The 70,905-nt window shown below is 35.2% G+C and overlaps 6 protein-coding genes, 1 long non-coding RNA gene, 1 other non-coding gene and 1 pseudogene across 11 annotated transcripts in view; 7 read left to right on the top strand and 2 right to left on the bottom strand.

Moving 5' to 3' along the window:
* Positions 1-1,208, top strand: part of LOC132309596 (uncharacterized) — a 1,751-nt gene extending 543 nt beyond the window's left edge. Inside the window, exons 2-4 of the mRNA XM_059807887.1 lie at positions 200-445; positions 536-742; positions 844-1,208. Coding sequence (XP_059663870.1) covers positions 200-445; positions 536-742; positions 844-1,208 — 818 coding nt within the window. The remainder of the gene's footprint in view (positions 1-199; positions 446-535; positions 743-843) is intronic.
* Positions 1,209-1,703: 495 nt separating this feature from the next.
* Positions 1,704-12,893, top strand: LOC132307262 (eukaryotic translation initiation factor-like; annotated as a pseudogene).
* Positions 12,894-16,879: 3,986 nt separating this feature from the next.
* LOC132307261 (probable polyol transporter 4) lies at positions 16,880-19,892 on the top strand. Its single transcript, XM_059804975.1, has 2 exons — positions 16,880-17,291; positions 18,172-19,892. The coding sequence occupies exons 1-2, from the start codon at positions 17,060-17,062 to the stop codon at positions 19,533-19,535; spliced, it is 1,596 nt and encodes a 531-aa protein (XP_059660958.1). The 5' UTR covers positions 16,880-17,059; the 3' UTR covers positions 19,536-19,892.
* Positions 19,893-25,177: 5,285 nt separating this feature from the next.
* Positions 25,178-28,242, bottom strand: LOC132307256 (lanC-like protein GCL2). Its single transcript, XM_059804970.1, has 6 exons — positions 27,784-28,242; positions 27,507-27,685; positions 27,088-27,199; positions 26,833-26,949; positions 26,410-26,727; positions 25,178-25,695 (listed from the first exon to the last, which is right to left on the bottom strand). The coding sequence occupies exons 1-6, from the start codon at positions 27,967-27,969 to the stop codon at positions 25,357-25,359; spliced, it is 1,251 nt and encodes a 416-aa protein (XP_059660953.1). The 5' UTR covers positions 27,970-28,242; the 3' UTR covers positions 25,178-25,356.
* Positions 28,243-28,294: 52 nt separating this feature from the next.
* On the top strand, positions 28,295-33,014 carry LOC132307258 (clathrin light chain 1-like). The gene is made up of 3 exons (XM_059804971.1): positions 28,295-28,865; positions 31,830-31,983; positions 32,068-33,014. The coding sequence occupies exons 1-3, from the start codon at positions 28,393-28,395 to the stop codon at positions 32,650-32,652; spliced, it is 1,212 nt and encodes a 403-aa protein (XP_059660954.1). The 5' UTR covers positions 28,295-28,392; the 3' UTR covers positions 32,653-33,014.
* Positions 33,015-34,470: 1,456 nt separating this feature from the next.
* LOC132307259 (tetraspanin-19) lies at positions 34,471-43,608 on the bottom strand. Of its 2 annotated transcripts, XM_059804973.1 has the most exons (7): positions 43,470-43,608; positions 42,439-42,477; positions 37,495-37,594; positions 36,589-36,669; positions 36,311-36,415; positions 35,864-36,052; positions 34,471-34,719 (listed from the first exon to the last, which is right to left on the bottom strand). In XM_059804973.1, coding segments are annotated over exons 1-7 (528 nt in total). In that variant the 5' UTR covers positions 43,472-43,608; the 3' UTR covers positions 34,471-34,707. The 2 variants fall into 2 exon arrangements, with proteins under 2 accessions (XP_059660956.1, XP_059660955.1); XM_059804972.1 differs by lacking the exons at positions 42,439-42,477; positions 43,470-43,608 and adding an exon at positions 38,423-38,781.
* On the top strand, positions 40,419-40,491 carry TRNAV-UAC (transfer RNA valine (anticodon UAC)). The gene has a single exon. It is a non-coding gene; the product is annotated as a tRNA-Val (tRNA).
* A 150-nt stretch (positions 43,609-43,758) lies between the features above and the next one.
* LOC132307260 (uncharacterized) lies at positions 43,759-46,172 on the top strand. The gene is made up of 2 exons (XR_009482196.1): positions 43,759-44,562; positions 45,552-46,172. It is a non-coding gene; the product is annotated as an uncharacterized LOC132307260 (long non-coding RNA).
* Positions 46,173-48,907: 2,735 nt separating this feature from the next.
* LOC132307255 (uncharacterized) lies at positions 48,908-55,040 on the top strand. 3 transcript variants are annotated; one of them, XM_059804968.1, is made up of 4 exons: positions 48,908-50,116; positions 50,337-50,483; positions 52,778-53,312; positions 54,152-55,040. In XM_059804968.1, the coding sequence occupies exons 1-3, from the start codon at positions 49,522-49,524 to the stop codon at positions 53,215-53,217; spliced, it is 1,182 nt and encodes a 393-aa protein (XP_059660951.1). In that variant the 5' UTR covers positions 48,908-49,521; the 3' UTR covers positions 53,218-53,312; positions 54,152-55,040. The 3 variants fall into 3 exon arrangements, with proteins under 3 accessions (XP_059660951.1, XP_059660950.1, XP_059660952.1); XM_059804967.1 differs by having other exon boundaries at positions 52,772-53,312; XM_059804969.1 differs by lacking the exon at positions 50,337-50,483 and having other exon boundaries at positions 52,772-53,312.
* The last annotated feature ends 15,865 nt before the right edge of the window (positions 55,041-70,905 follow it).

The following is a 70,905-nucleotide window of genomic DNA, read 5'->3' as shown; positions in this document are numbered from 1 at the left end:
CAGCTACTATTGAAAAATATTTATTCTAAAGTTTTGTGGATACATGATATTATTGATGATGCAAAATTAATTGTGACATATTTGTACAAGTACACTATTATTTTGTCATTAATGAGAGAGCACACAAATCATAAAGAACTCAAACATCCTTGTGCGACTAGATTTGCCTCCAATTTTTTGATGGTTCAATCAATTTTAGAAGTTGAAGATGGATTGCGATTACTTGTGGCATCTTCTGAATGGAGGGGGTTGGATTACAACAAAAGAGGGATGGGACTAAAGGTTGCTAGTATTATTCAAAGTGTTGAGTTTTGGAGTAAAGGGAAAGAAGTAATACAAACTCTGGAGCCTTTAGTTAGAGTTCTTCGTTTGGTTGATGGAGATGGTTCAACTACAGGATATTTGTATGAGGCGATGGAAAGGGCAAAAGAAACTATTAAACAACGTTGTTGTATTAATTAAGCTAATTACATGCAGATATAGGTGTTATATGAGAAACGGAGAATTGAAAATGTAATCCACCCAATACATGCAGCTGCTGCATTTTTAAATCCTGCCTTCATGTGTAGCGAGGACTTCAGAGAAAATCGTGAAATGAAAGACGGTATAGATTTTATGTTAGGAAATTTTATTATTAAAGAAGAAAATGAAGATTTTATTCGAGAACTGCAATTTTACCGTATGAAGACCACAACTTTATTCACAAATACAGCAAAGACAATGTTAAAAACATCTCATCCTCGTAAGTTTTTATTTTTATTTTTTAAAATATCTTGTTAAAATTATAATAAGCTTTATATATTTAGTTTTATTATTATTATTATTATTTTTTATTATGTGTAGGAGTTTGGTGGGATTATTGTGGAGATTGTCTTCCTGTGCTACAAAAGTATGCCATTCGTATATTGAGTCAGCCTTGCAGTTCTTCTTCATGTGAAAGAAATTGGAGTGCTTGGGAAGTTGTGCAAACAAAGAAAAGGAATAGGTTGGCACCTACAATGTTAGACAATCTTGTATACATAAGAATGAACACAATGATGATGGAAAAATTCAAGACACTCGAAGCACAAGATTTGGAGCCAATTAATCTTGACAAACTTAGTGACAATCTTGAATATGTTGATCATGAAGAATTGGAGGATTATTCCTTAGAGCCAACCGATGACGTTTCTAGTGATATAGTCACTAATAATGAAGATCTTTCTTAATTAGATGGTGTTATCTAAATTTAGAATAATTTTTTATTTTTATTTTGGGTAACATAATTGATTATTTGAATTAGAATTTTTTTCATTAATTTTGTGATGAAATTGATCATGTTATGGACATATGGTTATTGTTTCGTTATATTTAGATAGTTTATTTATTTTTTTCTTTTTTATGATTATTGTGATAGTGTCAATTGTAATATATTTATTTTATTATTTGTTACATATTATTTATTTTCTTTACAAATATATGATATATAAAAAAATAATAAGATGTGTATAGCCGAATTTTTGATCTAGTATATATAACATATTATATACATACGTATTTATATTTTTACGTTTTTATATTTTTTTGTCGAATTTTTTAAACGTATTTTTAAAAAAATATCAAATTATATTCGTATGTTTTCTTACCTGTACCCGTATTTTTCCCGTACCATATTTTACTAACTATGATTGTGCTTCCTATATCCTCGTACAGTCGTACTACAACAAGTAACGGAGTTAAAATGTGAGCTTTCCCCATAGACAATACAGAGTGACACAGCAGGGAAAGAGATTCGCAGAGTGACCTTTCCCCATAAACAATACAGTGTGACAGAGGAGGGAAAGAGATTCGCTTTGAGGGAAGAGAGAGAGAGAGAGAGAGAGAGAGAGAAAGTGAAGGGAGAGAAATGGGTGGCGGCAACTACAGCTTTGCCAAGACCATTTGCTCAATCTGCTACGAGGATCTAAAGCCAATCGTAGAAGACCTCCAATCCATTTCCATCTGCGGTCACGTCTTTCACGAACTCTGGTTAGTCCACACACACGTATATATATTATCTGTATTGATCGATTATTATCCGGTTATAACGCAATTTTTTATTTTTATTTTTATTTTTATTTTTATTTTTTTATTTTTTATGAAACCCTAGTATTCAACAATGGTTCGAGTATTGTTCGAATGGGGAGAAGAAAAGCTGTCCTGTGTGCAAGCAGACCTGTTCGGAGGTTAACGTTGGGCGGCTTTATTTCCAATCAGTTAGCAATGCCAACGATCCGACTCTTTGCGTAGAAAATCCTGAAGAATTGCGCAGAGAGATCAAGAAATTGGAGGCCACGGTTAAGGGACTTTGTTCTGGTTTGGAGAGTCAACAGAAAAATGTCAAAGAACTCACTGAGGAGGTATTATAGTTCTTTATAATCTGTTTGGTTTCTCTGAAAATTTCGTAAAAAAAATGGGAATTAAAAATTTTAATACTGAATCTTATATTCTATGTTTTATGGAACCTTATTCTCACATAGTGCCCAAACTTTACTGAACTGTGCATTTACAATTAGCTGTCCTGCTTGTTATGGCCTTGTTGAATTACCACACATTTGTCTCTGAAGTAGAAGGCAGGAAAATTAGGGAAATTTAGAACTTGTATTGTAGGTTATTTATTCAGACCCGAAGAAATGCAAACCTTCATCTTGCTTGTCCCTTGTGCAAGTAGTGATTTGTCAAAATTTTAATTTCATGAAACCTTAGATTTAGGAATTTGCTTCATCTTTTAATTCCTTTGGCTTGTTTCTCAAAAATGAAAAGGAGGGATTTTTTATTTTTATTTTTTATTCGCACACTCAATTATTTGAGTTTTATATATTTCTTATTTTATACTTATCAAAAAAAAAAATTCTTATTTTGTAAGGAGTTTCTGATTAGACAATATATGTACCAGCTGTACTTTTGCAAGGAGCAGGCCATCAAGGAGGCAGCATCAAAGAATGAAGCTTTGAAACAGAAAGCAAGTTTTCAACAGTTGTTTATTTTAAAATCTGAGGTGAATGGTTGTTTGCTCTTGTTTGACGTGTACTCCTATATGTGAACTATGAACTCACTCCCTTCCCATATGTGCCAATTATACACATGCATATGTTCCTTCTATTGTGGTTTGACTGTGTTGTTGATAGAAAATTTCTCATATACTTTGTCAATTAGGAACTTGGTAGATCGGCTTTGGAATGCACAAGGCTTCAGGAAAGGAACATGGCATTGGCTAAAGAGCTCGCATCACTCAAATTGTAAGTGAAATTGTTTAGATTAAAGTAAACCTTTTGTAATATATGTCTTTGGTTCTCTAATAATCTCTATATGATTGTTTGTTGATTACTGTTGTTACACGGTTTACAATTTAGGGTGTCTGATTTGAACTTAGAGAAAGAAGAGGTTTTGAAGCTTGCTTCCCTAGGTAATGAGGCCAACACCAAAGACACAGTTGACATTTTAAAGAGGTCATTAGTTATCCGTAACAAGTGAGTTCAGTCTGTGGCTTATCCACATGAATTCTGGTTGATGAGTTTTTGTTCCACGCACAGTAATAGGGTTGGTTCAGTCTGTGGCTTACTCTGTTGAAGAGGGTGGACTACATGTTTAGGAGGGATTCTTCCTAACCGACAATCTATGGCCACAAATTTCTTTGCAAATTGTTTTGCATCCATCTGGTTTGTATTTGTCTATGAAGCACGAATGGTCAGACACTTCTATAAGGGGGATGTAATTGAATTTTGTCCATGATCCCACTGACACTCCTTGAATACATGTTGGATACTTTCTAAAAGTATTCATAATTTGGAATTAATATTATTATTGTTATTTTTTTTAATTTTAGACACATATCTGATGTTTCCGATACTTTGGTCATGTTTCCAATACTTCTTAGACACTTCGAGACACATTTTGATCAAATCTTTAACATTAAAATATAAAATTTTCAAGTATAATATCATGGTATAATTGTTTAAAATACAATATTGAATAACTAATTAGTCCAAAAAAATTCCTTGCAATAGTATTCTCAACTTGTTTGGCATAATTTTATTTTTATTGTGTAAGAAAATGTTTGTAACATGACAAACAGTTATATATTATTTTAAATTTGTATATAGATATATAACAAAACACAATAGAAAGTAAACATTCCACACACAAAGAACACCAAAATTTAGCGTGGTTCTGCCAAACCTACATCCACGGTGAAGATCTGGCAAAAGTTTTCACTATGCAAAAGTTCGGAGATTACAAATTTCAGCCCCCAAACCCTAGCTCTCGTTCTCACTCTTTTTTATGCGATTTTCAGTGTCTTTGGATGTCCCACTCCAAACCCTAAATGCCCTTATATATTGGGCTACAAGAGAATACTAATTTGGTGGGCTTGGGCCCCCACAAATCTCATCCAACGGGTCGTCGGGTCATAAACCCGGCACCAAATTCAAGCCACAAACATCACAATTTTATATGTAGGTACATCAATATATATATATATTGTTGTGTCCTTGTATTCATAGCTTAATTCTTTGTTTTAAGAATTTTTCATATTGTCACATATGTATTGCGTTGTGCTTGTATCCTGTTTTCGTGTTTATGCTTCGTAGAGTTTTACAGTTGTTTTAAGTTGCAGTTGAGGTGTCATGAAAACAATAAGTGATGGTGAGTCAAAAGTGATTAGAGTTTCCCCACTCCACATGACACACACAAAAAGAAAAGAAAAGAAAAGAGTAAGAGGAAGAATAGAAGTTGTTTCTTTAACTTTGATTATGGTTATTGGATTCAAATTTAGGGGTAAGCTCTTAATTAATTTCTATTGCAATTGTGGTATTCAGCATTCTCAACCCTCTGTTATCTTTTCCCACTCTTCCCATGTTTATGGGTGCTTGCTAGTTTTTATTTGATTTATGCACCTTTTAACTTTATATTTTTCCATGTTAGAAACAACTAAATTCATACCTCTGTTACTTTTCACAGGAGTTACAAAGAATTGATGGCCAAGTGCAATATTCTAGGAAGTGGAGAGGCTTGTTCTCTTAACAAGCTTGACAAGGCTAAAGAGAAAATAAAGAAACTGAATGTATGTTTATCACACGTTCCATAAGTGAACTGTGAATCTGATAACTATTTTTGAGTTCGAATATATACTAACTTGTGGTCATTTACCAGACAAGGGTCCAAGAATTGGAGACGGCTTTTGAATTAAAAGATAATGAGGTTTTGAGTGCTTTAAAAGCTTCTAAGAAATCTACTTGTAAAGGGGATGTAGTGATGGTGTCAATTTGAATTCTAAACATATTAACCACATCTTATCTATTGACAGTCATTTTAGTGCATATATGAATTTACACTAAAATAAGTGGTTTTATAATTGATATAGGTTTATATCATGTATCAGAATTTAATTAATCCCTATAATATTTGTTTTAGTTATGGATGAATTAACAATACACTTAGTATGAGGTACCTTGGTGCGCCTTTTTAAATATATTGTTTTGATTGATAAAACTGAATTAGGGATATGTGCTAAATGTCTAGAAAGAATCTCAAGAATTTAGAGGAATAGTAGTTAAAGGCAAACTTAGGCATCAAACAAGCCATATTCCATAATGGCCTAACCTCATCATGGCTCAGCGGCTTACTTTACTACAATTTCGGCCGTTGTGCTTGTATAATTGCTTTTTGGCATTAATATCGACTCATGTCTTGTCTTTGAACCAGGTAGGACCTACTGCTCTAATTAAGGCTGAGGTTCCATGGTCTGCCCGAAGGGGGAATCTTTCCGAGAAGGAACGTGCCTTAAAGACAGTAAGAGGGTAATTTATGTTGAAGGTCTATTATATGATTTCCTAATATCTGCATTGGCAACCTTCTTTTGGCAACAATTGATTCCTGAAAAAATCCAGAATGTAGTCTGAAAAGTAGTGAAGATCCTGAAATTTTAAAAGATGCTCCTTGAATTAGGTGAATGTGAACATTTGATGATGATTTATCATATTGTGTCGATGCTTCTAAATGTGTTAAGTGTCCATGTTTAGGTGTATGAACCATCTCTACAGGAGCTGTCTTCGGCTTTCAGTGGATATGGTACATATTGTTTAGTTCATGACATAGTTGAATTCTCTGCTCATGCATATTTTACATGTCAAAAAATAAAATATTATGAATCTAGCTATACTCCATATGTTATTTATATATTTACTGGTTTCATTATAATTCACTTTTCAAAGTTGCAGATTTTAATATGGCTTACGAATGTTATATTGTGTATTATGAGAGAGATTTCTCTGTCAATATGAGAAAGATAACAAGGAAAAAAGAAATACTGGCTGTGGAAACTAATAATTTCATGCAGAACTGCATTCACGTTATTTGACAGCAGTCTCTAATTGATGATTGAATGAAACTAAAGATAAGTATTTTTAGATGACTTGCCTTTTAGGCCAAAAACCCATGCTGAGTACCGTCTCTTGTTTGACGCGCAGTATACTCAACAAGCTAACCCCAGAGAAGTTTGATCTTCTCAAGTGTCAGCTAATTGAATCTGCGATCACATCAGCTGATATTCTGAAGGTTCGTCTTTTTCTTACATATTTGTGCCTGATCTATATATATAAATTTTTTCTATAATGATGTTAATTTTTTTTATTGCGACTGTAAAATCTAATGTTGCTTCTGCTAGTGATGCAGGGAGTAATCTCCTTGATAGTTGACAAGGCCATGCTGGAACCCACATTTTGCCCAATGTTTGCTCTTTTGTGTTCCTATCTCAATGAAATGCTCCCCAGTTTTACACCTGATGAAGCAAGAGGGAAAGAAATCACCTTTAAGCGAGTCCTCGTGAATAATTGCCAAGAGGCATTTGAAGGTGCTGACAAACTATGGGCAGAAGTAAGACAGATGACTGCACCAGAGCAAGAGATGGAACGGAGAGATAAAGAAAGAATGATCAAGCTTCGCACACTTGGAAACATCCGTCTAATTGGGGAGCTTTGGAAGCAGAGGATGGTGCCGGAAAAGATTGTTCATCACATTGTTCAGGTTCTTGTTGGAGCTCATCTTAGACCTACCCTGTTTTACAATATTTTGAATTTTCTTGATTATTTCTGTATGTTTTATAATTATTTGTTATGTAAAACAGGAGCTTTTAGGACATAATAGTAAGACTTGTCCTGAGGAGGAAAATGTTGAGGCTATATGTCAGTTCTTCAATACCATAGGCAAACAGCTTGATGAAAGCCCTACCTCACGGCATATTAATGATATTTACTTCAATCGATTGAAAGAATTGTCAACGAACCCCCAGCTGGCTCCACGTATGAGGTTCATGGTTCTGGATGCTCTCGATCTTCGTGCAAATAACTGGGTCCCCACGAGGGAAGAGGTAAACTCTCATGGCTCATCAAATGCTATTATTAGATTTGTTGTTGGTCTAAATTTGTAGTCTTTTCCTTAACTATACAGATTAAAGCTAAAACCATAACTGGAATCCATTCAGAAGGGGAAAAGAATCTGGGGTTGCATCCTGGTGCTACAGCAAGCACAGAAATAGTCGTGGTATTGTTGGGGAGTATCAGTCCTGGTGGTTCCCCATTAACCGTCCTGGAGCTGGGGGTATGATGCCTGGAATGCCAGGAACTAGGAAGATGACTGGGATGCCCGAAGTCGATAATGATAATTAGGGCTATAAATGAGCCAACGCCCAGTTGCTCAGCTCAATAAGAGCTTGGCTCGGGTTCGTTTATTTGATAAATGAACCAAACTCAAACAAAATTTCTAAGCTCGTTTAGTAAATGAGTCAATCTCAAACAACCCCGAGCTCGGCTCGTTAGTTAGTGAACATGTTTGTGAACAAAGTTCATTAATAAGCTCGTGAACATGAATATATATATTTGTGTGAGCGTGTCTTCTACCTTAAAGAAATCAGCCCACTGTTCTTAACTTTAGCCGCTAAAATTAACTTTAGCCAAAACAACATCCAAACACCATTTTTTTCTGACTTTATAAGTTTGGGCTCATACCTTCTCTTTTTAACTTAAAAGTTTTAGCCCATCCAAACCCAACCTAAACCCAATCCATGTACATGTAACAAACCATTTTAAAAATAAAATAGAAAAGTCTACACAAACAAGCCCATATCTAAAGCCCATCTAAATAAACATATTATCCACATCTCATCTATTGACAGTCATTTTAGTGCATAGATGAATTTAAACTAAAATAAGTGATTTTATAATTGATATAGGTTTATATCATGTATCAGAATTTAATTAATCCCTATAATATTTGTTTTAGTTATGGATGAATTAACAAAACACTTGGTATGTGGTACCTTAGTGTGCCTTTTTGATGATATTGTTTTGATTGATAAAACTGAATTAGGCATATGTGGTAAATGTCTAGAAAGAATCTCAGGAATTTAGAGGCATAGTTGTTAAACAAGCCATAATGGCCTAACCTCATCATGGCTCAGCGGCTTACTTTACTACAATTTCGGCCGTTGTGCTTGTATAATTGCTTTTTGGCATTAATAACGACTCATGTCTTGTCTTTGAACCAGGTAGGACCTACTGCTCTAATTAAGGCTGAGGTTCCATGGTCTGCTCAAAGGGGGAATTTTTCCGAGAAGGAATGTGCCTTAAAGACAGTAAGAGGGTAATTTATGTTGAAGGTCTATTATATGATTTCCTAATATCTGCATTGGCAACCTTCTTTTGGCAACAATTGATTCCTGAAAAAATCCAGAATGTAGTCTGAAAAGTAGTGAAGATCCTGAAATTTTAAAAGATGCTCCTTGAATTAGGTGAATGTGAACATTTGATGATGATTTATCATATTGTGTCGATGCTTCTAAATGTGTGAAGTGTCCTTGTTTAGGTGTATGAACCATCTCTACAGGAGCTGTCTTCGGCTTTCAGTGGATATGGTACATATTGTTTAGTTCATGACATAGTTGAATTCTCTGCTCATGCATATTTTACATGTCAAAATAAAATATTATGAATCTAGCTATACTCCATATCTTATTTATATATTTACTGGTTTCATTATAATTCACTTTTCAAAGTTGCAGATTTTAACATGGCTTACGAATGTTATATTGTATTATGAGAGAGATTTCTCTGTCAATATGAGAAAGATAACAAGGAAAAAAGAAGTACTGGCTGTGGAAACTAATAATTTCATGCAGAACTGCATTCACGTTATTTGACAGCAGTCTCTAATTAATGATTGAATAAAACTAAAGATAAGTATTTGTAGATGACTTGCATTTTAGGCCAAAAACCCATGCTGAGTACCGTCTCTTGTTTGACGCGCAGTATACTCAACAAGCTAACCCCAGAGAAGTTTGATCTTCTCAAGTGTCAGCTAATTGAATCTGCGATCACATCAGCTGATATTCTGAAGGTTCGTCTTTTTCTTACATATTTGTGCCTGATCTATATATATAAATTTTTTCTATAATGATGTTAATTTTTTTTATTGCGACTGTAAAATCTAATGTTGCTTCTGCTAGTGATGCAGGGAGTAATCTCCTTGATAGTTGACAAGGCCATGCTGGAACCCACATTTTGCCCAATGTTTGCTCTTTTGTGTTCCTATCTCAATGAAATGCTCCCCAGTTTTACACCTGATGAAGCAAGAGGGAAAGAAATCACCTTTAAGCGAGTCCTCGTGAATAATTGCCAAGAGGCATTTGAAGGTGCTGACAAACTATGGGCAGAAGTAAGGCAGATGACTGCACCAGAGCAAGTGTTGGAACGGAGAGATAAAGAAAGAATGATCAAGCTTCGCACACTTGGAAACATCCGTCTAATTGGGGAGCTTTGGAAGCAGAGGATGGTGGTGGAAAAGATTGTTCATCACATTGTTCAGGTTCTTGCTGGAGCTCATCTTAGACCTACCCTGTTTTACAATATTTTGAATTTTCTTGATTATTTCTGTATGTTTTATAATTATTTGTTATGTAAAACAGGAGCTTTTAGGACATAATAGTAAGACTTGTCCGGAAGAGGTAAATGTTGAGGCTATATGTCAGTTCTTCAACTCCATAGGCAAACAGCTTGATGAAAGCCCTACCTCATGGCGTATTAATGATGTTTACTTCAATCGATTGAAAGAATTGTCAACGAACCCCCAGCTGGCTCCACGTATGAGGTTCATGGTTCTGGATGTTCTCGATCTTCGTGCAAATAACTGGGTCCCAGGAGGGAAGAGGTAAACTCTCATGGCTCATCAAAGTTGTTGGTCTAAATTTGTAGTCTTTTCCTTAACTATACAAATTAGAGTTAAAACCATCGTTGGAATCCATTCAGAGGCAGAAAAGAATTTGGGGTTGCATCCACGAGAAATAGTCGTGGTATTGTTTCTGGTGGTCCGGGGAGTATCAGCCCTAGGGGCTTCCTCATTAACCGTCCTGGAGCTGGGGGTATGATGCCTGGAATGCCAGGAACCAGGAAGATGCCTGGGATGTCCGAAGTTGATAATGACAATTAGGGCTATAAATGAGCCAAACGTTCGACAAATAGTTCGGGGTCGGCTGGGTTCGTTTATTTGATAAATGAACCAAACTCAAACAAAATTTCCAAGATCGTTTAGTGAACGAGTCAATCTCAAACAACCCCGAGCTCGGCTCGTTAGTTCGTGAACATGTTTGTGAACAAAGTTCATTAGTAAGTTCGTGAATATGTCTTGTACCCATGGTTCGCAGTCGCGGTATCACTCGTGGTCGAGGTGTAACGGACTCGGGCGAATATCGTTATAAACTGGTCAATTCATGGAGGTGTGTAATGGTATTAAATCCTTGAAAAAGGGTTACGAACTGGCTGATACGTCGCCTATCGGCCGATACAGCGAACCATGCTTGTACCTTAAATATATCAGCCCACTGTTCTTAAATTTAGCCCAAAAGCTATGTTCTACAAGACCCACTTCAGCTAAAATTAACTTCAGCCCAAGCAACATCCAAATACCTTTTCTTTCTAAGTTTGGTCTCATACATTCTCTTTTTTACTTAAAAGTTTTAGCCCATCCAGACCCAACCTAAACTCCAATCCATATACATGTAACCAATCGTTTTAAAAATAAAATAGACTAAGCCCAAACAAATTATAAAGTCTAAACACAAACAAGCCCATATCTAAGGTCCATCTATATAAACATATTAACCACATCTCATCTAAACCCTAAATCCCCAATCACATCTTTCTTTGAAGTCTGAACCGATCATAGCAGCCAAGCAGCCGACGAACACAGTAACAGCAAAATCTCCAAGCTAAAGCATTCACTACTGGTGTTTCTCTTTCCCTCAACTGGTCTCTCTCTCTATCTACTTGTATTTGTCTTTCCCTCAACTGGTCTCTCTCTTCTGTTCTCTTTATAATGGCATGACTGATTGAAATCGGGAGTGTGAAAGTTTGAAGATGAAACATTGCAAGATTGGTATGAAAGTTAAGATCGGTGGGTATATATATACACAGATATTCATATATACAGATGGAAATCATGGGATTTAATTTTTAGTTTGTATACTAAACGAGCTCGAGCGCAGCCGGGCCGAGTTCAATCATGGCCAATCAAAGTGAGATCAAGCTCGAGCATCCTTTATCTAAGCCGAGCCCGAACACTACAAACCTCAGCTGGGCTCATTTACAGCCCTAATGACATTTGGGAAGTTCCTAGGTCCTGGTCACCGTCAAGGGGTGATGTTTCAACTATTCAGTCCATTGAACGTGTTCAGTCACCATTGATTGGCAAGCCTACAACTTAAAACTGCTTCCTAAGGGTAGTGGTGGTCTTGTTAGTGGTAGGACTAGTGCACTGCTGCAAGGCAGTGGTGGCACTCCTGTCTGTTCACCCAACTTTGGTTTTGGTATGGACCCTGCATCCCAAGTTCTTGCCCCTTCCAAACTTGTTCCAACTTTGTATGCGCTTCTAGTTGTAGAAAACTATGGCTCCTGCAGCAAGGTTGAATCAGGATAAACTTTGGAGAAAAACACCTCTTTGGGAGGAATATTTTAGTGTCCACATTTTAGATGAAGCATTACAGAGTGTGGAGGAATTGAACTCCCCAGCTTACCACCCCGAGGTTGTCAAAGAAGCCATTTCCCTGGCGTTGGAGAAAAGCCCGCTCTGCATGGAGCCAGTTGCAAAACTTCTGGAGTACTTGATTGCCAAGGTCCTCACAGCTAGGGACTGGATGTTTGGTATATGGTTCAACTTTGGATGATATCGGCATTGATATAACAAAAGCACCTAATAATTTTGGTGAGGTCATTGGGAAACTAATTTTGGCTTGGGGATTGAACTTTAAGGTTTTGAAGGAGGTGCTGAAAAAGGTGAAGGATGAGGGGTTCCGGAAAACAATATTTGCAGCTGGAATAAGGATTATCACTTCCAGTTCTACTGAACAAGGGATATTGAGGCCTGTGAGAGCATACTCTAGCGAGCTGAGATATCAAAATCCTTGGATTTTTTCAAGTTGTATAATTTCATAAATGGAACGTTTGCCATCATTTTCACTTTTCACAAATGCACCTTCCATTTACACCCCATTTGAGCCAAGGACAACTGTATTACACTTTGTGATATAAGTGGAGCTGCTGAGAATATGTGATTTTGCTGTATATTATCGGTGGTGATACTGGGGTCTTCATCAAAAAAGATTTTGCTCTCGAGTGTGGCTAAATCATATGCCGAAGTAGTTCGGGACAAGCGGCCTCACATGAGACCTAGTAGGGGTTTTTTTTTTTTTTTTTTTGAATTTTTGTTCTGGACTGAGTTATTTACTGTTCAAGTTCATAAATGACATAGCTCTACCATTGCAGTAGTCTGAAAGGTAGTAGAGGGCAAACTGCTGAACAACTGTTTGCTCCGAATGACTGTTTGCTCTGAAGACTGAAAAACTTCACACAGAGGCCCAAGAATGGATAAAAGTTACATCAGAAAATAGCTCCATTATTGATGTGCTCATTGCCACTACTGTCTTTACTGCGGCCTACACAGTACCTGGAGGTTCAAATGATCAAACAGGCATTCCAATACTTCTCAACAATCCTTTGTTCGTCATCTTTACTAAGACTAATGTCCTTTCACTTACATGCACTTTAACTTCGTTAGTTATATTTTTGTCAATTCTTACCTCGACTTTTCGTTTAAGAGACTTAAAGCACTCCCTTGTACAAAAATTAATGTTAGGATCCACATTTTTACCCCTGATGTTGTCATTTGCGGCCACCATCGCCCTTATGATACGTAGCAAGGAACAATGGACAAAAGTTGCCTTGTACACGGTTGCCTTCCTTCCTGTCAGTGTCTTTGTTGTGTTCTACATGTCTCTCTCTTTGTTCTCCTTGAAAACTTTAAGGTACATTCAAACACAATGAACCCAGAATTTGAGGAGTTCAAGTCAAATTTTAGGCACGAGTACAATGGGCTTTGCATGAGGCTAAATTTCTGTCATGTGTGAGTGTAACCGGTGGATGATTATGCACGGCCGAGGTACTGAATCCAATTGTATCAAGGTGGTGTAACTAATTATCAGTTATTTTATTTTATTGTTTTAGATGAGTTAACAACTTAACATAATTAAAAATTAATTTTCTTTATGTTGTGTAGGATTATCGAATCGGTATTTTGGACAAAATTTTAATTAAATTTATTTCAATTTTAATCCAAGTCACCAATTCGATACTTTAAACATAAGATATTGTATAATTGTATTTTACAACGCATCGAATTTTTGTGTTTTTAGGCATAAATGAATTCACCCCTACAATCGAATACTTGAGTTGAATCAAATATTTTATATTTAATAGTATAAAAGTTTCATATAATTGAATACACCCTACTTCAAATTCAATTGCATTGGTGGCTTTAAACTAATTTTTCTCTGATTGATGCCTATGAACTAATTTTTCTCCTATTTAATTCGTAAAGGCGTAAACACTAATTCTATCTATCTATATATATATATATATAGCATGAATGAATGAAACTAATGGGAACAAATTTTGAATGACAGAGACAACGTGGGTTTTACACACGACATTGCATGCAGTCCTCGTACGATTGGTGTCGGCCATTCGTGGGAAATCGATCTATTTGATGTGACTACTTTTTAACTTGCACTAAATTACACACCAACAATTCATCAATTTGTCCAAAGCACCAAACTGTAACAGTAAATTTGCACTAGTACCATAAATGTTGCTTAATGGTTTTACTAGCAAAAAATGAATTTTCTTTCTTCTATTGCAATCTCTCGTAAAAAAAATAACTTATTCCAAGAATATATATATATATATATATATATAATACATTATTAGGCAAGCTTAATTTCATAACAACAATTTCAATCACATTGATACTTTTTCCTTTTTCTTTTCCTGTAAAATTGTGTTGTATTATAAATTAACTTCTAATAATGTTTTTGGATAAACCTAACATTTTATAAAAAGATAACTTTTTTAAAAAAATTGTAAAATTATCCCAAATTTATTTTATACCAAACTATCTTTGTTGCAATCAGTCCACCTTTTTTTTTTTTTTTTTTAATAAAAAGTTGGAATTTTATTGATAAGTATCTTCCTAGTACCACTCACATGGGATATATAAAAAATAATAATAAAAAAAAACTTTATAATTATATAATCTTGTGGACTAGATCTTATTGGTACGATGGTACATTTTAGGATAAATTACAATGACATCCCTTGAAATTTGACATAATGGCAATCATAAATAAGTTGGGCGTTTTTTGAACAATAACACCCCTGTCAGAATTTTGATCCAAACAGATCCTTAATAGGTTGAAAACGACGAGATTGCCCATCAATATTTAATTGATTTTAATTGTAAAATATCAAAATCTTGAAAGGACATTTTTGCCCTTCTACCCTCCCTCTCTCTATCCTCTTTATCTCTCTTTAAATACTCGCCTGAGATCGAGGTTAGGTGAGATGTGGCATATTGTCAGGTCCGGCTCACCGTTGATGGTGCATAGCTCAAACAAATTCAAAGCTCGGAGTGTGTAGTCCAACGCCTTGATCGGGCCATCGCCAGCGGTGCTTGTATCACGTTCGAGTTTCAGAAGGAACGGGCTGTGATCAGGTCGAGAGAGGATAACTGACTACTACGAAGCTCCAATTTAGCGATGGTTTGGCCTGTAAAGTCGACAGCGAAGGCGAGGGAGGTCGCCTTGGGACCGGCGGTGCTATCTAGACGGAATGGATCTTGTCAGCGCTAGCGGGCTGAGTGGCGGCTGAGTATTGCGGTTACTGTTATGGTTGCTGGAGCTTCTGCAGTGGCACTGTTGCTGGAGGCGATGGTTGCTGGTGGTAATACATAGGCTGATGGGGTGATTGTTGTGGGGGTGGGGGCTGATTTTGATTCATCATCATCCATTGCTGGTACTGTTGGTGTTGATTGTGATTTTGTTAAGGATCCAAGTTTAGCCGGCGACGACAATTTGGGGTTGGAGAGAAAAATAGTGTCTCAACAGTTTTGGGGTCTCCATTGAAACTGGTTTGGATAGAAATTTTTTGTGATTAATTTGAGAAATTTTTTGTCATTGGATTATAATTATATGTGTATATAATTGTGTATGTGTGTAATACAAGTATGTGTGTATGTGTGTATATATATATAAGAGAATAAATAGAGGAAAGAAGAGGTGGTGGTGGTGGTAGTGTTGGTGCTGCTGCTGCGAAGAGGGAGTGGAGGCTTTGTGGGTAGGTGCTTGAGATGAAAGGTTATTTTAGACATTTTAGATTAGGTAAATTGGTAATTTTACTATTTAAAAGTGCCATTTCAAAAGTCAAGGGGCATTTAGGTCATTTTAACACATGTCAGACCACTAAGGGTGTCTTTGTCAAAGGGAGCAAAACTGAAGGAGTGTCGTTGTTCAAAAATAGACTAACTTATATATGACTGTCATTACAACGAATCTCAAGAAGTATGTTGTAATTTTCCCTGCATTTTATATGGTGCGTCTGTCGTTAGGAATTCTTGGAACAGTTGCAAAGAGCACTTACAGTTGGACAATGTCCAGCTAAAGCCTAAAACCTAAACTCAGTGCCAAATATATTTGGAAGATAATTTAGTACCGAATGTTTTTCTACCAAAACCAATCATATTTTAATCCATATCTCTTTTAGTGGCCTTGAAAGAACCAAATATATGCCAGTATGCCTATCCGATGCAGTTGATTGGATACAAAAGCTTGGCTAACAAATAATTATTGATTAGGGCAGTTTGTAATAAGGTAGTTTTACAATTTTGTTAAAAATAAATTTAAAAGTTAACATTGCTTAGTAAATTATTTTTGACTAACAAAAAATTTAAAAATAGAATCAATATCAAACATTTTTAAAAAAAGAAACTAATATCAAAATTCATACCAAAAGATGGGATTTAAGTTTTAAAAAAAATATATATTTTAATAAATTAACTGTTCAAAAATCTAAATTCGTGTCCCCTCACTTGTTTAAAATGCTTGAAATTAATAAACTAAGAATTTCTTTCAAACCTCTCCTACAACTTGTCATATTTTAGTATTTACTCTATAATTTACCGACAGTTCGGTTTCTATCATTATATATATATATACATGTGATTTGATAGTATTTCCATGAATATTTTACAAACTATAAGATTAACAATAAAAATAAATAAATGATGTGGTGTCGTGGATTCCATACTTGTTATAGTTCTTACATCATCTTCCAACTTGAATTGAATTACTTTTATTTTTGTTACTGAAGTAGTATTATATTACTGCGCAGACAGCTGTTACCTGGAAAGCACTATTTAAGCTTATTGCAAGTGCAATGTCAACGTGTGAATTGTGTATTGTGGGCCATTTCATTGGTAAAAGGTTTGCTCACATGACAAAAAAAAAAAGGGGTCCCACTTGTTCAAGTCTCCTTCTCTTTCAGATCTGAACCCAATTCCTGGGTTTTGCTTTGAATTTTAAGGTTCAAATCCCCGTAGGATTTCTGGGTCTGCTGTATTTTTCTGGGTTTTGGTTGAATACAGGCATAGATCAGAGAAAAGAGAGATGGGGTTGATGGGTATCCAAGAAAATGGGAGTGGTGAGATGGGTTTGTCTGGTGTTTCTTTGGGAAGTAAGAACAAGTACAAGAGGATGGATTCTGAGCTCACAGAGGATGGTGGTGATGATTCTTCACAACATCATCATGAGCAGAAAAGGAGCAGAAGCAACAGTACCAAGAAATATGTTTTTGCTTGTGCTGTTTTTGCATCCCTAAATTCTGTTCTTCTTGGCTATGGTTAGTATTTCTCACATTTCATGTCTGTGTAGTCATTTTGATATGCTTTGACTGATTGAATCTCACACTTAAAAATGTATTCACCACTTTTTTGTGTACTTTGTGTGGCTAATTCTCAAATCTGAACTCTTTTTGATCCTTCACATAAACTATACAGAGTGAATGATTGATTGGGACTCTTAGATTCCTATTTGGCTTGTTCTTTATTGACACTTGAAATTTGGGGATATACGGTTAATTGTAGGCTCATTACATGGGTGTTTGAGAAAGAAAAAATATGAACAAAATTTATTTTTTTCTTAACATAATTAGCGAGAAGTATAGGCTAACACAGAAAAATGTAGGAGATCTATCCAATTTCAAATTAAATAGGTTTATTGATAATGTCCATAACTGAATATTGCTGGTTTATAACTTTTTTTGGCACGATTCCAGCATATACTTACCCAATATAGTTTCAGCAGAACAACTCGTTTGCTTAATTCGTGCCAGACATGGAGTGTCTCCTATACAATTTTCAGTATCTTAGTTTTACTCATTTCCTTTGGCTAGACACTAGAAGAGGGTACACAAGAATACCTATCTTGTCAAGTGAGATGACAGAAGACAGAACAATTATTTTACATAAGGCTAGTGGATTCTTTTCATGACCTCGGAGGAGCTTCACCCCAATGATAAATTGTGTAACAATTATTTAATTCATGGTTAATTATGGGTTTAGTCACTCAGTTAATTGATGTTCTCTGCATCAGATTCCAATACATCAATTAGAAACTTTTAAACTTTTAGAGAAGGCTTCATAGCTGGATTTGGTATTATCTCATTTCACAATTGGTTGTTGAGTGGATTGCATTTTGATTATCGGGTTTTCAATCTGCAGATGTGGGTGTTATGAGTGGAGCAGTGCTATTCATCCAAGAAGATCTGAAGATAACAGAGGTGCAAGTGGAAATTCTTGTTGGTTCTTTGAGCGTCATCTCTCTTTTTGGTAGTTTAGCAGGTGGAAGAACATCTGATGCCATCGGTAGAAAATGGACAATGGGATTAGCTGCAATTATCTTTCAAACAGGTGCAGCTATAATGACTCTTGCTCCTTCATTCGAAATACTAATGGTAGGAAGACTGTTGGCTGGGATTGGGATTGGCTTTGGAGTCATGATTGCCCCTGTCTACATAGTTGAGATATCACCAACCATTGCTAGAGGCTCCCTCACTTCATTCCCAGAGATCTTCATAAATATTGGAATCCTACTTGGTTATGTCTCTAATTATGCATTTTCAGGTCTTCCAGCACACACTAACTGGAGGATAATGCTTGCCGTGGGAGTTCTGCCCTCAGTCTTTATTGCTTTTGCTCTGTGCATAATCCCCGAGTCACCAAGGTGGTTGGTCATGCAGAACCGAGTGGAAGAAGCAAGATCAGTGCTTTTGAAAACAAATGAGAGTGAGGCAGAGGTGGAGGAGAGACTTGCAGAAATACAAATGGCTGCTGGAAATACTACTGGAGAAAAGTACGAAGAGAAGGCTGTCTGGCGTGAGCTGTTGACTCCTTCTCCTGCAATTCGCCGGATGCTGGTCACTGGATTTGGAATCCAGTGTTTCCAGCAGATTACAGGTATTGATGCTACGGTGTATTACAGCCCCGAGATTTTTAAAGATGCTGGTATTAAGGGCAACTCGACGCTTCTTGCTGCAACTGTTGCTGTGGGAGTTGCAAAGACTGTATTCATATTGGTTGCTATTTTTCTCATTGACAAAGTTGGAAGAAAGCCACTGCTTTATGTAAGCACAATTGGCATGACTGTGTGTTTGTTTAGTTTAGGTCTTTCACTGTCTTTACTGAGGGAAGGACCTGCTGGGATTGGATTGGTAGTATTGTCAGTTTGTGGAAATGTAGCTTTCTTTTCTGTTGGAATTGGTCCGGTTTGCTGGGTTCTGACATCCGAAATCTTCCCTTTAAGGTTACGTGCTCAAGCAACAGCACTTGGGGCAGTGGGTAACAGAGTGTGCAGTGGCTTAGTTGCTATGTCTTTTCTCTCTGTTTCTCGTGCAATTACAGTGGCTGGAACCTTCTTCATTTTTTCTGCAATTTCAGCCCTTTCAGTTGCTTTTGTATACGCATTTGTTCCAGAAACAAAAGGAAAGTCTTTGGAGCAGATTGAGTTGCTGTTTCAAAATGAATACGAGTGGCAAGGGAGTGAAGTGGAACTTGGAGATGTTGAGCATTTAGTGCAGAAACAATAAGTCTCTGGTGGCTCAATCCCAGACATGATGTACCTATAGCTTTCTCACTGGCTTGAAAGACGATGAGAATATATGTGATGTTTTTGTAATATTTATACCATTGTCCTTAGCTTGAACTATCCCGGAGTTTCCTGTGCTCCGATTTGAAGAGGAACTGTTGCCGGCAACTATTGGCAGCATCTATGATAAAAACAAAGTGAGCTTCCTTCAGCTGCAAGCTATAGGAGAGCATGTAGCATGTTATTTGAGTGTATTTTATGACAATCACAAGTATACATGAACTTGTATGAAGAAAATGAGATGTACATTTATTCCGCAAAAAAAATCAATAAAAGCAAATGAATTTAATTGCAAACATTTGAACTCCTATATACTGAGGTGAATATCTGCTAGGTGTTGGTTTCATTTTTCTCTTCAAGTATTTTGTTGTTTGTTCAAATCCTTTTGCTCCAATGATGAAGTTAGAAACAATAATCAGGAATAGCTGGATTTGCTCCAATGATGAAGTTAGAAACAATAATCAGGAATAGCTGGATTTGCTCCAATGACAAGCAATTCCTTGTCAACAAAAATGTTACAGGAGATATATGTGGAAGAATGTTTTGTTGGCATGACCTGCATGACTTTGAGATTGAATCGTGTGGGTGTGCAACTATAATTGACATGTTTGTTGCACTTTTATTTCCCCGTGTGAATAGAAAGTTCTACAGAAATTTTGGACGGAATTTCATTCCAGGATAGAGGATCTTGTTTCTTTGTTGAATTAGAAACTGTTTTGTAACTCCATAAACGAAAATCAGTTCTGCATTTTTTCCTTTCACATCCAAAATTTAGGTTTACCTCATTATTGGTGTGTATTAGGCGTAGCTCTGTTAAACATTGTTGTGGCTCACATAAACACAACTCACCAAATATTAATCCCAATGTCACTGCATAATCATTTTTTTAAAGTCTGCGCTATGTTATGTTCTCACCAAATATTAATCCCAATGACACTGCATAAATCATTTTTTTTTTTTTAGTCCGCGCTATGTAATGTTCTTAAAGGAGGAACTGACTCATGAATTACAGAAACCGTGCGCTATGTAATGTTATGGTTTTGGTTTCAAGAATGTGTTTCCCCTGAAATCACTGTATTATGGACGTAGTCAACTCTTCACCAAAAGCAGACAAGCCTCCCTATACTACACGTGTAAACAGCTTCACACGCTTGGCAAGCAAATCAGTTGATGCATAAACTTAGGGAGGCCAAAGGAAACGGTTGGAACGACTAAATCAGTACAAACTTAATACGATTAAAACACGATATCAGATAAATAAATTTGAGTTTAATTTAATTGTGTTAGAACTATAATTATGTTAATTTAAATTAATAATTGAACATATTGTGCTAGTATTTAACTCCTCAACTTGTTTATAATTCAATTGATTCATTTAACTAAATATGTCAAATAAATATGTTTTATTAGTATTAAAAATGACCCATTTAATTAAACATGTTTGTATCAAAAATTATTTTTACGTATTGTATCATGTAAAGTTTTGATTATTTATTAAAATAATTATGCATGTCATGTCATATTACTCGTGTAACAATTATATTGAATTCTAGTCAAGTACCTTGACACGATTAATAATGGTATCATATTCGTATCAATTCATGTAACACAATAACCATGTCCTGGCACAACACAAACACGACCTGTCAACACCAATTGTTACACCTAATTTTTTTACAATTCAGTTTTGATTTTGGTATCAATTTGAATATATATATATATATATATATATATATATATATATATAATAAATAAAAATCTAACCTAGACTATTGTCTTTTAGTAAATAACCCCCTAAGCTAATGAATTTTTGCAATCAAGGACACATTGAAAACATGTTCAAAGACTATTTTACCCATACTCAAAACTATTCATTTTGATTAGGGAAAAGTGCAAGAAACCCTTAACTATATTATATGTTTGAATTTACAAATAACCCCCCTTGAAATTTATTTTGTATATAATACCTCAGAATTATCACATTTTGTAGCAAAATATTTCAATACCTAGACTATATTTTATTAAATGACCATAATGCCCTTTCTTATTGAATTACACTTAATCTATTTTTTTTATTCAAATAAATTATTAAAAAAATTAAATTAATTTGTTGACAAATTCGTCATTAAATTTGCAAAAATTTACCTTTAATTTTTATAATTAATTGTTTACATAAAAATTCTTAAGTAGAAAATTTTAAACAATTTAATTAATTTCTTAAATTTTTTATGAATATAATATATGAAAAAGAAGGTATTTTTTATTTAAGTAATTTATTAATTTTTTATCAATATGTTGTATGAAAAAGAATGTATTTTTCTACGGTGAAAAAGTTTAAAGTGAGTATAATAAAGTTTTAATAATAAGTTAATCATTTTAAAAAATGTTAGTTACAAATCTATTTTTTTTCCCATTTTTATGATAAATTGATACTACTCAAAAAAATAAGGTAAATAGTACAATTAATATTTAGATAAAAGAAAAATAATAATAATAATTTAATAAGAAATGACAAATTTAATGAGAAAAGGTGAAGTAGTCTTTTGCGATAGCTTTGTCCTAAATTCCAACAAATCAATAGTTAGGGGGGCAAATTCTAATTCAGGGAGTTATTTGCAAAAGGGTAATAGTTTAAGAGGTTTTTTGCACTTTACCCTTTTGATTATTATCCACATAAATGGATAATGTGGAATAAAAAAATCTCAAAAACCAATTAAAAATTGACATTTCAGGTACAAGACACAATTAGACATCCAACCTATAATCACAACGACCCAATTGCCAGAGCGAAACTCTACCAACTGAGCTATATCCCCGATCCAAGTGGAGCATGCATGAAGGAGTCAGGTGCTTCTTCTATTCTTTTCTCCGACACAACTGGACCATCTTGGACTTGAACTAGAGACCTTGCCTGTGAAGTAAATCTCTCTAGTGAGTTACAATAGAGTTCAAAAAGGTCAAATATTTGATGACTCCATCAATTCTGATTGAGTTGCAAAAACTGCAGAATATGTATCCTACATTTGAACCGAATTCTTTGCGGTTCTCTTTTTAGTTGCTCTGGAACAATTAGGAATAGAGATTTAGTTGCTTTACAACAATTAGGACTCCCCTAAACATTTTGCCAACTCGTTCCTGGCTAGCCTTTTTTTAATTATTATTATTATTAATTTTTACAAGTCTTCATCGTGGGTTTGTTTCGTGAGGCCGGCCTGGGCAAGGTGACCAAGGCGGTTGTCTAGGGCCTCAAATAATTTAGGATCATAATGCAAATATAATAGTATGTATATGACCATAATTTCCATAATTAAAAGACAATACACACTATCATGTAAATTTATGGTAATAAACAACTTAAAAAAAAAAAAATTATGGCAATAAACACATGTACTTATAATATAAATTATATATATATATATATATATATATATATATATATATATATAATACAACAATTTGTATGATAACAATAATTTGTTTATGTCCCCTTCCATAAAAATAAAAATAATAAAAAAAATCCGTTGAGATTGTTAAGCTTAGTCTAAACAATCAAAATTTTAACTCATGGATACAATCAACTGTCACATTCCCCAAAATAACCTTAAGATTTTCTAAAATATTACATGGTTTCTGATATTGAAGGGACAAAATTATTTTAACAGTCACAAGTTTTAAGAGAAGCTTTACCAAGAGGAACAAAAAAGACAACTGGGGTGCTATAAAAATGTTAGTTTATTGTTTTCGAAATGCTTTGATTGCATATGGAGTATTATAGACTATCCTAGTTACAGTTGCATTTACTGAGAGAAGCCTTTCAAAGTTAAAATTGATCAAATCTTATCTAAGGTCGACGTTATGTTCGAGAAACTTGATTAGGATACTTTAATTGAGAATTTTGCAACCCAAAATGTAAGACAATTACATTTATTTTGATATGAAGTTGAATTTTAATTTTTGTGATTAAGTTATGTTGAATATTTTTTTGTTTTTTTTTTTATTTATGTAAACTAGATGTGCTCTATAAAGAGCACCAAGATTGGGTTTGTTTTGTATGTCTTCAATATTAATATATTTTGTATTTATTGTCTCATTTAATAAAAATGAAAATTTGGCTGTAATTTTTTGACACGTGCGTGACCTTATGTATGAATGGCCTTACAATGCGTAGGGCTCTCAAAATTTTGGGAGTCTCAGGCCGGCCAATAGTCAGATATCTATGATTGGCATTTGGTTCATTGTCTTGAGGAGATTGATATATCTTAATGGGGTTACTGAGATTGGGTTCTGAAGTTTGTTCTTCCTGTCACAACAAGGCAAGTGATCGAATAAAGAACTTCCTAAACATTGAATATATATATATATATATATTGGGTTTGTTTTGTATGTTTTCAATATTAATATATTTTGTATTTATTGTCTCATTTTAATAAAAATGAAAATTTCGCTGTAATTTTTTGACACGTGCGTGACCTTATGTATGAATGGCCTTACAATGCGTAGGGCTCTCAAAAATTTGGGAGTCTCAGGCCGGCCAATAGTCAGATATCTATAATTGGCATTTGGTTCAATGTCTTGAGGAGATTGATATATCTTAATGGGGTTACTGAGATTGGGTTCTGAAGTTTGTTCTTCCTGTCACAACAAGGCAAGTGATCGAATAAAGAACTTCCTAAACATTGAATATATATATATATATTCTGTTTTGTGTAAATGAGAGTCTGAATCTACCCCAAACATTTGCGTCTGCATCAACCTGGTTGGCACCACCTGACACTGTCTATATATATATATATATATATAAAACTCTGTCATGGCTTGTGTATATATATATGGCTCTGTGGCGAAGACGGAAGAAGATGAATTAGGCTTTTTCATATTTCAGTACATGAGCGATATAATCGTCGCCTGTGTATATATAGCTCTGGTGAAGATTGTGGACACTTTTTCAGCATGAGGGATTGCGTTGGAACTGAAAGCAGTCGCGACAACAAGAGTTATGTTCAGAGGTTCGACTGGTTACACTTGAGTAGCTACATAGAAGAGTTTGTGACTCTGGATGAATTCACAAGTCCAACCGACCTTTTTCTTTTCCCCTTCAAATCAGAAATCATTTCCTTGAGAGGTTACATACCTACGAGACATCAACTTTGGTGACACGTGCTGATGCAGGCTTCTCTTCACGGCATGCTGGAGCAGTCAAAACAATTTCCACTGATTTTGAGGGGAAAAAAAGGCAACGGATCATCAAAAAACAAGACATAGAGCAACACTTTCCTACAGATCATAGTTGAGATGTTACCAGAACTCAAGTAAATCATTGTATGAAAGGAAAGAAGCTATCTGTATTCTAGTGACTTTGGGTCTTAATTTCTAAATCCTAGGTTAAGACATTGTTTGGATTGTCTTCCGTATTTATAATATGCTTGCATCTCTTTCTGCAGAATAGTTTTTACAAAAATGTGTTACTGTAGTGTGGTTTTTGGAGTTTTTGTTCTCTAAAAATTGTTTTTTACTTTTACCAACCAAACAAATTTTCAAACAAAAAAATCTGAGAACTGTTTTATGTTCTGATTCACTGAAAACTTTTTGAATGAAATAAAGGGCATGCAAAATGTAGATATAGGGAAAGAAGTTTTTGCAACAAGATCTGTAATACACTAGAATAGAAATGCCGGAGACAGTTAAACACGTACACTCAAAAGGACACGAATTCGTTATTATACATCCATTTCTTTTCTTTCCTCCCCAGTATTTGAAAATTTTCAAAGTTCATAAGCTGGGAATCTAGCACCAGTAGGTTCAATCATGTCTAGGAAAAGATAAGCCATACCACCAATTCCTTCAAACAAGGAGTAACCGTTATCTCCTCCATGCATTTGTCCCTCTGATATAAGCTTGTGAGCTCTATCAAGCATAAAGCAAGCAAAAGCTTTGGCCTTGTATAGGAACTCCACATTGCCTGTAAGCCGGTAGAGCGAGAGGAACACATATGCGTTCCCACTAATACCATGGCAAATCCCAACTCGTTTTAGTAGGCCTCGATTCCACACTACATTCGCTGCATGCACAGCTGCTTCCAGAAACTCTTTATCTCCAAAAACCTTGGCAATCGGCATTTTTATGAAATTTTTGAGCAACATCATTAGAAAACATATTAATGGGATAAATAAAAAACAAGGGAAGATATCACAAGATTTAGTTTACCTTATAAGGGAAACTACATAACAGATGCGGTGTATCAAAGCAACTCATACTGAAAAAGATACTGCTAACTGAATTGTAATTTTAAAAAGCTTAGTTTTTATTATATATATATATATATATATATATATATATATATATATATATATATTGGTATGTTCAGAAGGCATTTCAAGGAAGAATGAGGCGTTAACTTTTATGAATCATGTTCAACATAATGGGTTCAAGCAATTACTGATCTACCTTTGTTCTAGTGGCTTTGGGTCTTAACTCACAAACCCTAGGTCAAAGTCTCAACGCTAGTAGAGAGAAAAGAAAGAAAAAAATAATGTGTTCAAGCAATTCTAAGAACATTAATGATTAACCTCAATGAAGAAGATCGTCTATGCATGTTGGGAGAAGCTAGAAGATGAAGTTGAGGAATTTGAAGGAAGTTCCTTGCCGAGTCAATTCTATATATTCACTTCTACTTTTGTTCCTTGGAAATTCATCATACTATGCAATTGTTCAATGAATTCTGTTCCATGATCAGACAGTTGCAAAATAGTGCTATATCTGGTTTCCACAAAACTTTAGGCTCCATCAACAGGATTTAATTAGCATATTAAAATTACCTCTGCTGCTTTGATGAGTGTGAGGACCAAACCAGGAGCACCATGACACCAATGCACAAGAACATCTCTTTCACAGTTTTCTTCACTGGAAGGGTAGTAACCACTAGATAACCTATTCTTGATCATGTATTTGAGAGTGCCCTTGACTTCCTCAACCTCTTCTGGTTTCAATTTCACGTGCATCAAAACATGCATAATCCCAGCCAATAAATGACCAGCACCCCAATATTGTTCACCATACCATTCAAACATCAGTGGGCACCGTCCGCTAACACCCAATATTCTTCCATCCTCGACAATTTCATTCAAAAGCGCACCCTATGCGTATATTCACAAGAATTTTAATCATAAATTCAGAAATATCTCTCTCCCCACTTCAATTGATTCAAGTAGAACCAATCTATATGATAAAAGTAGTCTTACAATGTACGAGGAAGAAATTGTTCCCTCCCCAATATGTTTGTTTAGGAACAAACATGCCCACAGGAACCCAGCTCTCCCATATAATAGTTCACTTGAGAGATCTTTATGCAGCTTAATCTGTTTAAGAAGGTCAAATGCATTACATTCATCAACAAGGAGTAAAATTCAACGCATTACATTCATCAACATCAACAAGGAGTAAAATTCAACATTTGGGAAAGCAATACGACGGTAGAGGAAATGAAAGAAAATTACTTCTTTAAATTGGGTGAGATAGTAATTAAGCATCTGATCATCGCCAGTGTGCTTTGCTGCAAAAGCCCCAAGTGCACAAACACTAGCTCGCCCACATAAAAATGTCACGTCCCTATCATCATACATTGCATAAGCACTCTGAAGTTCAAACAAAAATTGCAACGACTGTGCAAGGACAAACTCAGTGCATGAAGCTACTGCCATTGTGAAATTTGGTGAGGGTCAGATATACGCAGTTTTACCTGCTCTGCACTTTTCTTGTTTCAAACCCCAGGTCACAATGGAGCAACTTAAAGTTGCATCAAGGCTCGTTCTCGTTGCGTACATATAAGGTATGGCTATAAACTAAACAAAGGAGATAACTTGCATCGAAGGAGCAATGGTTAATTTACACATATCGAAACAAATAGAGAGAGAACCTGGAGCGGAGAGAAGCAGAGTCACAAGCCCTAACAATCTCAGAGCAGAGATTGAGGTCGTTTTTGTTGTTAGTAAGTTGATAGGCTTTAAAGAGCAAAAATGCAGTGCCAAGAGTACCGCTATAGAGAGTGAAGTCTTGTACGTGTTGTCCAGTGACCCTCCATGTCTCTATCACTGCCTGAGACAAAACCACAAACACGTAGTGTGCTACGTATGTATGTATATATATGTGTGTGTGTGTCAGTGTGTGTACACACGAAGAGAGAAAAATGATACTGTTTCTTTAAGATCCAAAGCGGCTTGTTTGAGTCTCTCTGAGAGAGTGGCGTAGGGCATCGAAAGAAGCTTCATGAGCGATTCATCAGAGCCTTCAGTGACTACTTCTTCTTCTACTTCTTGTTCAGCTGTTGTTAATTCTGCAACAAACTCAGGCATGACATTTTGAAAAAAAGGATCACCCATTTCCTCTTCTTATTTGTAGAATAATCAAATGGACTCTATTTTCAGACAAACAGACAACAAATTTTTTGACTTTTAAACAACCGCCATGGTCAACTCTTCGCCGACAACAGACCTCCTTCTTTATGCTACACGTGTTAACATCTTCACACTTGGCAAGCAAACACCTCGACAAATAATTCATCACAACTACGACGTTTTGATTTGTCGTAATTGGGATCTAGAACGAGAGCGTTTATTATTAGATAAATTAATTTATCACGTTTGGATATACGTGATATGTACACCTGTTCTGTTTTGACAGAAACTGATATAAAGAGAGATTTTATTCAAATATCTATTTCCATTTTCAGAGGTTTCGTCGGATCTGAACAATATACAAGACTTTTTTAGAGAGAGAAAGTTTGAGAGAGAGAGAGTTTGGTAATGGCATCGTTTGATGATACTTTCAGCACCGACGGAGGAGAGGACGTGAGGTCGACGTCCCGGCCCTTCGACGACGACTACATCGGCTACGACCCTCGCCTCTCATCCCAACGCTACGAATCTTATTCATCCTTTGACGCTCCCGCCGGAGACGACGCTCCTCCTCCGGCCGACTACCACGGATTCCCCGCTGCTGCTGCTGACGACGACGTCACCGTCGAACACACCTCATTTCCCCTCGATAACAACAGCAACAACCACACTCACTCGCCGGAACCCTATGGTTTCGGTTCGTCCCCGACTCCTGAGTACTCTCCGTCGCCGTTCGAGTCCTCTGTTCCGGAATCGAACGGCGATTCGAAGCCCTACGATCTCGGAGCTGATACCGACGGCCTCTTCACTTCTGACGGTCCGCTGCTACCGGAGCCGAGCGAAATGCGGGAGGAAGGCGCTGCTTATCGCGAGTGGCGTCGGTGAGTTTCTGTAATTGTTTCAATACATTGAATTTTTCATTGTTTTTGGATCTATACTGGGTAGTGATGGATTCCTAATGATGCGCCTGAAAATATGAATTTTCACTTTTTTTTGTTGATCTTACACTTAATTGATCGTTTTTGTGGTTGATCTTCCATCTTGTAGCTTAATAACTCCAATGCTTCTATCCTATGAAATATACTGAACATCAATCTCAATTATATACACTCGAATTCAAACATAAAATATACCGAACATGCAAGTAAAGTACACTAAGTATTTATTATATAATTTTGTTTGCTATGTGATAATGTTTACTTAAAATAACTACGATAATATCAGATCTGTATTCATCCTTCGCTTCTGAAGTTCAGCATTAAACCATTCTGGAACTTGGACAACTTCTACACTAAGATTGAGTTATTTGTGGATCATCATCACACTGTTTAGTTAGATGTTGTTCTACTATATGCTTTGGATTTGTAATCACGAAGTTAATAAAAATTTGAGATTATAGTTGTCAAATATTTCATAATTTTTTATTTTTTCCAAAAAGATCTATTTTGAACTTGTTTAGGATTGTATTTAGTTATTTGAATTGTAAATAGAGGTAAATTCTGAACCTGCCCCCGACTCCAAATGACAGAGGAGCGGAGTGAGTTTGCTAATTGGATTTTCTTTCAGGGATGGGTTTGGGTAGGGGCAGTCTATATAATACACTTGCCTTGTTGACATTTATGACAGCCTCAAGAACACTAAAGTGCCAAGGTCTCTCGGAGCCTAAGCGCATGAAAGAAGCATCACGAGGAAAAATAAAATTTGCATCACAAACTAGTCAAGATTAAAATAAAGGAATTTTTCAGTATATCAATTCAACCAATTATCTAAATTAATATCCATATATATTCAGTTTGCATATGAATTCAGTTAAATCAATGTGCATTTAAAGCAATTCAAAGAATTGCAACACAACTAATCAACAATTATAAAAAAATGGAGTTTTAAATTATAAACTTAGAGGATATAGTAAATCAATGTGAATAAATGCTTTAAAAATGCATATATTATTAAAGACATGCAACAATAAAAAGTAATGTACATATATTTTAAATGTATATATTATTATCATAAAAAGTCAGAATCGAACATCGGTCACGATTAACGCAAGTAGTGAATTCTATCAAATATAGGATAAGATTTAATAATATTATCCATCAGATTGATGATCTTGATTTAATGTAATCTATGTAAATTTATAGTCAATTAAAAAAAATGAAGGAAAGAAAGAAAGAATATAATGAATGGTCAAAATAAGAGACGCTCTTTGTTTTAGCCTGGCCTAAAGGGCTTTATGTGACTTCTCAAAAATAAAATAAAAAGGCTTTATGTGAACTTGCTTGAAAGGGCCTGACCTATAGTAGTTTGAGGCTCTTCGGCTCAACCTTGAGGAGTATAGGGCTTTTTTGGAGCCTGTGTGTGCGTTATGTTGTTCAAGCGGCATGCCTAGGACAGTTCGAACCTTTTCTCAATTTGATGTCAATCTTGTGCCTATAGAAACCCATAAATTTTTCTTTGGTTATGTCTGAAGCACATTTTGGTTAGTTCATTCAAAACATGTACTCCCTACTCTGTTTGAACACTTCCTCAAGTGGTTGTGCACTCTCTGAGATCTTACCATGAGGTCGTCCACATAATCCCTGAGATCATGGTGGAGCATATCGTGGGCTTGATAAGTCATTCACTCAATCCTGTATGTCTGGAACCAAATCTGTTAATCTTTTCTTTCATTGTGCAGCTAGCTACCATATTTAGTTAGCTGATCTGAAATGAAACGTAAGCTATTTACTGATAAGGAGAGATGAAACACGAGATTCATGTACCTTGTCGGTTTGTGTATCAAGTAACCTGCCCAGTTAGTTCTCTTAACCTGTGTCTGGACCAGTTGCATGTAAAAGTATCTTTTTCATTCCAAGAGCTTCTTTTTTAGGTGAATGATGCCAAATCACCCTCTGTACTATTATCAAGTTGATTTAGTCTAAAACCAGCTCAAATTATACTACAGAAATTTCCAGATCTGTCCCCTCAATTTTCTATCTGTAGGTCATGATTGTGAACAGCAGTGTTATTTTGCTTTAAGCTGAAGGTGTATGAGTTTCAAAAGCAGTGTTATTTTGCTTTAAGCTGAAGGTGTGTTCCATTTCTGTGTTTGTTGAGAGAAGGAACCTGCCAATTGCTTGAAAGTACATTTAATGTTCTTGATTGTGGGTATTGATGCGTCCGCCATATGAGTTGCATAATCTGTGTGACTGACGTGCATGTCATGAACAAGGAAAAATAACATGCAAATTTTCAGTGTGCATATTTTGGATGCTCATCTTTTTTTAGTGAATTTCTTTTTTTTTTTTTTTTTTTTTCCTAGTTGGTACTCACACACACACCTCTTTTGAGACTTGAACCCCTGACCTCCCTTTGCGAAGTAAGAGACCGATACCGCTATGGCCCGTTGGGGTCATTTTTATTTATTTATTTATTTTATTATTTTTTTGTTTTTAGCCTTGTTTAGTTTGCTCTCTATCTCTTGTTTAGTTTCCAAAGCAGTGTTATTTTTTAGTGAATTTCATTTTTAGCGTTAAAAGTTTCTTGTTTAGTTTGCTCTCTATCTCTTGTTTAGTTTCAAAAGCAGTGTTATTTTTTAGTGAATTTCATTTTTAGCATTAAAAGTTTCTTGTTTAGTTTGCTCTCTATCTCTTGTTCTTTTGCTGGTTTGTTAATAAATTTTGGCTTAGGAAAAAAAAAAGGTTTTTTTTTATAGTTTGCTAAGATAAAATATTTAATAAATTGGTACACTTAGTGCATCAATGGTAGCCAATAAACTGTCATTACCACTATTACTGTTGCATGGTTTTGATTCTGATATGGCCAGCGATTCATTATGTAATTTCTTAAATTACATGTTGGTGTAGCCAAAATGCCATCTATCTTGAGGAAAAAGAGAAGAGGGAGAAGGAGATGCGGATTCAGATCATCAATGAAGCTGAAGAGTATAAGCGATCTTTTTATGAGAAAAGAAAGCTTAACTGCGAGACTAACAAGGCTCAGAATAGAGAAAGAGAGAAGGTATATTGGCGAATTCCATTTGCTCATAACATATTCTGTACCTTTTTCTCGTTTCAATAATAATGAATTTGTGTTTTGGGGCAGTTGTACTTGGCCAATCAAGAAAAGTTCCATAAAGAAGCTGACAAACAGTACTTTAAAGCAATAGCGGAGCTTATTCCTCGTGAGGTCCCTAATATTGAGAGGAGGAGGGGGAAGAAGAGTGAAGAAAATAAGCCTTCAATTGTGGTCATTCAGGGCCCCAAGCCTGGGAAGCCCACTGATCTTGCAAGAATGCGCCAAATCCTTGTGAAGCTGAAGCAAACCCCTCCACCACATATGTTACCTCCTCCACCTAAAAGTGAAAAAGATGGCGAGGATGCAAAGGGAGGGAAGGATGCCAAGACCGAGAAAGATGCCAAGAACGGTAAAGATGCCAAGAATGCTAAAGATGCCACAGCAGCAGCTGTCAAAGAAGAAAAGGATGCTACTAATGGTTCACCAGATACATCCAAGAATGACAAAGATGTAGCGTTGGCCGGAACTGGGGCCGTTGCTGAGGTCAAGCCTTCTTCACCTGCTACAGAGGAAGCTACTAATGGCATCCCTCCTGATACATCCAAACCAGATGCCTCTGCTGCAACTGAAGGCGAGGAGACTACAGAGATCAAATCGCCCTCAACTGATTGACTGACTGATACTGTTCTTTGAAAGCAATTCTTACTTCCTGACTACATCCTGTTCCTTTTTTCCCCACGTTACTTTAACACCCTGCTTACCATATGTAATGCAGAATAAGAGCAGCTGTATCTTTTTGCTTCAGTCTGCTTCATAAGCTGTGGAGAGCAACTTTCCCAACTTACTTTAGGGTTCATTTTGGTTTAGATTAGAAATCTGTTATTTGCTTTTGAACCACTGGATACTTAAGCTCGAAAATTTTATTTCCAGATTTGTATCTGACCTTCAAATTCATTTTGGCTCACACTCATTTTGCATTCTTCTGTACCTGGTTATTGTTAGGTGAATATTGGCAATTTGATGTTACGGATGAATGAGGTGAGCCAATGCGTGATCGATCTAAGCATGCCTTTATTTAAGACATACGCATGACCCTCTGGTTCTTAGAACTCAGAAGAAGCAGTTGTTTATGAGCATGATCTGGTGTGTTTACTCGGTGATGCATGGTGTTGAGGAAGAGCGATGAAAGAGTTCATCTTTGAATTTATTTTACTCAAAGTAGACTGCCTTTAAATTTGCTGCAACATAACATTTTGCCCTTCTGATTTTCTACCGTCACACAAGGTAACGACCCTTTTATTATTTCATTTCACAATGGTGGTGACCGTGGGGTCCTCGTACCACATGCCAGGAAAATTACCAGAAAAATTACCTTGGATGACCTCAAGGTAATGGACCTTGGGCATGGTAATTTATACAGAAAACTTCAACATCCTCTCTTCAACACAAAAATGCCATTAGAAAGTGCATTCCCTTTGAAATTTAAGTCTCACTAGCAATGTCTTTCCTCAATAGTGTTTGGATAACTAAAAGACACTAGAAAACTTTCTAATTACAAAACGTTACGGTCTGGAACAGATAATGATCTCTCGATTTGAAAAGAATTTATGAACTTTTAGGATGTTAATTAACTGGTGATTATTATTAATTTTTATTTTTTTTTTGTGCTAGAAGGAACTGTCTCGATTATGGAAGTTCAGGTTCTATAGCAACCAGGCGTAAGCTTCGTATTGAATATACTCACGTAAAAAGACTTGCTTGTAGTGCTGGAATGAAGAAATAATAAAAATCAGCTCTATTATGATTCATTCTCTTCCTTTGTTTTGTGCAGAAAAATATGTCACGTGTGATTTTTTCTTTCCAATTTTCTTCTTCTTAATTTCTCACGTACGCAAGCGAACAAACAGGTGGGAGAAGTGTGCCTGTTGTCCTGCTTTTAAGTTTTAATCCTGTTTCACTTTTCTGCCTTTTCCTCCCATGATTCAAGGATCCTACTAATAATTAAAACGGCGGGTAATTGTAGCGCGCTAGCACCCCTATAGAGTGCAGCTCCCTCCCCAGCCCCCAGCATGGTGTTCTGAATCATTTCATCGAGCACCATTTCTTTTAGATATAAAACCCTTTGGTGAGAGAGGTTATAATACCACCAAAGCCAATGGCAATGAAGCAGGTTACCTACTTCTGTATTTGCCAAATTTGTACTGGCCATTACCCAAGCAATAAGACCATCTTTGACAAAACCAGTAATCAATGCTTGTTTCGATAAAAACTCAAATTCAGTATGTTAAAAGGAAAATCCAAATATTCAATGTGTCCACGGATGAATTAACATCCGGTTTGTTGCTCCAAACATGCAAATTAACAAGATATGCACTCAAGCTATATGGCAGAATACTGAAAAGGAGCATGCTTCTCTTTCATATGTAAAAACTTATATTTAGATTAAGGCGTCGTGTGTAAAGACATTAAGCAAAAAATGAGACAGGGGGATACGAAAAAATGTCCAGCATGGTTGCTATTGCAAACTTTGAGAATCCAGTATAGTAACAGAGAATTCTATAGTTTATTCCACGTGTTTACAAAAATCCTACCAACCTTTCTACGCCTGCCAATTTTCCATCTCCAACCTCATAAGCTTGTAAGGATTGTTGATAGATCATATACATTTCTTCCTCTGCACTTCCTTATCATCCATATAATACGAAGGCTGTCACTGATCAAATCCTCTTATCTGTTTGTCTGGAAAACAAAAGCAAAAAATTAACCGTCAAGGGAAACTAACTGCAAAATCTTTCAAAGGTTATCCACTTGTTCATTATCAACCAGGCATCGCAGGGAAAAGTTTAGGAGAACAAAAACCATCTCAAGGGGAATTTATGATGAATAAGGAGTGCTCACCCTAGAGACGAAACAGGAAGTCTTATCATCATCCTTCATAAAAAGGTAAAATATATACACAATGTGGCTACAGGTCCTGAATCATTGACCGGTAACCCAGCAAGGAACCAGTTAAAAGATTGACGCAATTTTCCTACTAGTATAGATTTCCTTCATCATTCAACATAAAAATCATAACATCTTCTTGAAATTTAATTAAACCATAATCGATTAAGGCAATAATCATCTACTAAAAGTGAAAAGGTTATAATTAACCATCCATCAGTGTTATAATTTTAATGCTGAATGATGATGTAATTTTTTATTAGAAGGGAAATCTACAGCCACTTTGTGCAAATATTGCACTCCTCCCAACATCCTCGATTAAAGAAGACCACACCAGGTAATGACTCCAGCATTGGACGTAGAGCAAGATGAATGAAGGAAAATGCTGAGTGAATTGTCATCGACACATAACAATCAACTCAGAAGTAAGACAGCTATGAAGGATCTCCTTTTCTTATTTTGGCTGAGCAAGAATGAAATTTTATATGATAAAAATACACACCAGTAGGGGCCGCAGCTCGCAAGACTAGCTAAGCAAAACATCTTGACACAACAAGAATAAACAATGTGAAAACTTATCCAAACACCCTCCTTCAGTTTATCAAACACATCAGAAGGATCCATGTCTTAGGATGCCAAATGATGGAAATAGATGATGGCAAGAGGAGAAAAATATTTTAAAATTAGACCAATTTAAAATAAATAAATCAGCAGAGATTGCTTAGTCATGTGCCTGGAAGACCTATGAGTGCACCAGTTCAAGTGATCAAAATGCAGTTTGAATTGAAAATTTCTTGGAGGAGAAAGGAAGAGCTAGGAAAACAGTCATTCTCACAAAATGTTTTTGATAGCAATGATTTATTGGCCCCAAATAAACCAAGATGGCAAGGAAGGATTCATCTAGCTGACCCATGGAATAAACCTGTATTGAATTAAGTACCTTATCATTAATCCTCACATACGAAGCATTCTTGGTCCCATAGACAGGGTCACCAACAACATAAGGAGTGGGTACATAATTCTTCAAGAGTGGAACTCTGTCTGGAGTATAATCATCATCACTGTCATAGGATCTTTCAGAGTGTGGCCCTAGTGCTTTCAGAATCATAGCCAATAACATACATAGTCCCTGCAAGTGAAGAGCATGGGAAGTTGGCCAAATGAGGACCATATACATGTGAAAGAAAGTCAAATTAAAAACATATCCAATTCATTAACTCAGAAGGAAAAAAAAAATAAATGTGAAAGAAAATGTCAAATTAGAAAGAGCAACTACTTAAAGACAACAGTAGGTCTAAATTTCGGTTCAGTGGTTTGGCAAATACTAAGTAATTTAAATGGTGATCTCCAAACATGCACGTGCACAAACACAGAGATAGAGAGAGACCTGTACAGACACAATTGACAAGCCTATCCATTTGCACATCTCAAAGTTGGCCTTGACAAAATCTTTGAAATCTTCCAAATTTCCAGTTGAATCCTCTGGAAAGTCCTGATATTGAGTCAAATCAAATTAGAACAGCAACCAAATGTATTATCAAAATGCATCTCTGGAACATGCAAAAATCTTTTTTTCCTTTTTCCCTTTTTTTTTTTTTTTTTGATACGCACATGCAAAAATCTTAAAATAATAAAATGATGTGGACTTTTTCTATTACAATATACCTCCTCCCAGTTGTCGTTCAAAAATACATCTGCAGTCACAGCAGCTTCCAGCATGAAAAGCAAAAAGACAAACACCATATACTATGCACATGTAAGGTCAACATAGAATTCATAGTGTATTGTGTAATCAGTATTCATGTGCTGACTTCCCTAGATGGATGTAGTTCCCATATCAATTGGATCAACTGAAAGAAGCAAATGCTCTTGAAGGATGATCAACAAGGAGTGTATCTTAACAGGGTCAAAAACAGCTTTGCCTATTCCGCTTCTTTAAAATTTACTGACATTAAGGTAAAAAAAAAAAATAACATAAATGCAATCCCTGGCTACTGGCTCCCTATGCTTCAAATAAAAAGAGAAAAAAATTTGTGATAGAGCTTCATTACGTCAAGTTGAATAATGAAATTCATGTGATACAAATTCCACAGAATTACACCCATTAAAAGGAAAAATGAAATGAGTATTTTACGGAGAACACAAGACTCCATATTTTACACATGAAATGTAAAAGTAACCCTTGATTAAGAAAAGGCTAGAAAGTATAGTTCCAGTTGGACTGAAAGATTTCATATGAATGGATTTATGTTCAATTATTTAAGAAGTACAGTTTAAATTTAGATTTATGTTTTAACAACATACATGGATGGAATTGAGGGAATTTTATGTGTGGGCTTCAAATAACAATGTAACAGGAGTTATTTCAAATTCATATCAGTGAGAATTCTAATCACACAAGGATTGATTAAAAAATGTGTCTCAAACTTCTAATCTAAAATCACCATGGCCTTGCAAATTTAACTTCAATAGCCACATTTTTTTTTTTTAATAACATTTCGTAATTTCAAATCAATTCAGTTATCCAAATGAACCATAAGGGATCAAGTGAACCAATTCATCAAAGGATACACAATAAAGGCAGCAACCATTAGCAGTCTCTGCAGCAACATGACCTGAGAGTGTGATCACACACAAAGTGACCCCGAGGCCAAGAAAAGTGTAGATGAACCTGCATGTTATGCGCATTTTTCAGAAAAAAAAAAAAGATTTGATGTAATTGTTTAACAAAAAAATTACCCACACAATATCACCTTTTATAATAAGGTCTATGAATAAACCAAAATAAAATATCTACATTCTAAGAAATATTTTCCTAGCACAAAAATGCAATGTGTAAATTCATCTTAATCAGCAACCATATTCCACTGCTCATAAAATTTTGAATAGAGCTGCACTACCAAATAGCAATCATTGTGAACATCCAATGTGCACCCCATGTAGGTCTTTAAAATGGTGACACAATACATTAGCCATGGTGATTTCTGCATTTGCACTCACTATGTAGGCCTTACAAAAGCTAAAAACGCAAGAAAAATGGTGACACAATACATTAGCCATTGTGATTTCTGCATTTGCACTAACTATGCTGGCCTTACAAAAACTAAAATCGCAAGTGTGTACAGCAGAAGTGCAAAATTTACAAAATTCTTACCCTTATTTCCCACAAAAAATCAATAAACAAGGACCAACTTTTAGACACATAAACAACTCTAGAATAAACTAAAACTTCACCCATTTTCCTTCCCAATGCATGATTTTAAAATGGTCAACCAGACCTAGTAGAGTTGGGTTGAAGCATTAGTTATCCAGAAACCATACCAACTATCATACATAAGTAACATAACTCAAAATCTCAATTTTCTGCTATTTACCTCCCATTTGTCAGCTAGCCAAAGAAGAGTAAAGGGCAAAAGGAAAAAAGTGAGACAAAAAAAGCAATACAACTACACCCTTTATATAGAGAGAGAGGGGATTTTGAAACAAAGAATCGTGGTACCATGGGGCTGGAGCATCAAAGGGCGAATCATCCATGTGTCCATGCCAAACCCTAATCATCCACAAAGCATACAAAATCATTGCTATCCCAACCATCCCAATCATCGAATTTATCAGCTTCAGCAACGACTGTATGCAGCTCCGAACCATTCTCGCCATTGCCGACCTAACCCAAAACCCCAATCGATATATACTACTCCTATGATTAATCAGATACGAATGCAGATACAACCTAACCCTAAAAGATATACACAGAATTAGGGATGAATCTGACAGCGTGTTTTTGGATCATACTCAACTCCAGATTGAGAGAAAATTAGGTGACTTTATTAATTTTGCATCCTTATTACTCGTTTTTTTTTTAACTTTTTTTTTTCCGTAACAGACAAAGAGAAATAGAAATTTAATAATAAAAAAATATTAATTACACTTAGAAATTTAAACAAATTTCACACAAGTATAATATTTGATGTTTATTACTTTAACCTCCCCTAACGTTTTGCACATATGCTCAATGACCACTCCCTAGCATTTTCTCTCCCACAAAAGTGATAAACAAATTTCATAAAATGACTAAGTTCTCCTTTTTTTTTTTTTTTTTTTTTTTTTTTTTTTCAAACGCACATGCTCCAATATTTTTCTGGTCATTTCATTTTATTGTGATCTCTTTGAGCACCACCATTGCCCACCTCCACAGCTTCCTTACATTTCCCTCCCTCTCTCGTTCATGCATATTTATACACGTGTGCATATATATATATACACGAACTGTATGAAACCCCAATCCTAGTATTTTCTATCTTTGATTAACGCTTTAATTCATCCTAAATCCACATCAAATGAAGGGGCATTCCTTCCAATATTATACATTCTCAATCAAAATCCTCAAAAAAAAATCATGAAAATTTCCTAAAATCTACACCCCACATCATTTTTCCCTTCTATTCGAAGGGGTTTGGTTTCTAAAATGTAAAGCTTATATATTTATATCTGACTTTGTATACCCCATATCTTGAGAGTGTCAATTAATTGCAGTGCCACCTCTAACGGCAGATTTTTATGAACAGACCAAAAATTGAATTCTACCAAGGAGATATATAAATTATATTTTGACATATAATATATACGTGGGGAAAGTGCACTAAACACCCAGCAAATATGACCCGATTGTAATAATTTTAAAACTCTCCTGAAGTATGACTTTTTGCATGTAGTAATGATACCTCAACAGTCGTTAAGGGAAAAATGAAATGACCGTTTAGCACTTACTTGAAAGGCGTCATTTTAATTATATTTTCTAACGTGGGTATGTACTATGCAAAACCAATAAAAATGGGACACCTAGCCACCTAACCTTATCAATAACATCGGTATATCTGCCAAACAATGACCCAAGAACATTTTATGGCGACAAACATGTCACATCCCAATCAACAATCAGGTATAAACAAAACCATAAACTGAATATAACAAAATTATGACTACTGAATGTAAATTATATATACAAATGTATATACTATACACATACATGTACATCCCTCATCTCTCTCTCCAACAACCATCATTGTCTCGTCCATGGCCGTCACATTCACCGTCCGTCCATTGCCATCGCCACCGCTCTCTCTACCCGACAAAGAGTATTCTTCCCTCACAATGTACCACCTCCACCGACCTCCTCCAATCGAACACGAAAGATGTGGCAACAATTGTTGAAGCCTAGGGTTTTAAAACCCATTTCTTGTAAAAATAACTTCACCGTATGACCAGACTCTTACCAGCGGTGGTGGGTGGCAATGGCAGGAGAATGTGACAGTTGTGGAGAGGAAAGAGAGAAAGAAGAGAAAGGAGAGAGAAATATAATTGTATTAGATATTTGTAAAAATTAATGTATTGTAAAAATATATAAGAGTATAACTGACTTTTGATTTTGCAAGAGGTCAAAGTAGTAAATCTCAAATAATAAATTTGATATAAATTTTGCAAAAAGATTAACAGATGATGCTGTGGTGTAGTGGTTATCACGTTTGTCTTACACACAAAAGGTCCCCAGTTCGAGCCTGGGCAGCATCATTTATTTAGTTTTGTCATTTATACAAACCTTTTAAAGAAAATATGGATAAGAAATATACATTTTTGAAATATAATTTATAGCCTTTTTTCTTTAACAATTATACAAACTTCGAATTAATAAGATTGATTTTGTTTTTAACTCTTCCTAATTCTACATTCTTTTAATACGGATAAAAAATATACGTTAATGAAACATGAACATCCCAAATCAAATGTCTACTGGTGCATGTACACAGAAAAAATTTAGATTATAAAATAGGAAAACACACAATTTTTGTATCATTTACTAATTAAGTTCAAGTTTCAGCTAGCTTTTCATCTAGTATTTATTGGAAACTAGTTTTGAAAATCAGTAATTTTAAATTGTTCAAACGAACTGAGTATGCTACGTGTTCCAAACCGTTTTCAGGTGAGATACATATGTAATAGGCTTGAAATGTAGTAGAGTATGACTTGTCCCAAACTGGAATCTTATGATTAGTTTGTATGTGTGCAGCATGCATATAATGGAATATGGAAATGAAATGATACAATCAAGCAATATGTAGTGCTGACCATGTCTATGTGTGCTTGAAACGTTCAAAACACACACAGATAGGGCCAAACGAGCCGAATTGTCTATGAACAACTTGTGCTCAGTTTATTAAAAACTCGACTCGTATTCATTTATTTAATAAACGAATCGAATTCAAACAAAATTTAGTTATTTGATTAATAAACAAATCAATCCCAAACACCCTTCACAACTCGACAGTAACACGTTACTAATCTTGCTTATGAATACACACACACACACACACACATATATATATATATTCAACAGTAGGTCCATTCTTTTTTCATTTTAATTATAAAGTCGAGCCCAATTCAATTCAATAATGTAGAGCCCATTTCAATCCAACCCAACCCAATTCAATAATGCTTATAATACTCCGTCTCAACCCACTCGAAAAAAGAAAAACTCTAGGCACATCTTTTCAGCCCATGCATTTAAATCCTACACAACTCTCTCACCCCATATCTTCCCCAGCCCTAGAGTGGGATTTATTTAGAGGGATAGGGAAAGAAAATAAAAGAAAGGATAGGGCTTAAGTGTGTTTAGGTGATTTAAAATGAGAGAAAAGAAAAGATAGGGAGAGATAGGACTATCCCTCATTTTCTATCTCCAAAAATGAGAAGATAGGGAGCGAAAAGATAGTATTTAAGTAGTATTTTTATAATTCTAAAAGTACACTCAACAATTAAAAAGAGAAAATTATTATTCCACTCATATCTTTTCTATTTAAAAAGATATGATAATAATTTGGTTGTTATCATTTCCCTTCTTTTCTCCACTCTATCATATCCAAACAAGAATCCGATCATTTTTTTTTATTTTTTTATTTTTTTTTCTTTTCTATCTATCCAAACATAAATAGATATTATTATTATTTTTTCTTTTCTTTTCTTTCATAACTAATACTATTATTTCTTTTCTTTTCTGTCTTATGTATCCAAACAAAGCCCTCGCATTCCTTGAAGAAACCATCGCGACTCTGGAACAAGTAGATATTAGGCTATCAAAATTTTACATTCAGTGAATCATCTCTGCTTACCACAAAGATGGTTGTTTTTGTTGTTATACTCTGCTTTTGTTGTTATACTCTTTCAGTGCCACAAAAAAAAAAATGTTCTTTTTGGGAATTTAAACTTTATTTAAGGTGATGATTTTTTGTTTTTATTGTATTGATGGTAAATTGTAATGACCTAAACCTGAGAGTCTGAATCGCTAACCGGGTCTTTACCCGATCCCAAGGTCAACTAAGGATATTATCATCCTGTCTTAATGTCAATACATAATATACGTGTCATCCCAGAGTTTATATAAAAATAATAATAATAAATAAATAAATAAATAATAATAAAATCAGATCATAGCTGCAAAGTATGTCAAAATGATCTACTAACCCATTGAACCCTAGTCGTCCGCCACTTCCCGTCCGTGTCCTGAAAAATGTTCAATATAAGGGGTGAGCAAATTGCTAAGTAGGAGGTGCCTAAAACACACCTCTTATGACCCCATGAATCAACATAGATAATAGAAAGCATGAAAACGAGATTATACTATACCGGGGATGTAAACCATAATCACAACATCTAATATAAACACAAATATCATCAAAGTCACAAATACACCATGTATATCAATGCAATGCAATGCCATACTCATGTTACTCCTCATTTTCGAAACATTTTTGTTTCAACTTCCAAACCGTTAGTGCAATCCGATCCAAAGCACCTCCAAGGAGTCACGAATGGAGGGTTGACTAACTATCCACGACCACAAGGTACCTCCAAGGCGTCGCATCCGGCCTGGTTAGCTCAACCATACTCCCTTTTAGACTATACTAACATCACGGCCCACTAGGCGTTTCCTAGGCGTCCGGTTTTTGCAAATACCTTTGAAAATATTTTCCTAAAAATAACTTCATTTATTTTTTTAAAATAAACTTTTCCCTTTACTTTCCCAATGGTAATGCATGACTTATACAATTCCTTCAATGCTATGACAATATAAATTTTTTTTTACATATCATCCACATCAATTAGACATGTTTAAAATATGAATTTTCACACAATATCACATTCTCACATTTCTAATTCATGGCATTTTTCATACTTTCAATTTGCAAATTCAACAACTTAAATACATAAGGCTTAAATTAACATCATTTAAGCTTGTATCATCTCAACAATGCGGCTATCACATAATTAGACACTTTCTACAACATAAAAAAAAATTCATGTACACAATATATAAATTTCATCTCAAGAATTTAGCACAATATGAGCATGCTTGTACATCAATTAAAGGAGATTTACTCACAAAGCTCAAAGAAATGAGTATTAGAACACCCCTACTTCAATTTTGTAGAAAACCCTCAAATTGGTTCAAATTTTTGGAATTCTTAGAGTAGCCAAAAGCTGAAATTGCTTACATCAACTTGAAGATCTCACCGAGCTCTTTGATTTGCTACAAACGGCACCCAAAATCTCCAAGAAATGAAAGAGAAATTGAAGCTTGAATTTTGCAAAGAAAAAAAGAAAAAGAAAAAAAGAAAACAGAAGGGAGGGAGAGAGAACGGGAGAGAGAGAAGTGAGGCCACAAAATGAAGATAAGTGGTGGTGGGTCCCATCACCAAAAAACTAACTTTTTATTTTTATTTTTATTTTTTTATTTTTATACATCATAACCATTACATAAATGAATTATCAATTTATCCGTAGTGGATTCACAATGATGTGAAAATTTATTTTTTATAAATTTTAAGTAAGAAAGTTAAATTGGTAATGTTACATAATTTTTTTTTTTTTTTTTTTGACTTTTCTATTGGGATATTTATTTTGGGCCATCTAAAAATAAATTTTGTTTTTGGACGAAATTTAAAAGCAAAGGGAAAATTGGTAATGTGTAATTGGCGGGTCCCACTCTTGATATCATGGGTTTTGTAAGTTTTGTATATATGATTGTATATACATTTATATTGTATCTTGTCTGATGAAAAGGGGCCAGCCGAAGTGGAAGGAGGAAAACAATTGAAATGGTGATGATGATTTTGCGGGGCCACTAGTGGAGAATAATGGGATTGAATTTTAAGGCCTGCTTGGATCAGAACTCCCAAAACAGTTTTCTGTTTTGAAAGTTACCAAAATCTGAAAACTGCCTTTTTGTTCACTTGGATCTATTTTCACAGAACAGTTTTTTAAAAACTGAGAACTCATGGTATCAGTTTTTAGAGAACACCTTTTTGCTGTTTTGTCAATTTTTTAAAGCTCGGAGACCACATAATGAAAACACGGAGAACAAAAGTTGACTTAAAAAACGACGGAACCCTATCTCGTTTATAACGAATGTCTTGGTTCCATCATCTCCTCAGCTAAAGAAGCCCTCCGTACCGTCCCTATCCAAGCGCTCTCTCAGATTTCTAAGCCAAAGTCTCTCTTCAACCTCTCTTTCAATTTCTTGAAGCTTGTCTCTTAGACAAGAAAGTCGATCTGAGATTCTTTTCCTGCAATTGTCTCTCTATCCAGGTAAAAATCTCTATTTTTCTCTATTGGATTCATTGATTTTGTGGTTGTTCACACTTCCGATTTGGGTTGGGGGATGATAATTTGCTTTGGTTGTGTTGTATTTTCTGTTGTTGTTCACGATTTTCTGTGCTTTGGTTAAGGGTTGATTATTTGCCGTGATGGATTTGGCTGTGATGGGTTATGGGTTGATTATTTGGCTTTGGTTGTTTATACCTTTGATTTTACTGTCCAAACTTTCGATTTTGGTTTGGTTGTGGCAATTTGAATGGTTTCTAATCTTATCTAATTAGGGTTTGATAAGAAACAATAGTAAAAATTCATCAAAGGTTTGAACTTTCCCTAATCTATCTAGATATTGGTATTTGATTATTCATTTTTGGGTTCTTTGTTGAAGCTGCATGTGTGGTAATTTTTTTTTTTTTACTTTTTTAATTAATTTGCACAGTTTATTTGGCTTTTGATTTTCTACTTATTGTTATTTTCTATTTGTTCAAAGTTCATTTTTTTTACCCTAAAATGTCTGTTTATTTGGTGAGCAATTTTTATATAACTTCATATCTATATCTGTGTGTGTCTATGGATGCATGTATATAGATAATTTATTAGTTTGTTTTTGTTTTTATTTGTGCTAAAGTTTATAGTGTTTTTTGTTGATAGAAATATTACAGTATAATTTTATATTTGGGAATTTAGTATTATTTTGTAAGTCAGATATCAAAATTTCAGTTTTGGCATTAGTATTAAGTGTATTAATTTGGTCAGATCCCATTTTGTTTAGGGTTGAATCTTTTATTTCGAAAATTGATTCTAAATATCTGAATTCAATACAGAGGGCATCACTATGTTTTTGGTTGAGTTTAATAGCTAAGGGGCATTATGATATTTTTTGTTGTTGCCTTTCTTTATGAATATATTTAAAAGAGAACCAATTCAAGATAAAGATAGAGAACTTGAAAATAAAGAGGCCTCATTGTTGCCTTTGCTTGAAGAATTTCTTAAGACTTGGAAGATCAAGCCCACTCTCTTAAACTCGAAGCTTGAATAGAGAGCTAGTTGGTGCTCCATCTGTGAAGATCAAAGGCAACACTAATATACACTCAAATTGATTGAGAGACTAGATGATATCATAAGTTTTTTGAGAAATTCTTCAGCTTCAGCAAAAGACCTAAAAGAAGGAACACCATACATCATCAAGGGAAGAACTTTGAGGCCAAAAGCCTTATGCAATTGTCTCACTCTCAACACTGAAGCAAGATCTCATTTCAACATTCTTCAACTTCACAATTTCCTCACAAGCATCAGTTACTTGATTTCAAAAGCTTGTACAATAGTCAAAGTTCTATTCATTGTGTATGCATGTAAGCTAAATTATATTGTCTCTTAAACATTTTATCATGCTAGTTTGGGTGGTTGTGGTGTGAGAAAGATATTGTAAACCGGGGTTGTTCTTGGTGATTTATTGTAAACAAGGAAAGTGATTAGTGAAGAGTGTGTGTCCATGTTGAATTTTTATGGCGGGTATGCTCTCTTTAAGTATGTACTAAATACTTGATCTTTTGGTTCAATATAATATTTCCATTAATTAAAAAAAAAATTGTATTTGAATATCAGGATATTGGATTTAATTTCTTTTATTGAAAGTTTTTTTTTTTGAATGCAATTTATGAATGAATAGGTCTTTTGATTCACACATCTTATTAAATATCTCTATCCCAATCCATGCATGATACACACGTCTTAATACTAAATATTAATATATTAAATGCACTTAATTTATCTGATGGTGGTGTAGCACAAATGGGAGCCCTTAGAACTCATCTGATGAATCAAATGTGGGTATCATTCAGAGACAATGTTAGATGAAGTTACTTTTATTAAGTTAAGAATACTAATTAAAATGAATTCACCTCCAACAATTATTTAAATAAATAAATATATATATATATGTATATATATATATATATATACATTAATAGTTAATATTATAAATTAAAAAAATAAAAGAGTGTATAATAATATTTTTATTTATTTTCTTAGTTTTAAAAATTATTTTAAAAAATTCAAACAACTAAGTAGTTTTATGAATTTTTGTTTTTCGAAAATTGTTTTGTAAATTCTCTTAATCAAGCAGATTTGAAATCTGAAAAAAGTAAAAATTGTTTTCTGAAAATTATTCTTGAGAACAGTTTTCATAAATTCATTTTAAGTATCGCCTTAGTTTTTTTTGTTGCGTCTTTATATATATATATATATATATATATATATATATTCTCATTTTGTATCATCTGATGGAAGAAGAGCAAGTTGACAACCGAAATTGAGAGATAATGAAGGATAATGGTGAGGTATTTTGGCGGGCTTCACCATTTGACTTTGGTGATACTTTGCATATGGTAATATTTTAGAGATTCATTGTATTTGTTTGTTCAGAAGAATGATGTGAAAGATAAGAAAAGTAAAGAAATGAAGTGAGCAGCTGGTTGGTAATGATTTGGCATGGCCCACAAAAATAAAAATTGTGTGGCCAAAATTCTTTAGACTTTTTGACTTCACGTGACTGTGTTGGAATAAGTTTGTTTGTTGATAACTGTGATGGAAGAAGATAGAGAAAAAGATAAGTGAAAGGAAAAGGTGAGCAGTGATTTGTGTCGGTACAATTGCCTTTATATTCTTTATTAATTTTGTGACTTGGACACTAAGAGTGAAAGAAATAAAGTGAGAGTGAGGGTGAGAGAGAGAAAGAGAGAGAGATGAACAGACAGGGAGAGGTCCAAGTTGCAAAGGCGGTCGGAAGCTTGAGACTTTGATGATCTAGTTAGAATTTTTTTTTTTCTGAGTAGGAGTTCCTAATCTATAAAATTTCTTATTCTTTTATGAATTTTCATCTTGAACTATTGTCTAGCATGCCAATCTATGTTGAATTTCTTCTAAAATGATTAGATTATTGTAAATGAAGTATGTGACTATGTGTTTAGTTGAAATTGTATGCTTGTATGAATTAATTGTATATTTATAATCTTATCATGTTAGATTCTTGTTGAATGGAAGCATGCCCTAAAGTCTTTGAAAATTCTTACAAGTATGCTAAGTGGTTTAGAATTGAATTAAACGTATGAATATGGACATTAATTAGCATGGCATAAAAAGGGTATGATGCATTCATGCATATTATTGGGCACGAAGAAAAGGGAAATTGTTTTGAAATGAAAAAAAAAAAAGGATTTTGGGAAAAGTTTTGATAAATTTTTTTTTTAAAAACCTAAATGCCGAGGAGGTACCGAAGGTCTATGGAGTTAATGTAACCTAGAGGGAAATAGGGAAATCACCCTAGCGTGGTTGAGCTATCTGGGTCCCAAATGACGCAGTGCATGTATCAAGGGTCAGGACAGTAGCCAATCCTTTTCTCGTGTCGTCGCGGAGTCACAAACAGACGAGTTATATTAACAGTTTGAAAAGTGATGGATGATTTTGAAAATGGTGAACAACATAGCACGGTATTGCATTTCATAGCACTATAATGTTTATTTGGATTTGAACTTGATGTTGTATTTCTCCCAATATAGCATGATCCCGTTCTCTATTGTTCTATTTATTACTTGGATTCACGGGGTCACAAGAGGTGTGTCTTAGGTACCACCTACTGAGCTTTATGCTCACCCTATTATTTAACATTTTTCAGGGTATGGGAAAGAAGTGGCGGGTGACGTTCCGCCATTTTGCTATTTTGGTATCTAAGTCTCATCATTTTTTTGTAAAACCTTAGTTTGTTATATTCGGTATAGAGGCTTAGGGACTTTTGTTATTGTAATTGTATTCATGGGTTGTAACTTTAATATAAATTGTTTAAACGTTGTAAGACATGGATTTTTGATCTTAACCATATTTTATTATTATTATTATTATTATTATTATTTTGGATTGTAATTATGATATTTGGACAAAATGGTATAAGAGCATTTTATTAGAATTTTCGGGTCTTGACAGAATGCTTGTTGTGTCAAAAAATAGTATTTTGAATGAAATACACCATTAGAGCAGAATTGTAAAAATATAACATTTTAACACTATAACTCCTCTCAAAATATAAATTTGGTATGGAAACCTAACATTTTGCATTAGAGTATTGTTATATGAAAAATACTTCTTCGAATCCGCTAGAGTTGAACAGAGATGCCGATGATGTGGGGCCACCATGATTGATGGCTCCCTTGACCTGTTGGTCTCAGTGCTGCTCTAGCGGATCGAATTCGGTCAAAAAAATACAATTTTAAAAAGGATAAGACTTACCTACTCACAGGTGATTAGGTCATTCACATTGATCGTTGATGTGGTTCAATCACACATTCACAAATAATTCATAATTACAAAAGCAGGAAAGTGATAAATAATAACTTTTTTTTGAAATAAATTCACACCCTGTATGGTTTTTTTATTTATCACTTTTTTAATTTTGTAATTATAAATTATTTGTACATTTGTTATTAGATTATATCATTGGTCGGTATGAATGACCTAATCTTGTCAGCATGTACATGAATGGATCAAATTCCTTATTCTTTTCTTTGTAGGTGAAAAGAAAACGCAGCATCGTAATCTAGGATTGATTCGAAACTTTGTGTGAAGGATCATCCATCACATATATATATATATATATATTATATACTCACGACAGTAGCATTATTTATGTAGAGTGGTCCAACTATACTTTACTTACCAATTAAGAAAAGAATAATTTTACTTCGATTGGATACCCACACTCCAAAGCGTACTAATCACAGAACGTTATTTACCCAAAAAACAAAATCACAGAACGTTCGTAGGGTGCACCTTGATGAGGCTCATAAGTCATAACCCAATTGATTGAGGGTATGTCTCTCTCTCTCTCTCTCTGTATATATAGATATAGACATATCTAGTTGGCCTGCTACCACATCGATATATCTCGATCTGGTAGGAGGCATGGCCCATTCTAACCCTGTTGGTAGGAATGATGATGATGATGATGATGATGATGATGTTGAATTAGATAAGCGTAATGCTTTGCTTTACAATGCTCTAATGAAAGAAGAGAGGAGCACTTTGGTTGAACTGTATTGTCGACGGCGTGAACAATATCCAGATGGTCCATTGCACGTTCTAACCATACACGGTGACACAGTGCTTCATATGGCAGCACCCACCGTGAATGCTGACTTGGTAATTCAATTGCTGGAGATGTTGGCTGATGATGAGTACTCCAAACTTACCCACCAAAATGCAGTTGGAAACACAATCCTACATGAGGCCGCGGCCTTCGACAAGTTAGTCCCAGCAGCTAGGAGACTTCTAGAAAAGGCACCTTGGTTGCTAAGTATGCACAACAAGTTTGGAGAAACAGCTCTTTTCAGTGCAGCCCGCTATGGCCAAATTGAGATGTTCGCATTTCTTCATATCAAAGTGCAGCTGCAGCTGGGTGATCAAAATATTCAAATTAGTGAAGCTGAGCGCAAGAAGTTTTATCATAAGCACAACAATACCACTGTGCTTCACATGGCTGTTATCTTAGGACATTTCGGTCAGTACATTCTCCTAGCTAGATAGTCCTTTTGTTTGTGTTAGTTTGATAATTGGAATTTGGGTTTGTGTGTGCTGTCTTTCTGCATAATTTGGTAGATTTGCCTAATACACACACACACATATTGGCTTTGTAAAGAAGCAACTTCTTCATTTTTTAATTTTCTTCTTTTTCTTGACTATTAAAACAACCCTACCCTTTTACCGTGAAATATAAACAGATTTGGCCCTTACAATTGCGAAGGAGTGCGTATATTTAGTTGCTGAAGAAGACGAACATGGAATGACTGCTCTTCAACATCTTGCGTGTAATTCAGCAGTATTCAAGATAAAGAATGCAGGATTTTTGAAGCATTTTATCTTCCACTGTGAGATACATTTTCACCAAAGAAAAATAATTAATTATTGTTTGCATTAGTTATTAGTGGATCAATAGATCTTTAACTGATATATAGACATATATTTCTTTCGGAGATCTTTACGTACTGCATTGTCTACCCTCCATATCCTTTTGCATTTCACTTGGTTTTTTAAAGTAAACGACCATACAAAATCTCACAACTATTACAAAAGTAATCCTGCACTCCACTTTGGGGACAGTGCAATTAAAAGAATCTTGATCCCTAGCTTTAAGGAATAATTTTGTCATTTCACTAATATATATATATATCAAGTGGACCGCAAATTGAGAAAAATATGAATTGTGAACATGATCTTCCATAATTTATAGAGTAAAGTAAAATAAATCCCTTTCAACTATACCCTAACTGCAACTAACGTACCCCTGTCAACTACAACCCCCGTCAACTACAAATAACCCCCCTCAATTATGGTCTTGGTATAGTCTTAGGACAGAGAATGCTTTTCAGCTATTTCTAGTTACCGGAAATTGGAAAAGTCTAATTTACCCCTCTATAAAACGGTGCCGCATCACGGTGAGAAAAGTAAAATTCCTGGAGGACATGTGTCAGTAGCCTATTGGCTGATGACTTTATTATTATTTTTCCTTTTCTTTTCTTTATCTTCAATTGGGTCTCTTCTCATTCCTCTCTCTCTCTCTCTCTAACTCGTCCCTGTCCAAGCCGCCAAATTGAAACGCGATGAACCCCCAAATTGAAAAGGCGACGACGAAGCTAGCGATTGACAGAACGGCGGGCAAGGCGGTGAAAAGCTTGGCTATGGCGGTTTGATGGAGAAGGGCTGGCTGTGACGACGAGGCAGGTGGAGGGCTCGGCTGACTCGGCCATGAATGACTCGTGGTGACAAGCTTGGCGGGATTGAACAGCGGCAGAACTCACGGTGAGCAAGGAGGCTTTGGATGGTGGAGAAGATGAAGACGGCCTCGGCGGTTTCGGCTTTGGATGGTGGAGAAGATGAAGACGGCCTCGGCGAGTCTTGTAGATGTCGGTTGTGTGGACGGCGAGTCTTGTAGCGGTGATGATAGATCAGCGAGGGCTCGCTCATGAGGAAGAAATGCGGCGGTGGTTGGGTTTTGCGAATTGCGATTGGGTTTGCTTATGATTGGGATTAAAATTGGCGATTGGGTTTGCTTGTGATTGGGGTTGATAATCAGTTCTGTTACTATTGAAATCGAATTTCTGATCTTCCAGATGAAAACTTGCCATGAATATGGACGGGCATGTGCACACGACCTATATATATATATATATATATATATAGACAGAGAAAGAGGTTCCATTAAACAAACTTAAATGATGTATACTTATTTAGGCACCTATGAATATACTTAGTGGGAATCCGAAGGAAAAGGCGACATTATTTAACAGATGAGAGCGGACTTCCCGGCCCAATTGGGTGCAGGAGATAGCTTTCACGGAAAAACCATCCTCACAAGTGAAAGATATGCCCGTGCACTACCACGCTGAAGAGGAAAGAAGAAGAAACTACCTTAGGATAGGATAGAGCATGATCAACCATTTGACCACATTCGGTTGTTGTTTGATTTGTTAATCGAGCCCAACTACACACCCCGGAATGGCAAAAGAGGGAATTAAAAAGAAATGAATGAGAGGAACTCATTCTCTGTAAAATATATATATATATATATATATATATATATATATATATATACATATACATATACATATACAGGCAAATACAGATATACTCCACAGATCGATGAGGAAGGAGGACAAAACGTTAGGGCTTGTTTGGATACTAGTTGGGTCCAAATGTCTTTAAAGGGCATTATGGATTTTTATATTCTATAAGGGCTCTATGGTCATTTAGAGAAGTGTGGGCTATCACGTGCAAAGCATATGCTAGAAATCCATCAGTCGGTTGCCCGATTGGATAAAGTGCAACCAAACAACATACTTCGAGGGGGTTTTATGCTACTTTAGAAATTTAGGAGAGTTTTTTGCTCATTAGGGTATAATTGAGGAGGGTTTATTGCACTTTATCCTAATTTATATGCACATGGTTACATTTTCTAGTATATGCTCCAGTTAAATAAACAAAGTTGGTGATCTTTTTAGGTTTCTTGAAAGGTGAAAAATTAATGTATAGTCATGCAATGACAGGAAAATGTGCGTACGAGAAATTACACAATAGTTAATCAATTCAACATGGTTCCATTATTGTTACGGGTACTATTTATGTACTACTGAATTTGATATATTTGTTGGAAATCAAGATGCAGGGGCTTGGACAGTGCCTTTGTGGGAAGCAATTTGGAAGGAAATGATAAAATATGAATCAGCTAAGCAACTTGCGAGGTTCTTAGTAAGAAAAGATAATACATCTTGGAAGGAAACTTATCCTTTCGAAGCTCCAACAAATGAGACCCTAAACAATGGAGGGCCATCAATATCATCATCAGCTTCTTCCAATATTGATGTAGAAGTACAGATTTATGGGGAGAAAAGCAATAGTACACCATTATTTTTGGCAATTAAAGCTGGGTGTGTGGATATTGTTGAGATGATACTCCAATTGTACCCTCAGGCAGTTGAGCATGTGGATGCCAATGGGTGTACCATTTTACATATAGCTGTCAAGTTCCGCCAACTATGGGTCTTTGATGTGTTGCGTCAAGTGGGAATTCCTTGGAGGAGGCTTATTATACAAAGAGAGATTTGAATACCATTCTACATATGGTTGGAGAAGATTTTATGATCGAAGTAGTACAAGGAAACCCTATTGTCCAACTGCAAAGCGATTTGTTCTTGTTTAAGGTACATATATACACTTGTCACTCCTATTTATTGATTTTTACACAAAGTGGAGTCCTCCCATTCAGAGGGTACGTGCACCAAACTACGTCATTTTGGTGCAAAGAACCCTTCAAACACAAGGGTATCGGTTCCTAGTCCTATATGAAAACTCATTCAGTCTCCAATGTGAGAGGGCTTCACATAGTTCCGGGACACAGCAGTAACTGTGTCAATTTTATTAAGCTTTTTGCTTAAGTGTTAACTAGTAATTAGTCAGGACCAATTGTCTCGAGATCATATAATAATTTCTAACCCCTATGTGGACTTGAACTCAGAGTGAGTGAATAAGTACCACTAAGCAGGACCTAGTGAAGGCCAAGTGGGGGCAATTGACCCTACTAAATTATTATTATTATTATTTTGCTATTATATACCTACCAATTTTTTTTCTCTCTAAATTATATACCTATAAAATTTTAAAATTATCCCACTGAAATTACCAAAAAAAAAAAAACTTCACTATTGCCCCCGCCCTATGATTTGATTTTTCTTCTTGTTGTTGTTGTTAATGCCTAATGGTCCGCCCTCTCTTACATAATTTTCTGGTCCCCTGCCGTGAAGTTACAGCTCTAGGTTCGCTTCTCTTAATTATATAAGCTATCACATCCTTAGTCTGAGTAAAATGGGAAAAAAGAAAAGTTATATTAAAACTGGATAGATTGCAAAAAGCACAATTACTTGCATTAATTCCATATGATATTAAGAGTAAAGTAGAGTAGAGGTTGATTTCACTAGATATATAGGAAGTAATATGTTTCTGATTTATTTAAATTTGAGCTTATGTACGTGTGTGGATGCAGAAAGTAAAGGAAATTTGCACATCGTGTTCAGTGGATACAAGTTTGTATCGCAACCGTGAAGGGAAGACTGCTAAAGAAACATTTGTTAAGAATAAGGAAGATCTTCGGACTAAAGCTGTAGAATGGACAAAGTTCATTATAGAAAGCAGCTCATGGCTTGGTGTGTTTGTAGCCGCTGTTGCCTTCGCGGCTGTTTTCACACTACCAGGAGGTTTGCATCAAGAAAACGGCTTCCCCATGTTTCTCAACAAACCATTCTTTCTCATTTTTATCATCACCGATGTCCTTTGCTTTTCATTCTATTGCATTTCGTCGGCTTTGTTTATCTCAATCCTCAATTTACCGTTTCGCTTCAAAGACTTCGAGCTCTCTATTCCAGCAAGGCTTGTACTAGCTGTTAAATTTAATTTGTGGGGTGTCAATGCTGGCATTGGCATTCGCCTCGACCATCATCCTCACAGTACAAAAGATGGAGCAGTGGAAAAGGATTGGCTTTTACACCATCGGATTCCTGCCCTATACCATCTTGTCAGTCATATTTGTGCAAGTCTATTTATATTTTTGGCGAGCGTTTTTGTCCGTCTTCAAAACTCCTGTTAAAGGACCTCAATATAGCGGCTTTTCTTTTCGATCTTGCATTGCACATTATTTTTTCTGCTTCCGTAAATTTATAACACCACCTCCCTCTATCCCTACTCCAGTTCAAGAAACTACCCCTTCTGTTGTTTGAAAGACGCATAAATATTCTCTCTAGATTCGAAGTAACTCGTGTTGCAATTAAATTTCTTTTTACATTGTCTATTGATTCTTTGTATGGTTTTGAATTTTTCATTATGTACCCATTTGATTAAGAATGATATACAGTTTGCGTTACTTATTTTAGCAGTCACTTTTGAACAAATACTACCAAAAGATTAATTTATTTCCAGTCCATGCCTGTAACGCCCTTGTTTAATGGGACCACAATGAATAATTACTCTTTATTAAAGGCATTAGATGACCTGCTGATGTGGCCTCCTATTATTATGACACCTATCCAAAACTAAAAAGTGACATTAAGATGGGCAATGCCCATTTATGCAGGTTAATCTCGTTTCCCCTTATTAGTCTCTTCTCTCTCTCTCAATACCTAATCAATCCGCCGCCTTAACAAACCTATTTTTATTTCCTTCTTAGTTTCTTCCCCTCTCTATTAGGACTGCAAATGAATCGAACTGGTCATAAAAAACTGTTAATAAAAGCTCAGATTGGGTTCATTTGTTTAGTAAATAGGCCGAACTTGAGCTTGGTTTTCAACCCCATTTAGTAAATGAGTCAAGCTTGAGCAACATTGAGTTTGGCTCGCTACAAGCTTGTTAACACAAAGGCCGGCCTAATTGTACTTTTTACCATTTTACATATAAAAGGTTGTTTAACCCATATAAATATAAGTAGGCCCAACTTATTTCATTTTACTAATGAGGCCCAAAGAGTTTTAGTTCAATAACCCATTAGCCCATCCTCTAAATAAATATTCTTCTCAACCATTAGATTTTAGTTCATCTCAGCTGCTGGTTTGCAAATCTTAAGAGAAAGAGAACCTTAAGATGAGAAGAAGTTTGCAGCGGCTGTCTTAAGCTCCATAGCCTCGACCGCATGATTCCGCCGGCCATTCACGACAAAACTCTTTCTCTCTAATGGAACATCTCAACTGCATGAATCCTCCAGCAACCCTCCACGACACCATTGATGAGCGTTGAAAAGTACACTTTTAAACCCCTTAAGCTTGAGTATTCTAGGACCTTTATCTATCTTATTTACCCGTTTTAGTACTTATTTGTGTTTTTGTCTATTTCAGGTCAATAATGTTAAAATGGGCTAAAAATGGTTTCTTAAGGCCTTTTTGGAGTCAAACTAAGTCTTGGAAAGGATTCGGAGTAAAAGGAGGCTGATTTGGAACAAAAAGAGGTTGATCCTGAAAAGCTGCCAAGTGAGATCGATCAAAGTTGGATCGTTCGAACTTTTCTCTGATCGATCCAATTTTTCTGATCGATCCAACTTTTTCTTTGATCGATCGAACATTACTGGCAGCGAGCTGCCTTATTCCCGTGCGCGCCCAAAAGTCCACCAACCACATAGTACGGGATTAGATATTTTTGGAGCAATATTCCTGACTTAGTGACTAAGAAAATGACCTTCTATATAAAGGGAAGTGACCCATTTGTAAATAAGCTTTTTATTATTTTATTTTTACATTGTATTTTTTATTTCTCTCTTTACCAAAGTTAGAGATTAGGGTTAGAAGAAAAGAGGGAAGTGAAGGCACATCTCAAGATCCATCTCTAGACCACACACTCTCTCTCCATCTCTAGAGCTTCAAAGAAGAAGAAGAAGAAGAAGAGGAAGATGAAGATGGAGCCATATTTGGAGCTTGATTTCATGACCACATCCACCTCCTCTATGATTGGCTAGATCTACACTTAGGGCTTGGATGAGCCCTAAGTCTTGTGTAATCTAAACCCTTGTATTTCTATTTTTGGGGATTTATATATATTGTTGTGATTAGTGTTCTAGCTTTGTGAATTTAATGAATCTTGGTATATTTCTATAATTTCTATGGTTTATTTCTTCCTATTAATTCTCTAGTTTATTTACATGTCTATGTGTGATTAAATTAGGAATTATTTCTTACATGATTCATATGGTTTAATTCTTCCTATTGATTCTCTATTTTAATTACATGTTGTCTTATGTGTGATTGTTTGGGGAATTGATCTCTACACTAGCTTTTCTACATTAATTGCTTGTCTATGTGTGGTTGATTGAAAATCTAGTGATAGCTAGACATGGGTTTTCATTGAATTGGTTTGTCAATTAATTTGATAGTTTATACTTATGCTTGATGGGTTGTTCTACAATTTAATTCATGCTTGTAGGTAGGTAGACAATCTATGATTGCTTAGATATTCCATGGCTTATTATTGCAAATTCCATGATTCTCTAGATTGAGGTGTGCTACAATTATTACTACTTAGATGGGTCATGCTTAAACTAGATTGGTTGTGCTACAATTAGTTTAGGTAAGACAATTCATGCTTAAATTAGATGGTCCATGCTTAATATTGCAATTGGTAGTCGCATTTTGTTCACAACAATGTATTCCCCATTAATGGAAAGCAAGTGGTTAATTACATGAGCTTAGTGGTGATTCCAACACCCTAAGACCTCTCTTCATATCTCTTAAATCCCTATCTCTAACTAGTTTACTTTACTTTCATTTTAATTTCATTGCACCTTAGTTTAATCAACCAATCTCTATCTTTTGCAGTCTTGTGATACGCTAGAGTTGAAGTTAAATTCTAACACGTATAATCCTTTGGAACGATCCCTACTCACTCTTGCTACTTTAGTAGTAGTGTTGGTAGTGGTTTTTATAAATTTAAACTTGACCCAAAAGGCTTTTCTTGAACCGCACATTCACTACATCAATTTTGGCGTGTAGGAGCGGCCCTCGTCAAATTTTGGCGCCGTTGCCGGGGAATTGACGGTTTTGTTGGAATTAAACTAGACAATAGTGTTCATTTGATTGCTTCTATTTTTATTTTATTTTTCATTGTATATTCTTTGCTCTTGTTCTTATTGTTATTTGTTTAATTAGGTACTTGACTACAAGGAAGACAAATTTTGGAACTTGAAGCAATCATTGGAGGTTAAAGCTAAATTTGGAGTTGAAGTGCTAAAGGACCATTGTGAGCAATTCTTGGAACTCTTGTATTTTAATTGTTTCACTTCTTTGCATGCTTGTGATAGCCCTTGTTGAGGCTCATTTTATTGCTTCCATTTTTATCCAAGCATAGGCCCTTGTTGAGGCCATTATTTGTTGTATTTGGATTTTAATTGTGAATGGAGGAATTGTTTGATCCAAGTTTGGGGGGAAATTATATCCCTTCACCTTATGCTCCTCCATCATATTTTAATCCTTATAAGATTGAGTCCAATTCATTTCATGCATCATCTTATTATGGACTTGATTACTCATTTAATCATTCTTATGACTATTGCCCTCCCCCACCATTTTATGATGAACCAAATCCACCACCTTCTAGGTACTCACCCTGATTTGAAGAAAATTTGTTAGCTTTACTTGATGTGCATATTTCACAAACTCCACTTATTAATTCTCATTCTCAAACTTTAGCCAAGCTTGAAGCTCAAGTTGAGCAAATTGCAAGTACTCTTTCTCTTCAAGAGGATGAGGAAGAGGCAAATGAAAAAATGGCAAGAACTTCAATGTATATAGATGAGGATGATGAGAGTGAAGAGGATGAAATAAGTGAGCTAATGCCTAGCACTCTATCTTGTATAGAGGAGGAAGTGGCAAGTAAGTTAGTGGCTAATCTAATAGAGCATAACATGATTAATGAGGACTTTCCTTATTTTGATTATGATTTTATCTATGACCTTGTTACTTTAGAGAGTGAGGAGATATTGACCACACTTGAGGTAGGAGAGAAGGAGGAGGAACTTGTTGAAGAAGGTCTTCCTTCTATTATCTCCAATGACCCTCTTGAGGAATGCCTTTTTGAAATATATAAAAATTGTGGTTTTGACTTTGAAAGCTCTAAAAATGAAATAAACTCTCTAATGGACTTCTTAGCTTACTTGGAAGGTGAGGAGATGGTGATTTTTGAGGAGGAGAAAAAGGATGAAGAGAAGGTTCCTTGATATTCCAAATGAGTCTTTGAAAGACATTGACTTGCCAATTCACAAAGGAAGTGATTCTTTGAATACACTTCAAGAGCACAAAATTGAGGCAAGCCTAATCGTGATTGATTTTGTTTTCAAGACCGTGGATGAAAGGAACAATATTATCTCTTTTATTTCTTTTCAAGTCATTTTTTTGGAGGATGATTTCATTGTTGTAAGTGGGACATTAAATGAGAAAAGTGAAAAGAGGATCAATAAGGATGTTTCATATCTGGTTTTTGATTCATTTGATTAGTGAGTTGACCCAACGTCTTGCTAGATTCGTTAAACACTAGTATTCGTAGAGTTTCACAACTCTATTCCTCCTTCATTTCTTTTTGTTTTTCATTTCTTGTGAATTCTAGATATTTGCTTTGGGTTCATATACATTGCTAGGAATTGTGATAAGGATTGCATGTACTTTCATGTTGAAATTGAGCATTTTGCATAAGTTCGATCGATCTCAAATGAGAGTTTAATCGATCGACCTTCATTCCTGCAGCAAACCTGCATCCAAATCACTCCCTGTCTCATCGATCCAAGAAAATCTTCAGATCTTAGTTCTCAGTTAGATCGATCAGAAGACCTTCAATCGATCCAAACATCAAGTTCGATCGATTTTGAGTTTCAACACTTAGAAAAATTTCGAACCTGCATAAACCTGCATATTTAAGCTCTTTGTCCCATCGATCGAAAATATTTCAAGATCGATCTTAATTTCTTTGATCGATCCAACTTCATTATTGGATCGATCTTAAGTTCCAACACTTAGAAAATTTTTGAACCAAAAAACCTGCATATTTTCACCTCTCTGTCAGATCGATCGAACATCTCTGCAAGTTTTAAAAATTTATTTTTACTTTTACTTTTACTTTTATTTTTATTTATATTTCAAAATCCCAAAAAATATTTATTTTATTTTATTTTATTTAGTTTATTTTAGTTATTTTATTTTTCAAAAAAAAATAAAAAATAAAAAATTTCTTTTATTCTGTTTTATTTTGCTTCATTTTATCTTATTTCCAAAAATTCAAAAATATTTTGTTTAACTTTAATTTTTAATTTTTCTTAATTTTTAAATTTTAATTTCAAAAAAAAAAAAAAAAATCTTTCTTTGCATTATTTATTTCTTTTCATTTTTACTTCTTACATTTTTATTTACTTGCCGTTTTATTTTTGTTTGTGTGCATATTTGTTTTGTCTAAAAAAAAAAAAAATGGTTTTTCAAAGAAGCATTCCGTCTTGCTAGAGACATTAAACTTAGCACCCACATGACACATTGTGTCATTTATCTCTTGTTTCATACATGTTCATTTTTATTTTTATTTCTTTATTTTTCTTACATTTTGTTTCATTGTACATACTTTCCTAAAAAAAAAAAAATAATAATAATTAAAAAAAAAAAATTTTTGCATCCCTTATTTGCTTGCATTTTCATTTCTTGCATGTTTATTTGTTTTATTTTTGTGTGCGTGTACATACTTGTTATGTCATTAATAATAATATATATATATATATATATATATATATATATGAAAAAAAAGTAAGAAATTTTTTTATATACCTATATTGTATATATTGATTTTTCATTTCTTGCATTGTACATGTTCTTTCATTACATTTTACTTTCTTTATTTTTCTTTTTGTATTTTATTCATGCATTTTATTCTTTGTTTTTCTTGCATTTTGTATATACTTGTGTTCATTAAATGAAAAATATAAAAAGATTCACCATTGTGCCCTTATGTGTAGCCATGCATACCTTATGATTTATATTAGACTTGATCGCATATCTCTCTTTCATCTTGTGTTATATTGCCTTAGAATGCTTGATTATTCTTATCCCATTTAATATTTAATGTGAGTTGCTAGTGTGGTTATTCAAGTAGGTTGTTGATTCCAAGTTTGGGGGAAACGTCTTTCGAATTGGATCACTACCGGGCTTCATATATTTGCCACCACAGTATACTATTTCCATCTTTTTCATTGTTCTCATTGCACATTGAGGACAATGCGTGGTTTAAGTTTGGGGGTAAGGTGACTTTGTTGCATTCTACTTAAAGTTGAACTTTAAATGGATGATTGAGATTTGAGATCTATGTTAGCGATGATTTTGATCTTTTGAGGACTATATTGCTTAGAATTTAAAATTTGCATGACTTGAGAGTCCAATACTCCTTGTATGCCTTGTGGATGCCATTTAGGAGTAAATTTTTTGAAAGATTGATATCTTGCTTACACTTGTGGTCCACATTATCTTGATTTTGTGATTATTTTGAGATTCACTTTGGGATTCTACACTAGCACAGGCGCACACTAACATTCATTTGTGTGGTACATGCTTTGTTGATTATTAAATTGGTTATATCCCAATTGAGCTAGTAGTGCATTGAAAGTTTTCATTCTTGATAAAGGTGGATAACAACCCCTTTTCACTAAGTAGCCGGGATTCTAGCCTCATCAAACACTGAACTTCTTGCGCCGAAAGGTGGAGGGCCCAAACTCTAGGTTAATAATTGAACTTGCATTTTTTTTAAAAAAAAAAAAAATAAAAGCAATAAAAAAGTGAGGACTTTTCCCAAAATGTAAGAAGTGGGAAATGATTAGATGGAGGTTATCTTGATTTGTAACCTAATTGATTTGAGCTTGCAAGTCCGTAGGGGTGTTTGAACGCCTAATGCCCTAAAGCCGTCTGGTTTGGGAGTCATTGACCTAACGCTCGACCTCATAAATCGCTAGAAAGCTTAAGAGATCAACACATTGCACCATACTTCCATCTTTGATCCTCAATAAAAAAAAATAAAAAAATAAAAAAATAAAAAAATGAGTGAAAAGAATAAGCACACCTAGATGAATAAAGCTTTAATAAAAGGTCCACTTTTTGTCTTGATGATTGGTACTAGATTTGTATGCTAGTTTGAGGGTAAGGATGTGATTAATTCTTTAGTTGGCTAAGATAACAACATATTTGATGCCGGTCCACTCAAAAGGATTCTAGAGTTGTTTTGATTTGCATGATCATTTTCTTGATGTACGGAGGACCATATTTGCTTACTTGATGTTGAGATTTTGGGAGATTGCTTGGAAAAGGTTGAAAAATTGCATACTTGAGGTAGTTTTCTCCCAATGCTTGTTTGCAATATTGGTACCTCTTTTGAAAAAATGAGCTTAATGTTTGTGGGTATTATTTCTGGAAACCCTTATGAGACATCACTTGTCCACTAAGGGTAACATAGGGGTTTAAAAGGCTTGTTGCATGTGCCAAGTGCAATCGTGTTCCCTACGAAAGTGGCGCTATCATTTCATTGCTTTCTAGTTATAGTTGTTTAGTTGTTCATTTTATTCCTTTACTTCGTAGTTTATTGCTAGAGACTAGCAATATTTAAGTTTGGGGGTGTAATGAGCGCTAAAAAGTACACTTTTAAACCCCTTAAGCTTGAGTATTCTAAGACCTTTATCTATCTTATTTACCAGTTTTAGCACTTATTTGTGTTTTTGTCTATTTCAGGTCAATAATGTTAAAATAAGCTAAAAATGGTTTCTTAAGGCCTTTTTGGAGTCAAACTAAGTCTTGGAAAAGATTCGGAGCAAAAGAAGGCTGATTTGAAGCAAAAAGAGGCTGATCCTGAAAAGTTGCCAAGTGAGATCGATCGTGAGATCAATCAAAGTTGGATCAATCAAACTTTTCTCTAATTGATCCAACTTTTTCTCTGATCGATCCAACTTTTCTGATCGATCCAACTTTTTCTCTGATCGATTGAACATTGCTGGCAGCGAGCTGTCTTATTTCCGTGCGCGCCCAAAAGTCCACCAACTACATAGTACGGGATTAGATATTTTTGGAACAATATTCCTGACTTAGTGACTAAGAAAATGACCTTCTATATAAAGGGAAGTGACCCATTTGTAAATAAGCTTTTTATCATTTTATTTTTACATTGTATTTTTTATTTCTCTCTCTAGCAAAGTTAGAGATTAGGGTTAGAAGAAAAGAGGAAAGTGGAGGCACATCTCAAGATCCATCTCTAGACCACTCTCTCTCTCTCTTTCCATCTCTAGAGTTTCAAAGAAGAAGAAGAAGAGGAAGAAGAAGAAGATGGAGCCATATTTGGAGCTTGATTTCATGACCACATCCACCTCCTTCATGATTGGCTAGATCTACACTTAGGGCTTGAATGAGTCCTAAGTCTTGTGTAATCTAAACCCTTGTATTTCTATTTTTGGGGATTTATATATATTGTTGTGATTAGTATTCTAGCTTTGTGAATTTAATGAATCTTGGTATATTTCTATAATTTATATGGTTTAATTCTTCCTATTAATTCTCTAGTTTATTTACATGTCTATGTGTGATTCAATTAGGAATTATTTCTTACATGATTCATAAGGGTTAATTCTTCCTATTGATTCTCTATTTTAATTACATGTTGTCTTATGTGTGATTATTTGGGGAATTGATCTCTACACTAGCTTTTCTACATTAATTGTATATCTATGTGTGGTTGATTGAGAATCTAGTGATGGCTAGACATGGGTTTTCATTGAATGGGTTTGTCAATTAATTTGATGGTTTATACTTATGCTTGATGGGTTGTTCTACAATTTAATTCATGCTTGTAGGTAGGTAGACAATCTATGATTGCTTAGATATTCCATGGCTTATTATTGCAAATTCCATGATTCTCTAGATTGAGGTGTGCTACAATTATTACTACTTAGATGGGTCATGCTTAAACTAGATGGGTTGTGCTACAATTAGTTTAGGTAAGACAATTCATGCTTAAATGATATGGTCCATGCTTAATATTGCAATTGGTAGTCGTATTTTGTTCACAATAATGTATTCCCCATTAATGGAAAGCAAGTGGTTAATTACATGAGTTTAGTGGTGATTCCAACACTCTAAGACCTCTCTTCATATCTCTTAAATCCCTATCTCTAACTAGTTTACTTTACTTGTATTTTAATTTCATTGCACCTTAGTTTAATCAACCAATCTCTATCTTTTGTAATCTTGTGATACGCTAGAGTTGAAGTTAAATTCCAGCACATATAATCCCTTGGGACGATCCCGACTCACTCTTGCTACTTTAGTAGTAGTGTTGGTAGTGGTTTTTATAAATTTAAACTTGACCCAAAAGGCTTTTCTTGAACCACACATTCACTACATCAATTTGGCGTTCACGAGCGGCCGTTGTCAACCATCTCCATCTCCTCCTCTCTCTAATGCAAGTAGTGCAAAATATATATGGATCGAGTCGATAAAATCAGGTTTGGTTAGGTTTGATTTCATGTTGAAACTGTGCTCTGTATTTCTTCCCTTTTAATTTATTTTTATTATTTTTATGGAGATCAGATTTCAAGGATTCGAGATTGTTTGTACGTAACTGAGCCTAAACGAGCCGAGCTCGAGCTTGTGAAAACTTTATCGAGCCGAGCTCGAGCTTGGCATATCCAAGCTTGTATGAGCCTGAACCGAGCCTGAGTAACCCAAAGCTTAGCTCGGCTCCATTCATTTGTAGCCCTACTCTCTATGTCCATCTTAATCTTTAATGTAGCTTGTTACCACTTTCCTCCTTCCCGGTGGTTCCTCCCCCGGATAGCCAAGTTCCATTGTTGTGGTAGGGTCGCGAAGCAAGGCTCAAGGAAGCCATGCGAGTCTAAAAGTTTTTCTTGTAAATTTTTATGGTAAGATCAAAATTGTCATCAGTTAAGTATGCCCTGTGGATTTGACTCCATATTCTAACACTTAAAAAAATGTTTAAATATTATACTTGGATTATGGAGTAGCATTTTTTTTCTCATTCTTGTTTAGGCTTTTTACCCTTTAAAAAAGAGGGGTTTCTTCTTCAAATATTATATAAAAAATGCTATTGTGATTTCAAGTTGGTGTTTCATTCCATTTTATTTTTTTGTATAGATCTGTTTTTCAGTAAATTTTTGTTAAGAAATTATCCAACCCATTTTTGACCCACTTTAAATATGATTCACCTAAAACCATTAAAAATGGGCACATATGGACGGGTTGATAGGTTGTGACCCATTTTGCCACCCCTATTTGACACCATCAAATGTGATTGGAAAGAAATGGTACGAGAAAGTCTCAAAGGTGAGATAGTATTAAGTTTTTCACTAATTTTATTTTATTTTTCTTCCTTATTTAATTTTATTTTTCTCTCATTAGGGTTTCTCTAGAGGATCTGAGGGTCATTCCCATCTAGACCTGTCAATGGATCAAATTCTTATCTGAATCCAATCAGATTATTTGGATATGGATTGGGAAAAAAAAATTCGATAATACTATAATGATCCACATTCGATAATCGGTTACCTTTACAAATCGGATATGAATTATAGGTAATCCGATCCGATTTAAATTATATATATATGAATGTTATATATATTAGTTATCTTCTATTAAATTTACATATATTAATTATTTACCACTATATTTATTTGGTTGCATATGCAAATTACGAGAAATTAAGGTTTTGTCCATGACAAAAAATCTCGACCTTTAGGGATGGTATCTACTGTCCCAAATAACACCGTCACTAATACCATCCATCCTAATAATAATATTGTTTATTATTAAACTCGTGACGGTTAGAAACTGTCCCTAATACAGTAATTATTAGTTTTTTTTTTTTTTTTTTTTTTTTTTTTTTTTTTTTTTTTTTTTTTTTTTTTTTTTTTTTTTTTTGCTATGCTAGATTTGTGTGGGTAAACCACATGCACCCTATATCGATTCATATCAAAAGGACATCACATGCGGAACATAAAAATCACCTTTAAACCGAATCTATCAAATGGCCATCAAAACAAAAATAGATCCACAATATCATTCTACAATTAAAATTGCATACCATAATCACGATACCATGTATGCCAACTAGATCTATCAATGGATCTGATTTTGATCTGAATCCGATCTAATTACTCAGGTATGGATTGAACAAAAAATTAGATAATCTGATTACGATCCAATTCTGATTCTTTAACAAATCGGATATCAAATTATGTTGATCCGATCCAATAATAATCAGATCCAATTAAATTTATATATATATATAATAATAATAATATTTTATATTTGATATATATACAATACTCCTATCAGATTTATATTAGATGTAATAAAAAAAAAAATAATAATCATAATGTTAGATATACAATAGTGTGGTGTTCTTACCCATGTACTAATAAATCTCCTAATATACATATTAATAATTTTATAATATTTATTCATTAACAAAGAGTAAATGATCTTTTTTTTTCCCTTCCATATTCTATTTATCTTTTGTTTTCTATCATTTTTTCTAATCATTGTTTTTTATTCTCTTTTAACATTAATTTTTATTAAAAAAATTACACTTTTATTGGATCGGATAGCCGTTTATTAACAAATCGGATTTGGATTCACTTACAAAAAATTTTCGGATTATCGGATCGGATTGGATCTAGGAAAATGCCTATTGGATTTGGATCAGATCAGGCCATATTTGATCCGAATCTAACCTGTTGACAGGTCTAATGCCAATGAATGAGCTGTAAATGTCGTAACAAAACTATAAAATCTCCAATTTTTAAACAAAACTAAAAGTATCTATTAGCAGTTTTGACATCAAATGGTTCTAACATCCTCAAAAATTAAAATACCTTTTTTAAACCAAATGCGAAGCCATCAAAATGCTGCCCAACACAATCTCTAGCACAAAGATAAAGAGTCTAGAAATCAGCTAGTTGATTATCAAAAAGCTCCAAAATTATATGTACCAAAAAAATTTGTCTCTTTATCATATTGGTTATTTAGTTGGTGGTTGTGGTCGTGCTAGCGGGTAGTGTCGATATTGCCACCATGTTGGCAGCAGCTGTTGATATTGCCACTATATATGTTGGCGGGGGCTGTTGAAAATGAGAGTCTAGTGGAGGTAACGACTGCTTCTAACACCAGCTTGGTAGGGCCTGCTGCTGTTGGGAATCTGATGGAGACTGTTCATTTTGGTAGAACCATGGTGGCGGCTGCTGCATGCGGTTGTTCAAGCATCTTCTCAATTTTATCTAACTTTTCTTACAATTTTGTTACTTCCTTTGCCATCTGTACATTTCTTTCCTTTACAATTTTCGCCTTTTTCCTAGAAGCCTCTTCATATGATGAAGATATACGTTGACAACTTGGAACCATGAAACCATATTCGAACCACGGAGATATCCCTTCCTGGTACCTAGTTATTTTTACACTATTTCAACATCATTTTTGATTGAACTGATACCACATAATTTTGAGGAACTTGTGAAGACTTATCTATCATTTCATCTTGTAATTAAGATTAGAATTCAAATTAACATAATACTAAGAATATAGAGAAACCTGTTTATAATCACTAAGCTGGAATTACTTCCTCGGTATTAGAGTTGCACTACACAATCAACCGAATTTGATTCTAGTTGTTGTGGTGGAAACGTAAAATAACAACGCACGCTGTTCGAGAAATAATTAAGCAATCACAAAGAAAAAAAAAATCACACGCAAGAACACAAGATATACATGGTTCACCCAAATCTTAGGGCTACGCCCATGGAGCACACCGAACAAATTCACTATGAAAAAGATGAAGAATTACAAGGAGAATTCTCTCTCAATCTCTCTCAATTGCTCTCTCTTGTATTGGCACACATTTATCTCGAATTTTCACCCCTATTTATAGAGTCCCAAACTTGTCCTACAAGAACTTGCCTTTTGTAGAATCTAAAACCAATAAGGAAATTAAATCAGATCAGGAAACTGAATTTTCCTTAAACCAATAAGGAAGTCAAATCAGATTAGGAAACTGAATTTTTCCTAAAATTCAGTACTCTTAAAGTTTCCATATAATTAAATCTTACTAAAAATTTTCCACCTAATTAGACTCCACAAAACCACAACAATCTCCCACTTGGAGTCTGGAGCACTTGTAAACCCATTCCATCTTCTTCTCATGCATGTCCCATACATGTCGGTGCACTTCTTTCTGTCTTCAAGCTAGAAGATCAACTGAAGTTGCGCACAACTTCAGTTTCTCCATGGTCACTATCTTAGTCAACGTGTCAGCTGGATTTTTGGTGCCAAGTATTTTCTCAAGTGTCAACACCCCATCTTCTAACAAAGATCTGATAAAGTGATACCGAAGTCCTATATGCTTGGTCCTTGAATGAAATGTTGAATTCTTTGCCAGATGTATCGCACTCTAACTATCACTGTGCAAAACATTTTTCACCTGTTTGAATCCCAACTCTGTTAATGAACCTTGTAACTAAATCATCTCCTTGCTGGCCTCTGTCATCGCCACATACTCTACCTCTGTAGTAGATAACGCTACAATCCTTTGTATTTGCGAAACCCAACTAACTACAGTTGTACCTACCATGAACACATACCCTGTAGTACTTCTTCTGTGGTCCACCTCACCAGCAAAGTCTGAATCTACATAACCATGTAGCTTCACTTCACCCTTCCAAAACATAAACATCTGTCTGTGGTACCCCGTAGATATCTCAATATCCACTTTACTACTTCCCAGTGTAGCTTGCCTGGATCCTTCATCTCGAATTCACTAGACAACTACTTCTTCAATTTGCTGATTTCTTCAAAATCAGAACCTGCCACTAACATGTCATCAACATAAAGTCGAAGGATAATGAAACTTGACTTAAACCTCTTGAAGTAGCAGCAATGGTCAGCGTTGCACTTGTTGTAGCCATGTCGCTTCATAAAACCATCAAACTTCTTGTACCACTGCCTCGGGGCTTGCTTCAAACCATATAAGTTTTTCTTCAATTGCACACTAGTTTCTCTTTCCCTTTGACTGAGAAACCCTCCGGTTGTTGTATGTAAATCTCCTCCTCAAGGTCACCATGGAGGAAAGCAGTTTTGACATCTAACTGCTCAAGGTGCAATCCCTCTGCTACAACAATACTAAGAACTAAGCGAATGGTATTCAGTTTCACAACCGGGGAAAAAATGTCTGTGTAGTCAATGCCTTGTTTTTGCTGAAAGCCTTTGACTACCAATCTCGCCTTGTATCTTTTGGAACCATCGTGTTCCTCTTTTACCCTGTACACCCATTTGTTGTGAAGAGCTTTCTTCCCCATGGGCAACTTGGATAGTTCCTATGTTTTGTTAGAGATTAGGGATTTCATCTCATTTTCCATTACAAGCTCCCACTTGCTAGCATCTTCAACTTGACATGCTTCATCATAGCATTCAGGCTCACCATCATCTGTGAGCAATATATAATCCAAATATTTTCTATTCGGTACATGAGGTTGCGTAGACCTTTTGGGTGCAGGCATAGGAGTTGGAATCTGCGGTGAACTATGCTCTGTGCGTTTTGGCCAAGAACCCTCATCTGTTTGCTCCACATCAATGCTTTCTGGATCATCATCCAACTCAACAAACTCAGGCTTACTCTGTACAGGACTAGTTAACTATGCTACATCTCTATCCTTGTACATCACTTTCTCGTTGAAAATCACATCTCTACTTTTGATGATTTTCTTGTTCTGACTATCCCAGAGTCGATAACCAAACTCATCTCCGCCATACCCAACGAAGATGCATTTTAGTGACTTGGGGTTGAGCTTTCCCCTAGCATGGTCACTAATATGCGCATATGCAATACAACCAAAAACTTTCAACCATGAAATATTTACCTCTTTGCCACTCCATACCTCTTCTGGTATTCGATGCTCCAAAGGTACCGATGGTCCACGATTTATTAGGTAGGATGCTGTATTGACCGCTACAGCCCAAAACTGTTTAGGTAAACCCGAATGTATGCGCATGCTTCCGGCTCTTTCTGTCAATGTTCGGTTCATCCATTCTGCCACCCCATTCTGCTGTGGGGTTCCTTGCACAATCCTCTCTAATCTGATCCCATTATCAAAACAGAACTTCTTGAACCCAGTGTCTTCATACTCACCACCATTGTCTGATCTCAACCTCTTGATCTTCAAACCTGTCTCATTCTCCACCATGGCCTTCACTTCTTGAACACATCAAATACTTCAGATTTGTGCTTCAAAAAATAAACCCATACCTTCCTCGTGTGATCATCAATGAAAGTCATGAAGTATGATTTTTCACCAATGGATGAAACAGTGGTTGGCCCTAAACGTCTGTGTGAACTAGCTCAAGTTTCTCCTTTCTGAGATCTCTGCCACTCTTCTTGAAATTGACCCTTTTCTGCTTGCCCATCACGCAACTCTCACATAAGTCAATATCAATTGCCTGTATGCCTGGTAGTTTTCCCTTTGAGTGTATAATTTTGAGCCTCCTTTCACTCATGTGACCTAGTCTCTGGTGCCAAAGGTTGTGATCTTCTCTGTTTTCTGTAACTGTTATAGACCCACAAACACTGGTAGTTGTGTAGAGAGTGCCAGATTTCTTACCACGTGCAATGGTTATAACGCCTCTGGAAACTTTCCACGAGTCTCCATTGAAGGATGTAATAAAACCTTCATCTGACAATTGTCCTACCGAAATCAGATTATTCCTCAAGTCAGGGATGTGTCTCACATCCTTTAACTTCCAAGCTGACCCATTCAACTTGATTTGCACTTCACCCTTGCCAATGACGTTGCAAGGCTGGTCATCACCAAGATACACCTTACCAATGTTACTCGGTTCATAGCTATTAAATAGCTCTTTGTTTGAGATGCCATGAAACGATGCACCAGAATCTAAAACCCATAACTCCGCCTTGCTCTCCAAAGAGCATATCAATGAATCATTTAATTCTTCTGAGATAAAGTTTGCTTCAATTTTTCTTTCGGTTCCCTTCTTTGGAAGTCTGTAATCAACACGGTAATGTCCCTTCTTTCCACAATTCCAACACTCAACGTCACTGAGATCTATGGAATTCCTGAAATTTTGAGACTGTGTCCTTCTATTCCTTGACTTGGATCCACCTCTGTTTCTATTACTGTTGCCCTTCTTCTTATTTGAACCTTTGCCTCTGCTTTCAACTTTCAACACCGGACCACGCACA

The sequence above is a fragment of the Cornus florida genome, unplaced genomic scaffold (genome assembly GCF_030987335.1).
Source record: "Cornus florida cultivar Cherokee Brave unplaced genomic scaffold, ASM3098733v1 CherokeeBrave_3.0.0_Hap2_Chr05, whole genome shotgun sequence".
Classification (NCBI taxonomy): Eukaryota; Viridiplantae; Streptophyta; class Magnoliopsida; order Cornales; family Cornaceae; genus Cornus; species Cornus florida.
The sequence above is the reverse complement of the archived record's forward strand: the minus strand, read 5'-3'. Positions and strand labels throughout refer to the sequence as shown.

Excerpts from the sequence above, each read along its gene's own strand:
- LOC132307261 (XM_059804975.1), top strand. The coding sequence starts at position 17,060 with ATGGGGTTGATGGGTATCCAAGAAAATGGGAGTGGTGAGATGGGTTTG. Across the intron at positions 17,292-18,171 it reads TTCTGTTCTTCTTGGCTATG|ATGTGGGTGTTATGAGTGGA; the intron begins GTTAGTATTTCT and ends TTCAATCTGCAG.
- LOC132307256 (XM_059804970.1), bottom strand. The coding sequence starts at position 27,969 with ATGGGTGATCCTTTTTTTCAAAATGTCATGCCTGAGTTTGTTGCAGAA. Across the intron at positions 26,728-26,832 it reads CAATTTCTTCCTCGTACATT|GGTGCGCTTTTGAATGAAAT; the intron begins GTAAGACTACTT and ends ATATACGCATAG. Across the intron at positions 25,696-26,409 it reads CACTCATCAAAGCAGCAGAG|GTTTTTGGAGATAAAGAGTT; the intron begins GTAATTTTAATA and ends CCGATTGCCAAG.
- LOC132307258 (XM_059804971.1), top strand. The coding sequence starts at position 28,393 with ATGGCATCGTTTGATGATACTTTCAGCACCGACGGAGGAGAGGACGTG. Across the intron at positions 28,866-31,829 it reads GCTTATCGCGAGTGGCGTCG|CCAAAATGCCATCTATCTTG; the intron begins GTGAGTTTCTGT and ends ATGTTGGTGTAG. Across the intron at positions 31,984-32,067 it reads AGAATAGAGAAAGAGAGAAG|TTGTACTTGGCCAATCAAGA; the intron begins GTATATTGGCGA and ends GTTTTGGGGCAG.
- LOC132307259 (XM_059804972.1), bottom strand. The coding sequence starts at position 38,580 with ATGGCGAGAATGGTTCGGAGCTGCATACAGTCGTTGCTGAAGCTGATA. Across the intron at positions 37,595-38,422 it reads TTTGATGCTCCAGCCCCATG|GTTCATCTACACTTTTCTTG; the intron begins GTACCACGATTC and ends CATAACATGCAG. Across the intron at positions 36,053-36,310 it reads TGTCAATTGTGTCTGTACAG|GGACTATGTATGTTATTGGC; the intron begins GTCTCTCTCTAT and ends CTTCACTTGCAG.
- LOC132307255 (XM_059804967.1), top strand. The coding sequence starts at position 49,522 with ATGGCCCATTCTAACCCTGTTGGTAGGAATGATGATGATGATGATGAT. Across the intron at positions 50,117-50,336 it reads TGTTATCTTAGGACATTTCG|ATTTGGCCCTTACAATTGCG; the intron begins GTCAGTACATTC and ends AAATATAAACAG. Across the intron at positions 50,484-52,771 it reads GAAGCATTTTATCTTCCACT|ATGCAGGGGCTTGGACAGTG; the intron begins GTGAGATACATT and ends TTGGAAATCAAG.